The following is a 64592-nucleotide window of genomic DNA, read 5'->3' as shown; positions in this document are numbered from 1 at the left end:
TAAAGATAAGAATAGGAAGGAGAAAGAGTTTTCTTCACTGATTAAGCTATTGTTATACAGTTACAATTTTTGTTGCACAGTTTAATAAGCAGACCAATTCTGCTGTATTTAAAGAAAATAAAGATATTTAGTAGAAGTACTACATGTCTCTTTTAAGTGTTTTCTATATGTCACCCTGGACCACAAAACCTGTCATGAGGATAATTTTTAATTTTATTGAGATTTATACATCAAGATTTCCGTGATGTGTGGTCCTAGTGTTAGGATAGGATAATATTTGGCCTAGATACAACTATATGAAAATCTTGAATCTGAGGGTGCAGAAAAATTATAATAATAATTGAGAAAATCATGTTTAAAGATGTCCAAATTAACTCCTTAACAATGCATATTAATAATAATACATTTACATTTGGACAAATACATTTGATATATTTATGGTAGGAAATGTACAGAATATCTTCATGGAACATAATATTTATCTATTGGCATAAAAGAAAAATGGATAATTATGACCCATACAGTGTACTGTTGGCTATTGCCACAAATATACCTGTGGGACTTATGACTGGTTTTGTGGTCCAGGGTCACACACACACATAGAGAGAGAGAGACCAATCAGGCATAACATTATGACCTCTGACAGGTGAAGTAAATAATACTGATTATCTCTTCATCAATGCACCCGTTTGTGGGACATATTAGGCAGCAAGTGAACATTTTATCCTCAAAGTTGATGTGTTAGAAGCAGGAAAAATGGGCAAGAATAAGAATTTGAACGAGTTTGACAAGGGCCAAATTGTGATGGCTAAACGACTGGGTCAGAGCATCTCCAAAACTGCAGCTCTTGTGGGGTGTTCCTGGTCTGTGGTCAATATCTAGGAAGTGATCCGGTGATAGGGTCATGGGTAGTCAAGGCTCATTGATGCACGTGGGGAACGAAGGCTGGCCGTGTGGTCCAATCAGACAGGAAAGCTATTGTAACGAAAGGTGTCAGAATACACAGTGCTTTGCAGTTTGTTGAGTATAGGGCCGCATAGACACAGACGGGTCAGGATGCCCATGCTGACTCCGTCCACTGCCGAAAGTGCCAACAGTGGACACGTGAGTATAAGAACTGGACCACAGAGCAATAGAAGAAAAGCAATGGTTAAGAATCACGTTTTTTTTTTTTTACATCACGTGGATTTCCAGGTTTGTGTGCGTTGCTTACCTGGGGAACACATGACACCAGGATACACTATGGGAAGAAGGCAAGCAAGCCGGCAGAGGCAATGTGAAGCTTGAAAATGTGAAACCTTGGGTCCTGCCATCCATGTGGATGTTACTTTGACACGTAACACCTACCTAAGCATTGTTGCAGACCATGTACACCCTTTCATGCAAGTAACTGGCTGTGGCCTCTTTTAGCAGGATTTTTTATATATATATATATATATATATATATATATATATATATATATATATATATATATATATATATATATATATATATAAAATAAATACTTATTTTCCTCACTATATATATATATATATATATATAGTGAGGAAAATAAGTATTTGAGCGCCCTGCTATTTTGCAAGTTCTCCCACTTGGAAATCATGGAGGGGTCTGAAATTGCCATCGTAGGTGCATGTCCAATGTGAGAGACATGATCTAGAAATCACAATATATGATTTTTTTTAAACTATTTATTTGTATGATACAGCTGCAAATAAGTATTTAAACATCTGTCTATCAGCTAGAATTCTGACCCTCAAAGGTCTGTTAGTTTGCCTTTAAAATGTCTACCTCCACTCCATTTATTATCCTAAATTAGATGTACCTGTTTGAGGTGGTTAGCTGCATAAAGCCACATGTCCACCCCCATACAATCAGTAAGAATCCAACTACTAGGCTGGAAGGTTCCCCTGCTTAAACCAGCACATGTCCAGGCCCGTCTTAAGTTTGCCAATGACCATTTGGATGATCCAGAGGAGTCATGGGAGAAAGTCATATGGTCAGATGAGACCAAAATATAACTTTTTGGTCATAATTCCACTAAACGTGTTTGGAGGAAGAAGAATGATGAGTACCATCCCAAGAACACCATCCCTACTGTGAAGCATGGGGGTGGTAGCATCATGCTTTGGGGGTGTTTTTCTGCACATGGGACAGGGCGACTGCACTGTATTAAGGAGAGGATGACCGGGCCATGTATGCAAGATTTTGGGGAACAACCTCCTTCCCTCAGTTAGAGCATTGAATATGGGTCGAGGCTGGGTCTTCCAACATGACAATGACCCAAAGCACACAGCCAGGATAACCAAGGAGTGGCTCTGTAAAAGCATATCAAGGTTCTGGCGTGGCCTAGCCAGTCCCCAGACCTAAATTCAATGGAGAATTTTTGGAGGCAGCTCAAACTCCATGTTTCTCAGCGACAAGCCAGAAACCTGACTGATCTAGAGAAGATCTGTGTGGAGGAGTGGGCCAAAATCCCTCCTGCAGTGTGTGCAATATATTCGAGAGAAAAGCAAATCACACAAATATTGCAGTTCAGCTGAAGTCAATACTCAATAAATGTTCGGATCTATATTGGTCTATTGATCTATACTGGTGATGGTGGGGGGTGGAAGCATATTGCCCTACATTTGACATCATATAGTCAATAATTCCAAAATGTTTAAAAAAAGAACCATCCTTACATTTTAAAACAAAGGTGGCTATTTATAAAATACCTGTCTACTTCTCCAACTCACCACACTGTTCTATTCCTATCCTGTGCCATCCCCCGCCTATGGATCTATTTATCCTCCTTCCTCTTCGGTACATCATTTTTACTGCTCCCTCCTCCTCCCACTCTCTCTCTCGCTCTCATAGTTTGTCATCTGACTTTGAGTTGTACGTTCTGTCCATTACCACTTTAACCAAAACCAGAACATCAGAGAGTAACCACATGCAGTGTGCATCTACACAAGGCACAAAATAAATAGGTCACACAGTCCCATGAAACTCTAAATAATTAATGTCAAAGGGTGAAGTAATTGTCATTTTTTAGTGTTACTCAAATGCTATTTGATTCTGAGTGCTGTGGGCTGTCATAAAACCACTAAATAGTGTTAAAGTTGACATGCATTTGAAATTGTGAAATGGCTTATCACAAAATGAGGGAAAGTAGGGCAGGACTTGATTTTGTTAATCAGGAACTGATTAGATGGTAAAAAGTGGGAGTTGCAAACTAGATGGAGGCAGATCTGAATGTAAGTTTGCAATCGGTTGTGAGGAGGAGAGGGACTGACATTTGTCTGACCACTGGACAAACATTTGCCCATGTACGGGTCATCAAAGAAGAGATGCCATTGCGAGGAGGGGGGATCATTTATAATAAATACCACAACATTCCATAAATAAGAATGGTCATTTTCATGCCGACTTATTTTATTATAAAGTTTTAGACATACTATGAAAATGTGCAGCCTGGTGTTCATCTAGCTGGTCAGCTGGTTTCTCAGCCTGACCAACTAAAAAAGTCAGAACTTTTCTAAAACCAGCCTGCTAAACCAGACATGACCATGCTAGAAGACCAGCCAACCAGCTTAGGGTGGTTTAGCTGTTTTTTGTCAGCAGAATGTTTTAATTAAATTTCTTAAATGATTGCCATGGTGCACATTTTTTGTTCTCGCTATCGTTTTGTTATTTTGTTGAAGAGACTAACACTGCCACAATCTTAGGATCAAATACAGACTCATTAAACCAGCTTGGTGGAGTCATTCCATGATACAAGTCCAAATAACTCCCTGCCCTGTCATGTCTGTGTTCTGGCGGACAGTGTTGAAATCCACCAGCAGATGGAAGTGAGGAGCAGCTCCCCTGCATTTCTGACGCGATTGGAAGCGAAGGCACTCGCCTCCACAGAACATTTTAATGACAATACCCAATGGGTTACTCAGTGAACTCGACAATGCTTTATCTCATTTAGCTGTGTGAATTAGTTTTGTGGCTTGAATGCATTTTGCTGTTTGCCTTCCACTCCAACAAATGGCCCTTCGCCCCTGCATTCTCCTTTTCTTCTTGATTGAATTCTTACGTTGACTTAAGGCCTCTTCAACTAAACATTAAAAGGTTTTTTTTGTGTTTCAAGAAGTCTACTAGTCAGGACCTCAAGAAGAAGCCTTGTGGGCAGCTAAGTGTTGCAGCAAATGTTCAGTTTAAAACATTAAAAAGTTCCCAAGCATGTACCAGTGGTAACCTCTTACACCTTTTGAGTTGGAGGCTAAAAACTCCTAGGTTCAGCAAGGACAAACTAGCAGTTCTTCATCATCTCTTGGTTCCTACAGTTCCGAGCTGTTGCAGAGTCCTTCGCAACAGAATGCGTGAGCAGGGATCAGCTGCAGAAACGGGAAGGACTGATGAATAAACAATCATCCAGGCCCTGCAGCTCTGAAGACTGTCAGCAAGAGCTGAGACGTAGCCACGATAAGCACACGCCAGACTCAAGGCGAAGGCGATGCCTTTTCTTCCTGCTCAAATTCAGGGATGATTTTGACAAAGCGCACTGGCCTTCACACAACACTGCGAATGGGCGGAATGAGAAATAGATCTAGTTAGGGAAGCACTCAGGCAACTTTGGGCATTATGCATTACATTTTCGCACACTACATTGGAGCCTCTAGAAAGAGAGAGAGAGAACATGACCACAGCATCAGGTGATAAAATACATTTATTGGAAATTGTGACAAATGTAAAAAACAAAACAACTGGCTTTGGGTCAGGTCAGAGTACAAATCACATGTACTCAGAATTTTTTTTTTGCTGCAGTTCTTTCATATGCTATAAATGACAGGTGGGTCGTGTGGATGAAGATAAAGCACAACACATGGCAAATCAGGCAGCTAGACAAATTTAATTTCCTCCAGGGATTCAAGGGCGGGCTGAATGGTTATCCATGTGCTATGCATCTGCAGAAAGCATGGGTTGGTTGATGAGGGGCATTTCGAGTTATAATTTCTTTTAAATGTTTTATTATTATTATTATTATTGTTGTTGTTGTTATTATTATTAACACACTCTAGGGGGTCATCAGCCAATACTAATTCCATGCAAATTTATATCTAGTGTGGTTGTACTAAAATGCAACATGATCCCTGAGCTCACAAAGAAACACAGCATAATGTATTTTCCAGATGTTCCACATGACACTTCTGTTGGCATTCTGATTAAATAATGGAGCATAGTATTAAAATAATTAGACAAATACGATCACATGGCATTGAAAAAAAAAACAAAACAAAAAAAACATATATATATATATGTTAACCCTTAAATGTGCACAGAAACATGTAGCAAATTTATGTGATCATGTGTTATTTTTTAATTTAAATTAAGAAAAAATAGAATATGCTCACCAAATCACATATTGAGTTTAATGAAAAGACAAAGTTTCATCTGCGCCAACTTATATATAATAAATCAGGTGTGTTAATTCAAAACGAAAGGTAATTAAAGAATAAATAACATTCAGTAACCAAAACCAAATCACATATCAAGTTCAATGAAACCAAGACCACAACTAACTAATATCAACAGGTTTACTGAAAAAAATAATATAATTTACATAGTGACAGTCTGTAGTGACTTTTCAGATGTAAATGTGATTCATTTCTTTAAACATTTCCAAACTTTTAAATATTGCATGCCTAATGTTTCAATGAACTCACCATATGATTTACTAGTTTTGAATCATGTTCCCGATAATTACTTACAATATGAGTTGGCGCAGATTTTTCCTTTTTGTCTTATTGGAAGCTCATCTGTCAAACGAGCAGTGGGTAAATTCTGTTAAAAAAAGATCATTTTTATGAGCAAGCGGAGTTGGCACAGTGATATAAACTATTAATGAGTTTCCTTTCTTCTAATGTAGAAAGTAAAGCCCTCCATTTTTGGCTCAGAATAAATACCATGAGTGTTTCCAGTAAGCCAAGATGCTTTCCTGTCAATCACATGAATGCATGTAGCTCATTAGACGTGTAAATGATTGCTTCCTAGTTTAATGAACATGCCTTAGTGCAACGCAAGACTTTTGATCAATGCAAAACTGGTGGGTTCTGTAAGGCCATTGACTTGAACTGATCTGCACCTCATTGCCAGTAACTAAATACTGTATGTGCATACATCACATTCAGTTCAAAATGCATTCTGACTGGGCACCTCTCTTCATGATTTGTCACCATGGAAACACAGGGAGACTATTTGTTTGCTGTTTTTATGTCTGTAGAAGAAGAAAAAATGTCAGCTTCATTTTGACAACCACACACCATTATCCACATATCACAGACTACTTGGTACTTCGGGGTAGATCTCGGTTTTAAAAGTCGTATTTTAATTATTGTACTATTTGGCACATATAACTCACATATATTTTCTTTGATTAATCAGTTTCCCTAAAGATAATTCACAGTTTTCTTTAAAAGTGAAAATCTAATCAAGTGCTGGTGTTTTCACACTTGGCAATTTCGAGGTTTTTTTTGTTCGTTTTTTTTAAACTAAAATGCAAAACGGAAATGTGGGAGATTTTGGCTCTAAAAGAGAGGATTCATCTTGCACGAATGGAAATCTTGCTATCTGGCACATGCAAATAGACACAAACACATGCACTCGCTTCTTTCTTACCTAGTACACACACACACACACACACACACACACACACACACACACACACACACACACACACACGCGCGCACACAAACATACATACATACATCCACAGCATAATTGCACATTATGTTACCATACCCAAAAACACATGTACAAAAATCTGTTTGATTATAAAAGACCATCCAAATTAAAATGTGTGGCGTGTGATCTTTGCCGCCATATCAAAATGGCAAGAGAACAAACCGAATGGAGCTGAGATGAGGGGAAGAGAAGGTATATGGGGTGGGTGAGAGAGGGAAGTCACAGCAGAGGGACTACACAGTAGCTTAGCTCAGAGAAGAGAGGGCCTTTGGGTAACAGCCCTGGGACTACACAGTAGTTTAGCTCAGGCGAGAGAATCAGGTTAGCACGTAATTCACAAGCCTACACGGTTGTCTCGTTTTTCCAAGGTCCAGTCCTAATGTTACCTGTGGAATCAGAGGCAAGTAGGTAGTCCTCCTGCTGACTACTGTTCCGACTCAGTGTTCCTCTCCGGCTGAGGGTGCCCTTCCTGCCAAGCGTGGCTTGAGAGCACGACAGAGATGCCCGCGGAGGTGTTATATCCAAGTGCAGCATATCTTCGTCCTGTTTATCAGCCATTTTTGCGCAACTGTACATCAGTGGACCCATGTCGGGATCCTCCGCCTGGCAAGGGCTGACAAATGGATCAGCTTTAGGGCAGCATATGCTCGAGAACGGGTCTGCTTTGGCACAGCACATGTGTCTGTGGCAGGAGAGCTGACTGTCCAAGTGCCCGCTATGGCAGGAGAGGCTATCGTGAAGGCCGTGCGAGGCCAGACTCTCGAGGTGAGGACTAGGACTGGGGCAGCGCAGCTGGTTGTCCGGATGGGGGCTGTGACAAGAGAGTTGAGAATCCAAGTGTGACGTGTGGCAGGTGAGAGGGTTGTCCAGGTGCACGCTGTGGGGGCTGTCCAAATGGGAGCTGTGCACACTGCCATCCATGCTGGTGGAGGTCATGTGGTAAGAATAGTCCCTGAGGCAGGGCCGAGGTCGGTTGAAGGAGCGAGTCTTAGACCTGTCCTTCAGGCAGCTTTGCAGGGGAAGGGTCGGCCGGGGCAGTTCATCAGGGAGGGACTGCGGACGGGTCGCATTCCCGATCAAAGAGGAGGAACTGTGAAGCGTGGCACAGCAGGTGCTTGTGTGGTTCTGGGTGGAAGGCAGAGTACCCAACTTACAGTGCGGCGATGGAGAGGGGAGGTGAGGGGAGAGCAGAGGTTTACCCAGGCAGGATGAGTCGACCTGGCAGTGAATTTGGTTCTGCCCGTGGGATGGGGTATGACTGTGACTTTGGGTGGCGTTCCCCGCCGCTTCCCCATTGACCTCCACCTTTGGTTTGTTGGGGCAACAGGCCCACCACCGGTGCCACACGTCGTCACGTTTTGCACAGTGCTGAATCAGCAGAAAAAGCCCCAATGTGACCGAAAAGGCTCCGTACATGCAGCTGAAGATCATGTCTAGAAAATGTCCCTGTGATACAGCCAGTGCTCCGAAAACCCAGGTGGCCAGGAAGAGGAAGAGCGTAAAGGCGGTGGCCCTCAGCTGAGCTTTGAAAGAGTGCTCGTTGGCCAACATAGAGGCTGTGATGGCTGTGCAGCCTGTGTGATCACCGTGCTCCCCTTGCTCTCCGCTGACAGCGTGACAGTGGCCGATTTCAGCCACGGCTAGACGCTGCTGTTCTTCGGTCATGGCCTTGAGCTCATACTTGCGCTCCGGGTGTCGCTTTAGCTGCACGAATGTGCACAGAAAGTAGATGCACATTACCAAGACCAAGAAGGCAGTGGGTCCATAGAAGCCCCCCAGACTGGGCTCCCAGGCCATCCAACAGCTGGAGCACAGACAGAGACAATAATTCAACTGACAGTGTCGTTACCACTCCACCTCAAGGCAATTTATAGCATTAATTAAGATACATCTCATCAATCAGTGACATGTTTGTACTGGTTTAATAAAAATGGAGTAAACATTACAGTCGAGAGCTAATTGGGCACTACCAGTAAATATGGTACTTACTATGGGGCGTCATCTCGGCTACCATAGTTATCCAAGCTAACAGCTGCTGTAACGCCCACTATGATTAAGGGTACCCCACCGCTGACCAGATAAAACCTGACAAAGAGGTCAAAGAGGAGAGGAGAAAATTAGGTTAAAAAGGGACAGATTTTTTTTAAATCTATCTAATAGATTGTATCTCCTTAAAACCTTCAATCTTCAAGATTTTAAAACTATACTACTAACTTTCTTCTAAGGCTTCATCAAACCAACATCAAAGTTTGTTCCCAAACTGTACTCATCTGTTTTAAGATCAGTAATGAATCATTATTAAGTATGAAATAATTTCTTGTTTTGACTGAACATTGATATCAAACTACAAAAATGCATTAAATTCTTAAAAGAAAAGAATATACACCATTATAAAAAATAAAAAATAAAAACTTTTAGTCAGAAATAAAATCAAAAGTGACAGTAAATTCATGACAGGTGTGGTGGTATAGGTAAGTTTAAGGGTAGGGTTAGGTGTAAGGGAAGTGCCAACAGTGTAATTATACATTTAATTACAGAAATTATGTAATTACATGCAGATCTTTTTTTAAATGTAAGTAAAATGTAAAAACATGTATGTGTACAATAAGTGTATTCTATCAAATGATGATGATTATGATTTAATGATTTAAATGTTGGTATATAGTAGTTAAGGCCACCTAATATAAAGTGGGTCCAAAAAATATTTTTTAAGCACCAAAATGACAATGAACACTGGAATAATGGTCATCACAGGAATACATTACATTTTAAAATATATTAAAATAGAAAACAGATATTTTAAAATATAATAATACTATATCACAATATTACTGATTTTTACTGTATTTTTGATAAAGCAAATAAAATAAAAAAATCTCAATATTTAGTAAATTCAAGGTCATTCATGCTGTGTACCTGAAAATAGTGGCTTTAGGGCGTGGTTGTGTGGGAGGGTCCCTGTCCTGAGGTATGGGTGGAGCCTTGGACACCTCCTTGCAGATGTTCCTGGCAGTGAAGAGCAGCCATAGCATGCTAGAGAGGGAGGAGTAGTGCAAGATAATGCCAACCTGTCAACGAACAAGATTAAACATTAAACACTGAAAGCTCACTCATAGAGAGCACAGAGCTGACTGGCACAGAAAACTGAAGCAGAAGTGTTTGTGTAGCCGTCTTGGTGTGTGAGGAAGGATGCACTGGGGGGGAGTTTGAGGTAATCCTGCTCAGACAGTGAGGTCATGCTGTTGTCCTCTTTAGTCCAATGCACTTACTGCATCCAAGAAACCAACCCATCCGTTCATATGCAATTTGATACACAATGTTTAAATGAGCCACTGGATATAAATGATTATGTGTTATGAGTATGTTATGTTTTTTCAGTAAATTATAATAAATAAATAAAAATGTGAAATTCACTTTTTTGTTTGCATCTAGGAAAATGAAAATACTTTATAATTGACATGTGAAAGCCAAGTATGGTAACCCATACTAAGACTGTGTCCTCAGCATTTAGAACTAACTTTAGTAGTTAGCACAGCAGTGAACACACACACCCATAACCTTAAAGTTACCAGTCTGACTCTCTAAAAAAATTAGGTCACGTCTGTCCACAAAACATAGTGGCCTGTACGTACATCTAAAAATAAATGTTATAACAAACTGTCACCTAAATTTAATGTTAAATATTTAGATTATGCAAATGATTCCAAATCAATGTGAATGGAATTATCTAGCAGGAATGCTTCCAGAAACGAGACGGGTGTACTCAATATGAAAAACACTTTTCCCAAACACAACTGTCTTTCACATAATACGAACTGACAGTTAAGCATCAAAACACTTTGTACAGGTCTAAAACAAATTAAAAAAAAAAAAACACTCAATCTACCATAAAAGCAAACATTCACGACCTTAAAAACACTTAAACCTAGTAGAAGTACAAGACTATTTCAGGCACACTATTGTTCAAAAATCTGGGCTCTTTTTTTAAAGATTTAAGATTTTTTTTATTGATTTTGAAAGAATGTTCACCAAGGCTGCATTTATTTTTAATTAAAAATGCAATACAAACTGTAATATCATGAAATATAGCTATCTTAAATAACTGTTTTCTCTGTTAATGTATTTGAATATATAATTAATTCCTGTGTCTGCAAGGCTGGATATTCAGCAGCCATTACTCCTGTTTTTACATGCTCCTTTAGAAATCATTCTAATTTGCTGATTTGCTTCTCAAGAAACAAACAGTTGTGCTACTTAATATTTTTGTGGAAACCATGACAATTTTATCAAGATTCTTTGATAAATAGAATGTCTAAAAGAACAGCATTTATTTGAAATAGAAATATTTTTTAACATATAAATGTATTTACTGCCAATCAATTTAATGCATAGTTGCTGAATAAAAGTATACATTTCTTTGGAGATAAAATATGACCTCAAACTTTTGAATGGTAATGTGTCTTTTCTTTAAAACCAGCACTCTAAACCTCAAATGTACAAAACATGTTGTAAATATGATCACCGAAATACAGATAACAAATAACAGAATTTGGTGAGCCAATTTCAATCCATAAAATACATCAATACACAATTAGCACAGATATGAACAAAATGCTCGTCAAATAGGCAACATCTGACCACAAATGCTCATCTCCATCACACTGTTTGTCAATCTCTGACTATACACCTGGGAGGGAAATGCATGGCAATGTCCCATTCAACTAGCCAAATTCTGGCCTATTTCTCATCATTTGCTCTGTCTTCATCTGGCACAGGTCTTTCTTTGACATCTAGCAATGAATCACAAAATGTTGTATGGTATGAAGCTGGGTTTGATTACTAATAATTCCTAACGAGTCCCGGGGGATATAAAGAAATGAGGACATTTCTACCAAACTACCTGCAAGTGCTGAATTACTACTCGTTTAAGAGAGGTCAGTTCATTGATGAATTGAAATAGTGAGGAAACACAATGCTGTTTCACTTGGTCTACATTATCTAAACTGCATTTGAGTGTGTTGAAAGTTATAATGTTATTCTGCGTGTTAGTTTGTTTGCTGTATGAGACTAGCAGTAAGCCACATCAACATTAGAACATCATACTGATGACATTCTAATATTTCATCGTTTTGAGCTACAATATTGATTTGTTTTATATACATTTGCTCTCCGGTCTAATAAAGCACATACCGCAGAAAAAAGCATGTCTAAACTGGTACTCTTTTGAGTTCTCATTTTGTTCCAAAGTCTGCTTGTCATGGTTCATAATGTTTGAACGAAACTACAACAGCGTGCTGTGAGACGTTATGCAGTTGTCCACATATTTGACATGGCTGAGTAGAAGTAGAAACCGAGGGTAACACAGATGACACGTCCCGGTTTCTTAATTAAAATGTTAAACATTTTCTCATGGTTTAAAAATAGTTGGAAACATTTGGAATATTGTACTGAACTAAATAAAATATATAACACTGGCCTAATAGTATTTTTGATATTTTACTGCAAAAATTCTACATATTGCAAATTTAAACACAAAATATTTTATTGTGCAAAAACGCAGGGCTTGCAAAATCGCCTGCCTGATGTCCCAGGGCTAATGTGTTTTCTAGTCGGGCTACCAAAATGTATCACCAATGTATTTGATCCTGCTGATTTGACCGTATATATGGAGAGCAGGAGCAGCGCGTGCCCGTTGTGCTTCACACAGCAGGGTTGGTCGTGCACAGCTGAATAGTGGTGTGTGTATTGCAAATACAGACGAATATCGTCCATTCTGTCACTTTTCCGGCATTCTCCTCCGACGCCTGTCTGTCTCGTGCATGTGTGAGGGTGTTCCCCTCACACATACATATAATGCATATTACATGCTGTATATAGGTATAGTTTACATGATAAAAGTAACCTTAAAGTAATAATAATAATTAGTTACATTTATATAGCGCTTTTCTAAGCACTCAAAGCGCTTAACACACCAGTGTGCAGCATCACCTGGATGATGCGACAGCAGCAATATTGCGCCAGAACGCTCACCACACACCAGCTGATTGTGGAGAAGAGACAGACTGATGAAGCCAATCAGTATATATGGGGATTACCATATTTAGAGGGTGTTTATTAACGAAATGTAATTTGGCCAAAAACGTTTGCATGCCTGTATATATAATTTATTTAATAAATAAATATAGAATTTTTTCATAAAAATATAAAAAAAAATCTTAAATATATACATGCACGTGCATATATTTAAATATAGCCTACATATTAATTATACACAGAACACACACATATTATGTAAACAAACTTTTATTTTGGATGCGATTAATCACGATTTATTTTCCCCCAGCACTAATTGTTACATGTATGCATGTCTTGTGTCTGTTAGTTTAGCCTGTGTTTCTCCCCTGTTTAGTTAATTAGTCATGTCAATCACCTGTGCCTTGTCTTTCACCTGCCCCTCATTATCCTGTGTATATATTCCCTCAGTTTGCCCTCAGTGTTTGTCAATACTCGGTCATGTCTTGCTGTGTTGAATGTTTCCCAGGGTTTGTTAAATAAATCCATGTTTACCGTTCTCCTTCGTCTCCGTGAGCTTGTCTACAAGCACAGTACGTAACACTAATATATATATATATATATATATATATATATATATATATATATATATATATAATATATACGTTTATTTTTTTGTTGTTGAAAGAAAGAGATTCCACACACAGTGGGGAACTTTGTGAAAACACTGTGTGTGAGCAAACATGTTAAGAGGCACATGGATTTACAACGATATTTCAGTTCTGCTTTTTCAAAAAAAGAAAGATCAGGATAGAAATTTCAGCTCAGTTAGAACCAAATATATGTGTTTTTGTTTTTAACTGATATTTGACTCCTGTACAATTTTCTACATCCATTTATTTTTTATTTTTTTTATTCGGGCTGGTTAAATTATTTTCAGGCTACCAAAATCTCAAGGGTGCCCTCTAGTAATTTTCTAAAGCCAAACAGGCTTCATTCAAGCCCTTCAGCTCTGTGCACATTTTCCATTTCTCCAGATGCATGCTACATTATAATGCAGCTTAAAAATACCTCAATGTCATCGTCCACCGCAATGTTTCATTGTAGACATCATCTGATGCCAATTGAAGGCGGCAATGCAAAACACTGAATCTAAATCACCATATAGGCACAAAAAAAATCACTTCAAGAATAAAGAATTTCTGTAAGAACTGCACAACGGAAATAGAAAGTGCAATCTATATTATATCTTTCAATAAGAATAGACTTTACACAGAAAGAAAAAAAGTGTGTGTGTCTCTTCCAGCCTAGGGTTAAGTCATTATACATTAACAATGCTGAGAGACAAATTTTGACATTTAAAGGAAAACAATATGAATGGACCGACAGGATTTTGAACAACTCTGCGCTTACTCTTCACTACTTTATTGTTAATGTTCGACCTCGATCTGAATCAATATTCAAAAAATAAAAAAAAACTACTTGAATTTTACTATGTTGCCTCGCAATGTTTGGAATTACCTAGATGACAATATAAAATGATCTTACAAAATGGAGTTTCTTTTGATAAAACAAATGAATGAAACGGACAGAAATTACCTCAATGAGAAATCACATGAAATCCAAACACGAATGAGGAAAGATAACTTATAAGATAACTTCTTATCCATTTTCATCCATTTTTTGGCCTTTAAAAGTCTTAAAATGAACATATGTAGATGAGAGAAATACAAATTTTCTCGGGGGACCATGCCCCCGAACCCCCCTAACTAGCTAGTGAGTGTGCTTTATTAATAAATAGGCTAGCACCTTTGTTTGATGACCAATTAGGGACCATACAAATTAATTGAGTGACTTCTTCAGAACTTCAAGTTTCATGACATGAAAGAAAACCATGTTAGCTTAAGAGTTCTGTCAAGTGAGTTTGTGATTTGAACATTGTGGGCAAGTTTTGGTTATCCATGCCAAATAATTCTACACTATTATACACTCCCCGAAGTGTGTGTTTGAACTGAAAAGGTTGGTGCATGATCTTGGTTAGCAATTTGACAATATTGTAATAAATAAGCATCCATTTTGATGCACAGAAAATAGCCTGTTAAGAAACCGGCAGACAAGCATAATCCAGCAAAAATTGAATCCTTCACCAAAAATGAAGTATTTGAACCTAATTTAATACAAAATGGAAATGGGACTGAAAAATGTCCACTTTTTGAACCCCCTCTCCCCTTCTACTAGGCTGGCTACGGGCCTGTCTTTAACATTTTGAACTGAGTAAAAAACGTATAATGTTATAATAATGTAAGCTTCTGTATATATCCCCAATCATAAGTCTGTTCAGAAATGGTGACAAAAACTTGATGGATAAAAAAAAAAAAACATCTCTCTCATTTTCTCAAAATAACGGCCTTTAAATAAACAAATATTCTAATATACATTTTTTATGAGCCCAAATATTTTAATATCAAATATTTTAATATTTAATCAATATTTTGGAAAAATGCCCATCCTGACGAGATTTAATACATGCAGTGATGAACACTTTATTACCCAGAATGCATCATCCATGTTCAATTCCTGTCAATTGCAATACAATAAATTCCAATTCACTTCACAAACCTGATATATTCATGTTTTTATTTGATATATATTTTTTAACTGATTTATTTTCTTTTAATTCTTGATTAATGTGAAAGAGGAGGGATTTGACAGTCATCCCTGCCCTGGTGTGTATACACCATAGGTCGCATTTCAAATACATATTCAGTATGCGTCCAGTCATAAATCTGATGCTTTTAAACCTAGAGCTTTTCTGTCAGTGAATCAACTGCTGTCATTAAGTAAAATATGTTTAATAAGCATGCAGCTACAAACATAATCAAATTAATCTAACTCACTGATCCAGGCTGGAAACCGTCTGTGATGAAGGAATAAGTGCTACACTCTAAAAGGCTATGGCAATCCTAGAGTCCTAGTGCATTAGCCTCTCAACACTGAGCAGCCCTGCCAAACAAAGCCCTAGTAAATGGCGACCATGCTAATTCAGGAGTCAAAGAGGCCATATGCTATGACTCTGAGCTGAGAGCCACAGACACAGGGCATGAATAATGTGGTTCACTCAGGCCAAAGAAACGGTAGAGAGCTGGGAGACTTACCACTTGACAGATCACAGGGTACTTGATCTGGTTGATGCCTCCTGCAAACACCCCAAACGTCATGGCAGTGTGGAAGAGGAAGTTGAGGAGCATGTGCCATCCTTTCCTGCTGATTCGGATTATGCTGCAGAGACACACACACACACACTAATATCAGATGAAGAGACAGTTACGCCATGAGTAATACATCAACAGCTCACTACTGAAGGGAACATGTATCTGCCTTTGAAGCACAATGCTGTGACTAAAGAATCTTTTTGACCCCGCCTGCAAAATGTTTCAAAGTAGAGTGGCTCACTAAATTTGGCAGTGACCCTCTAAGGTTAGAAGTGGTCCTCTCTTCACAGAGTAAACATTACTCACTGGAAATAACTGTGACAGTCAGGGGTGATGATACTATAAATATTGGCGGTCTGACTCAGGATCACGGCACTATGGTGGCAGTCTGTCCCTAAAACAATCCCAGCTCTGACCTTCCAGTGTTAGTACTAGTGCTTAAATGGGTACTGTAGGTTTTTAGTGGAGGAAAGCTTTAAACTATTGTTGACTGAAGTATATGTCTTAACAATAAGAAAAGGCAGCATGTAAAGGCTGCAACATACTCCACAAGAACAGAGAAAAGTTCTCGCTCCCAGGGCTGCGAGAACAAAATGACGTTATTTTGTTCTCAGAGCCCTGGTTTGGGAGTTCTCGCAGCTTGTTCTGGACACATCGCCTGAGCAGAACTTTTTTCTTGCGGGTGTCCGAGAACTATTGTGTGATTGGTCATACATTGAAAGTGGGCATGGTTAATGCAGAGAAACTCAGATGATCTATAGATATATATAGATAGATATCTATAGGCACATTTTTATATTAAATGTTTGGATTCATTTCAAATTCCATTCCATCAAATTCCAAATATCCATTTATACCAAAGTATTCATACTGTGTCCTACATGAAGCATTTGAGTTTATACAGACATTCCACACACACACACACACACACACACACACACACACACACACACACACGTTTGTTTTTGTGACATATGGGGACATTCCATAGGCATAATGGTTTTTATACTGTACAAACCGTGTTTTCTATCCCCTTACACTGCCCCTACCCCTAAACCTACCCATCACAGGAAACATTCTGCTTTTTTACTTTCTAAAATAAACTCATACTGTATGATTTATAAGCATTTTGAAAGGGACATTGCCAATGTCCTAATATTTCACCCTCTTCTTGTAATACCTATGTCATACCCATGTCATTATACACATTTGTGTCCTCATATGTTACAAAAACATGCCCACACACACGCACACGCACACACACACACACACACGCACACACACACACACACACACACACACACACACACACACACACACACACACACACACACACACACACACACACACACACACACACACACACACACACACACACACACACACAATTATATAATAACCAAAGTCTTTTTTAGGATAGTCAAGCAAGCATCACAAAAATCCTCTATTATAATTCTAGTTTTCCTCATTTAAACAATATGTTTTCTTTAGATGATTGCAAAAGTAATATTTATCCATCTGTAATACTACATGCTGTAAAAAAAAATACGGTAAAAAAAAAGAAATGGCACTGTGACTAAGCTGTTTCCAGTTTTACAGGATGCTTGTATATTTTAACCTATATCGTATATATTTCATTAAGTTTTAATAGGCCTACTTTAACTACCAAAATCTGCCATTTTACCTTAAGATGTATCCAGGGCCTAAACTAACTTTTTGCCACACTTGCCAATGGCCGGTGATTTAAGAAAATAAATCATAAATAAGTCAGAAATATTTTTTAATCGGCCATGAATGTTTTTGCAAAAACACACACTAAATTTCAGACACCAGTGAAAATTCACAGCTCTGTTACAACTTTGATACCACAGCTAAAACTACTAGCCTAGCTAATATACATTTTAAGAATTATTAAATAGTATAAACAGTCAGTAGAATAAGAACAAATAATCACATTCCAGCAAAAGCAAAATAAATACAATATAGCCATAAACAGTACAGGTAATGTAAGTTCAGGTAAGTCTGACAGTAGTGTTCAGGTACAGAAATGTAATAAAGTAAGCAAATCTAGAATAAAACCGCATAGTCTTCACTTTATAAATGAAACATCCTCATTAAAAATGATTCAGTCAAGAGCAGTGAGTGATTTTTTTTTCTTTGTCCTTTGTTGTTTGAAGATGTTGTCAGCAGCCTAATATTCCTAAAACAGGAATATTAGGCTGCTGTCACTTTAAGAATTAATGCACATAATTAATACACTGATACTGTTCACATTTCCTTCTCAACTGTTTACATTGAGACTGTTTCCTAGGATACTCACTATATTTTGACATAAATGTGTGGATTTGTCCGCTCAAGTGCAAGAAGACATGAAAAAGAGCTCATTTTAATATAGACCTTATTCACAGCAGCGCCATCTTTGATTTTCAACAGGAATGACAGCGAGGCTGTGAGGGATACATCTCTTTAGTGGGTTGTACTGTTATTAAATGTGTTTTGGATTGTTATGCTGATGAAACACTGCAAAAATATATCTTTCCAAGAAATGTTAAGTTGACAAAAAACTCCAGACAACATGAGCTATGGAAAATGATAAGTAACCTAGGAGCTTCATGCAGCATTTTACAGCAGATACCACTAAAAACATGGCAAGTCTATCCATCTTAGCCTCGCTTTCATACCTTTCATGGCACTGCTCTGGTCTATTCACTAACACTTTCTGGGTGAGTAACCAAATTAGCTCCTTTGCATGTCTTCTTGCACTTGAATATTTCAATTGGCAGGGCAGTGCTGGCACATCAACTGCCTAGAGCGTTGTTCATGTTTGCTCACGTTCATGCATTGTTAGAGTTCATAAAAATTTGACCGGGCCAACTGACAAGTGACACATTTTTACTGAACACCGAAGTTTACTCATTTAATCATAATTTTTTTCAGATCTATGCTATATTTAATGATTTATGTCACTGGTGCAGCTTTATTAAAGTACATACCTGTGGTGTACAATGTATGTCATGATAGAAATCAGCAGGCAGAGCAACATCACTGCAGTGCAGGCGTACACCACTGGGTGCAGATAATCCCCTGGATATGGAGGAAAGGACAGCACCCTCTTTAAATCCTGTCAAGAAAATTAGAATAAGAGATTACTTTACAAAAATGTAAACAATAAAACCTCATGATAGAATGCAAAAATCATATGCATAGAGAGTCATGCTTTTATACTGTATTTGTGCATTTCTCTAATTTGTTTCAATATATTCATTAATGCATATTCTTAGTTTCCATCTTTGGTTGCAGACTTTTAACCGACTCTTTATACCACATTGTTCATGTAGTGCTTGAAAAAGTCTCTTGGTGATGAAGTATGTCTGATGGTACAGATGCACAACATGAATAAAGTTTAAGAAACTGACCAGTAAAAACGATATCTATCTATTTAAATGCGAAATAAGAGGATGAAAAAAGAGGTGAGTGGGAGGGGGAGAAAGGAAGAAAGAAAAACAATAAAAGAGGAGAGCGTTTTCCCTGTGAGTCAAAGACTACACCCCCATACGCATCAATCTTTTTCAGCATGTCTGTTTTATCACCCAGCCTGAAGATCTCCTTTGTTGTGTGCCTGAAGGGCTCCTTCCCCTCTGGATAGCTGCACCACAGATGTGCATGCATGTCTTTACACTCCAACAGACTGAATATGCTCTACGCTCCACATTAACACAGCCACTTTCCATTTAAAGTCTCCATCTTTAAATGCGTGAATAATGCGCAGACCTCATTCAACACTTCCTTCAATCTTCTCTGAGAGTATAGCAAGTTATATTTAGGTTAAAAGAAATCATCAAAATGTTATTCTCCACTAGACAGCCTTTAACTAGGACATAAATTTGACCCAAAAACAAATGTAACCCTAAAATTGTATATGTTCACATTGTCCAGCATAGAACATGATTTAGCTTCCTACATAGTATTTTTGCACTAGTGTCTCCGTCTCTCAGAGTGCATGTCTGCTTCAATCCAAGGTGAGATCAGCACAGCTGCTGCCCATTAATCCGTTTCCCATAAAGCATTACTCAGCGTCACATTATTGATCCTTTGACCTCAGTTCTCCAGCAAAGATACCGTACCTTTAATGCCCTAAGACATCAAACCACTGTTGCACTGAAAGTTAATGCTGATTAATTTCAACTCCTTTAGTGCCCCAAAGCATTTGAGAGAAAGTCATTTCAAATAGTCCATGTCCATAAAACGTTTATCGAGGCTTTGGGGTACACTATAGTAAGAGTTTGCTCTAAATAAAGATCTAATCAGTGTCAAAATCTAGGCATTTCACAGAACACTCTTTTAGGATATTTATTTGATATCAGTACAGCCAGCCAATGTTCTTAGAGGTAAACCAAACATTTTCTTCTAAGAATTCTCCAAATATCAAGTCAAAATAAAATCTGCCATTAGGACTGGGTAAAAATAAACTCCAGCTGATGTGATGTCAGTGGTGACTAGGACACTAGCATAGGCGACATTGTAGCTGCTCTGCATAGACACACACTACATGTGACCATCCACCTCTTTCACTGTCAATAAACTCTTTGGTTACACTTTATTTCGATAGTCCACTTTAAACATTCTACTAACTATAAGTAACTCTGCAACTACATGTCAACTAACTCTCATTAGAGTATTAGTAGACTGTCCGTAGACTGGTAGGTTTAGGTTATGGTTAGGTTTTAGGGTTCGGGTTAGTAGAATAAGCTGAATTGTAGTTGCCAAGTTACTTATTGTCAGTCTGTTGGGGGACCAACAAAATAATTAGTATTGTATTAGTCTTCGCAGGTTCGCTTTGTAAAAACTGGGGCGGTACTTCCGCCTAAGTCACACATCTATCTATCTCTCTCAATACTAAATTTATCAGCCAATTCTGATAGCCGAATGTTCAGTATGATATCTGCCAATTTTGATACCTGTTATTTTTTAACTGTTATTGTACTATTGTCACGTTAACTTGCACTAAATTCAACACAAGAGATTTTCTTCACACATAGTATGAGTTGCAGTCTGACTCGTTTTGATTGACAGGATGTAATCGACCCTGACTATCAGCTATTTTAGCTTTCATCGGCTGATACCAATTAATGGCTGATACATCGTTGTATCTCAAATATATATTTGCTAAATTAACTCCTCAATCTGGGGCCAGTTGCATAAACATGAACACTAACTTTAGGGGATAGTCACCCAAAAATTAAAACTTGATGTTTATCTGCACGTAAAAAATCCAACTTATGTTTTGTATGACAAATTCATCTTTTAAAGTTTATTGAACCATTTAACATTAAAAAAGTTGAGACAACTATTTGACCCTAAGTTGAGAAAACTTGTTGAAAATGTTCTGCAGCTGGTTGCCTTAAACTTTTAAGTTTTCTCAACTTCTTTTTTACAGTGTGCTTACCCCCAGAGCATCCAAGATGTAGGTGTGTTTGTGTCTGCAGTAGAACACAAATGAAGATTTTTAACTCAAACCGTTGCTCGTATAATGCATGTCAATGAGTATTTCTATCCATATTATCCATATATTACTATCCATTTTAATATCCATATTAAACCTTGTGGTTCGGAACTGAATTTGGCAAACAGTATTTGTTTTGTATTATTTTTTACCTCATATCAGACGAATCTCATCTAGTATTCCCAAGGCCATTACTTCGGTCGAAGAAGGTCAAAAACCTGGCGCAATCATATATATAGATTCCTCATTAGTGCCTGTGCAAATGGCGCAGATCAGTTTGAATCTATGTAAATATATATCTATGATCGTGCTGAGTTTTTGACCTTACTTGATGGAAGTAATGACATTAAAAATCTTAATTTGTGTTCTACTGAAGAAACAAAGACACCTACATCTTGGATGGTCCTGGTCCTGGATCATAAGCTGTTAACCCCTAATGATCCAGGACCAGTAGTGAAGAAATGAAGACAAATAGTCAGGATTGCAATTAATTAAAATAAAAATTTGCTTAAGAATAGTTTGCAGTTTCAAAAGCAGAAGCCAGCTTCAAGTCTCACAAGGAGTTCGGAGGCCGTGCTCCCTCTCTCACAGAGTCTCGTTGCCCTGCCCTATCGTTCATACAATTGTCCCAACAGTTATACCGTTTTCAAGGTCTTATCCACTGGTTCTGATTGGCTCAGAGACAATGCACAGTCATGGTAAATTTCCACTCATATCAGTTAATCTGATGCTCGTTTCCATAGACGTGTCACTTGTTGACACTTTCACCCGGGAATTAGGCCCGTAGTGACCTTCCAGATCTGGGGTAGGCGCCAGCTTGCCCAGAACAACAACTCCACCCAACTCTAGGGTGCCCATTGTACACCATTCTCAACACTGATCTGTAACATAGAATATTGCGCACATACTCAGATACACAGTCTCTCCAAGGTTGGAGCTGATTAAGCTCCAGTTCTAACCAGTTCTTACCAAAACATACTGATAACATGTGCTTTCTCTCAGTGAGAGGGACACACAATAGTACAGGCAATATTCATCTCGAGTCTTTAGTGTTTTAGTAAAAGGAAATATAAATGGAATAAAATATAATAAATTAAATGAAAGACAAATCCATATTTCATCTCTGGAAGCCGGGCTAAGTGAGCAAACAAGCAGAGAAAGCAGCAGTGGATTTCAGAATTCCCCTTTCAGGGTGAACTATCCCTTTAAAGGACAACTCCAGCGAATTTTTACGTTTATCTTTATCGTTATATCTTTGTGAGTACAGTCTTTAGAAAAAAACCTGAACCGGATTGGTCCTTGCAACACAGAGCTGTTACAGTTAATGCCCAGAGCCCCCATTCAGCTAAACCGGCAGCTATGAGGGCATAAACGTAAAGGGTGTCTTTGTGCCTCTTAACAGACACAAAATGCAATTAAAATGTCTGTCCAACATGAACCGGTCCCTTACATGACAACGAGATGCATTTAGCCACTTAGCCATTGTTTAAATTCACTTGTTTTAGGCGGCTAGCTGTAGTCTCGCGCTGAAGTCCCGTGCAAAAAAGGCAAATAGTCCAGTTGGGAAGAGCGTCGTGTATGTAGAAGCTCTGCTCATCAGCTCATTCTCCATATCGAACGTGTCCGAAAGAAATAGTTTTTGATTCTGCTGCCAGTTCAGTTACACGCGCATGCTCAGGATCAGCGGCTCGTGAGTTCATCAGTTCTCTCAGCAAAACATGTCTCAGTTCCATGACGGTTGGAGTTACAACATATAATTCAAGACATTAGTTTATTTCTATTCGGAGGGACTGTCACTCATGTCAGAAAGTAAGTAAACTAAAGAATGATTCAGTCTGATTTGGTGAACTGGTTCACTCTGTTCACTAAAAAGAACCGTTTAAAAAGAACGATTCGTTCGTTAACTGGACATCACTAGAGTGACATCCGATCAGGCTCACAAGTGAAGAAGAAATGGTTCACGTTTGTGCCTTTCCGAGGTAATGTAAACTTTATTTATCCTTCCATTTGGGCACACATGGCTTGAGGAAAGATGTGCAGTAATAAAATAATCATGCTTTACACACATGACGCTCTTCCCAACAGGACTATTTGCCTTTTTTTTTTGGCTACAACTGCATTCCCACGGGACTTCAGCGCGAGATACAGATAGCCGTCTAAAACACTATTTAGGTGAATTTAAACAATGGCTAAGTGGCTTAACGCATCTTGTTGTTATGTAAGGGACCTGTTCATGTTGGACAGACATTTGAATTGCATTTTGTGTCTGTTAAGAGGCACAAAGACACCCTTTACGTTTATGCCCCCATAGCTGCCATTTTAGCTGAGTGGAGGCACGGGCATTAACTGTAATAGCTCTGTGTTGCAAGCACCAATCCTTTTTTTATATATATATAGACTGTACTCACAAAGGTATAACGATCAAGATAAACTTAAAAATTCCCCGGAGTTGTCCTTTAAGAACTAGTCTGACCAACAACAAGCAGTTAATTAGGGCTAATCAGTATTACTTTTCGGATTCAAATTAGACCAATACATTTTTTTATGTAAATGACTTTAAAAAGTTATGACCAGTCTTGAAGAAAAGAAAAAAAAAGATGACTAACTTGTAAGACTAGCCTATGCAGTTTATGCAACCAGCCACTGGCCTCTTCCAACTCCAGCTTGGTCTAATCCAATCAGCAAGCAGGTAGAAAAAAAGGTCAGTGTATAAAAAGTGAGTGAGATGCCACTTCAGGTCTCAGCCGATGAGCATGCAGAGAGGAATAGCATCATTAGAAAACTGTACATGCATCTGGTTCAACACAAACCAGAGAGAATGGCAGTTCTTAATGCAATGAACTTAAAAGAGGACTGGTATCATTCTGCGCTCTGACCCTCTTTCTATAAGCAGTAACATTCCGTACCAGTCGAGAGCACATTTGGTGGGAGAAGTGTAAATGCAATCACAATATCACAGACCTCCAAAAAAGATAACTAAATATAGTTTGTGGATGCTAGAACTGATAAAACATGACATCTGAAATTAGTTTTCAAATGTGTGCCATTGAGAGACAAATTGTTGGGAGTTTTGAGAGGGTGATCATATGAAAACTGACAGATCCAATTCTAAAGCAAATGGAGGCAGTGTAACAATGGGAAAGGACTGGCTGCTGTCACTAAAACAGCATGCTTTCTCACTCAGACCGGCTGTGTTTGGGTTCAATATGATTAGCGAAATAGCTTTAGCTTATGGCTCTTAAATTGATTAGGGTACATTGTACGTTCAGGGGCCAAAGTGATTGACACGTTTCTCACAGACGTATGAGGAAAGTGATATTTAATGAGCCACTGAAATTGATTGATCAATACAGCGCCTTTACAGCATGCTACAACGCTAAAACTGTTCAATCTCATAAAACCTGTTCATACTAATGTGTTGTTATGAAAATTCTGTTGGAAAGAATTCTGGCATGACTCCTCCATATTTAGGTCTTTGATGCATCTTGAGCATTAAGACTGTTCTTGGCTTCTCCGTCTGTGTGCCTCAGTGAGCATGCTTATCTTAGAGACAAAACTTGGTCAATCAGTCTGCTCCAGTGCACAGACTCATCTTTCCAACAGAATATGACAGTTTGGGTTTGTTGCAGGCGTTTACAGATATATTCATAAACATATACCAACTGTGCGCTCTCACATTTACACACGTGTGCAAATGTTGCAAACATACATGGCCTCATATATAAAAATCACATGCAGATGCATTCACAAGGCCCATAGGCTTGCATGTGCACACACATACACACACACGCACACACACACACACACACACACACACACACACACACACACACACACACGCTCTCTTCTCTCTCTCACACAGCACAAAACAAATAGCAGTAAAACACCCATTATATAACAACCATTTTTTGTATTCTTTCGATAAATACTATTTAAAATTCAAAATGTCCCTGCCATATAAAAAACTAAAATAAATAAGCATATGCTCTATAATTAAACTAACTTTAGTATGCAATTCAATTTTTATATGCAATGTTGGTGGTAGGGAGCTATGATCTTCACTGTAATCCTTATGGAAAGTAAGCACTTGTGTGCAGTTTAAAAGAGCTGCTCTGCCATCCCTTGCACTTTCATGTCCTCTGTAATCTGAAAAAGCTCTTTTGCAAGGTCTAACGGATAATGTGGTGCTCGAGAGAACATACTTTGTATTTTTACACAGTTCCCTGGAAAACTCATTCCTGATTGGTCAAATCGCAGCATTCAGCTATTTTTGTATACAGACAATGCTGTTTAACTGACTGCTCATCCAGGATATTGGTTTTGTGTTCTGTCACTCTGCGGTCTTTACAAGAACACTAATTAAATAATCAATATTTAATGTTAATTTATTTACTTATATCTATTAATATTTAAATATCTTCAGGGTGATCCTGATCACCTAATTTCCAAAAAACAATAGAAGCTGGGATATTAATTAGAATAAAATATCACACCCATTAGGCATTACATAGACACACAAATGATTGAATTAAATAGAAGCAGCACTGGGAAACGTGCTGCTGCTGCTGACTACATTTAAATGCTGTTTGAGATCTATAGACAGACATGCATTTAGATAGGGATAGTAGGAAAATGGACATACTACTAATTTGTTTCAACATTTAAAATGTTTCACCATTTTCACCATTCAGGTTCACCACTGACCAGAAGAATAATGTTTTTTTTTCTTTCTTTCTAATGTTTTAAAATGGAATAAAAGAAAAGGAAAGAAAAAATAATAGGTCAGCTGTAATATAAACAATTGTGGGCCTTGAGAAAAGTATACAACTGAGCCTTGTGATATGAGAGAATAAATATTATTTTTACCATGAAGTACACCCACGCAGTGGCATTTCTCAACATCCACAGTCTAATGAGGTTCCTGTGATTCACTTTTAAAAGATTATCTTAATTTTTTTCCCCTGCCTCCTTGCATTGTGTCATTATTTTCAAAGCAAGCCTACGCCCTTGCTGAGATCTATATTGTTAAATTATTAGATAAGGGAATTTTTTTTAAAACTTGTCATTGACTGTAGGGCTAGTTGGTTCGGGTCTCTGTCCTTGGTGCTTAAAACAGATAAAGCGCTAAAGGCACTCTCCGTGGTGCTGCTGTGGTCTTGTGTGCTTTCTGTATACGGTGAAAAACGTTTGCCTGGTTTGCTGATACCAGTGACCTGATTGGCTGGATATATGAAAAGAGGAAGCGGCGACAGCCCACGTCATACAGCCATGTAGACGTCATAACACACACAATTAAACACTCTATCCACGTCATACAACCGCGAGTAGCCTTAAGTGCTGGCACAGAAAAAAAACCCCAGTGTAATCGAAAGACTATAAGTAAAATCGCCTTTGCTTTGGATAACCAAGGCCACGGACACGCCACAGCCCCTTGTGATGATTAGCTGACAATGACAATTGATATTCATCGCACGCGCTCTCCAGCTTCCAGAGCCACCAGTGCGGTTACCCTCTGACTAAATCCCTTCTACACAATCTCTACCATTTCAGAGATTCAAAGACAGTGCATCGACAATGCATAATGGAATAAAGTTAATTTAACAGTGCAAGCGCCTGGCACTACAACAAATGGATCCTCTTTATCTGCCCCTGAGAAAATGCAACGTTAATCTATGATGCGATGCCATTGTGAGGCACCGCTTTAATTTCGTATAACACATCGGAGATCAATGCTATGGCCACCGTAAACGCCCGTTTGTTTACTGAAAAAAAGCTTTCAATTCACTGCCATAGCCTACTAAAAGCAGACAGTTGGTATCATCACCAAAAGTTTGTGTGGATAACAGATGAAGAGACACCAAAGTTTTATCTCGTAACATTAAGAGCCTTATACTGTAAACTGTAACTAAAAATGTAAATGAGGTACTTGGAATCACTCACCATCAGATCCGCAAAGTTAAGGTCCAGCTTTAGTGCAATAGTATCAAGTATCACAGTCGGTTATGATGTGGCCATCTGGCGCGTGGCCCTTGTGCACGCGGAGAGAAACGGCATTCCGACAGGCGCTGAGGGGGGGTCATTCTCCGACAGGAGAGGCTGCAGAACATCCGATAAAAAGCAAACAAACAATACGAACATCAACACGAACCATTCCTCGTTTAAAACGGCCTCAGAATTCTTGAACTTAAGTCATTTGCAGCGATTTCCGATGGGCACGTGCGCATTCGCCGTGACGTAAGACTTAGTAAATATCACTCTAGCAAATATTAAAGCAAGCATCCGAGGAAAAGAGCAAGACAACCTATTCGCAGCGTAGGCTGTGTAAAACAGTTTTTTAAATAGTCTTGATGCTATTTGAGAGCCCCGGGAAGGGTTAACACTCTCGTGTCTCCAAAATCGTTATCTTATGACGAGCAAACAAAGCCAACACCCCTTACCTTATACTAAAATGGCACACTCAAGACTTTCATCGAAAATTGCTTTTAAATGAACGTAGGTACGTGAATTTATGAGCTAACCTATTTTGTGAATTCACTTGCGGTATCAGAACGAGATGGCCAATGTAGGCTATCTAAAACGTAACGTTTAGGCTACTGCAGATATCCTTACCTATTTTAAAGAGAGCAACTGGTGTTGTACCCCATCTTTACGTCCCATTCTCTTAAAGGCTTGACTAGCGTGAGCGCATGTATACTCCATCTCTAAGGAAGATAATGATCAGGTCTTGGGTTGTGAACCGAGAACCAAAGAACCGGTTCCATTTTTCAAATAAAATAGCAGAACCAAATGGTTTCCATGACGTTCGGTTCCGTTTACGGTTCACGAATCTGCATTGTTCCGCCGATGCAGAAGGAACACCGTGGTGAAATACTCTGATAGTGTTTCCCGTACTACCATGCACCGCAACGCCGCCACTGAATCAGCAGGAGACATATACAGTGCGACCAATGTTTAACGAATGACTCTTTTGAGCCGGTTCTTTTAGTGATTCAACCTAGAACCACAATAAGCTAGTCCGAATCTTGAACAAATGACTAATGAGTCGATTCCTTAAATTGAATCAGAACACTTCTGATTGTGAGCAGTTACTGAAATCTGTGACTCATTACATGAACCCCAAGGTAATACTTTCCTCATGTCCGACTTGAAATGAACCAAGAACTAGGCTATTACTGTGGCTACTTAAGGCTCGTTAATCTAAAACAATTAGTGATTTGTTGTTCACAGGATGCGTTTTGTATCAGTTTTATTTTACAAAAACAAATAGGCTAAATGTATTGCCTACATGATAGTGTTACCACATGTTTAGCATTGTCACCTTTAAAAGCCATTGAAAGGTAATTTTGAAGAAGGCATATTCATAAACAGTCATTTTGGATTCATTCTGATTTAGAACATGTTCAGTTGTTAATGAATAACTACACAGTTATGCTACAACAGTGTAACATACTATTGGGTCGAAATCACTATAAAGTGCCTTTGGTGTCCTCATCAGAATCATGTTAGCATGAACATAAAGCAAAAATAAAGAAATTCTGAGGCGTTATGATAAATTCAGCGAGTGTAAGTGGTTAAATTATACAAAATTAAAAAATGGTTTTTTTTTAATATTCTCATTGTTCTCAGCAAGTTGTTTGGGGGGGGGGGCAAGAAATTAAATTTGTCAGTTTTTATTCTATTTTCATAATAACATTAAACATTTTGCATGTGTCCCTGAAATTGCTTAGCCTGGCTCTGCCCTCCTACGTACTTCTGCTCAATTTTCATTTTCCTTCAGTATTACGTCTGGGACTGCTGTGTTTTCTTCTCCGAACACATTTTTACTGGTCCAATCAGCGAACAGAGGGAGTGGCTGAGAACGATGACGTTGATGTCATGCGCTATATTGAGTTGTAGTTCAATAATGGCGGTGGAGAAAGATGCGAACGAAACCATTCCCGATCACAAAACTCTCCCCTCCACCGTGGCGTGAATAAATCACAATCCGAATGCACGAGTTTTAGGTTTTATCCTATGATTTTATCACTAAGGTGGCATGCACAAGTGCACATTCATGTTGTCGGATTCGTGTGAAACTGGCGAAGGGCGCATGAGATACGTCACAACCAATTTTTAGCAATACCCGCCTTCATGGAAATAAACCCTTGTCAATGGAGAGTGGCCAGACTCTATGTACAAATGAAATGTACAAGAATCTGGTAAGACAGGCTAGATATTGCTCTCCATCCTGTCAGTATGTGGTAACTGCCCCTTTAAGAAAGGAACACACACACACACACACACACACACACACACACACACACACACACACATATATGTCAGCCTCAACAAAATCAACTTGCTATTACCTAAGTTACACCATGTGTTTATTAAATGCTAACTTAGCCAAAAATGTAAACCCGTCCCTTTCATTATCCGTGACATGGTTTTGCCACGTTCTGATGTTTTCAATATACGGCTGCAATTTTAAAGCATTTGTTTGGTGCAATTAATTGTAAAAATAATATGTTCAAATGGTGCACCCTGCCCTGAGCCATATTAGCTGAAGTCATTGTAAACTTTTGAGTTATTTGTAAAGTTTTGGATAGTAATGAATCGTGTTAGGCTATCCTTCTAAATTAATTAGGCCTACTTATTATTTGGTTCAGTCGGTATTCTAAAGTAAGGATCATGGTTACCCACTAGGTTAATGACTCAAGTGTTACCAAATCCATCAGAAGAAATTATAATCCAAAACCTGAAAAGTTTACAATGACTTCAGTAATTACTAGGGCGTTATCATGCTTTTCACTTTAGAATAGGCCTACTGATCAAAATAATTAGAAGGATGTAGTAGGCACTTGAATCTTTATTAGCCTACTGCTGTTACCATGATATTTACGTTAAAATTAATTTTACATCATGCTATATTAATTATGGACCCGTAGTAATTCTTTGTATCGTGAGAGAGAGAATGTGTGTTTGTGTGTGTGTGAACTGAGTGTAATCGGTCGCGTGAGAGGCACTGTTTAGCGTGCGCGATTAAAGTTACCCACTGCACAGGTAGAAATTGATGTTTTTTTACAGTCTATGGTTGTAACCATCTGAGCTCGCGGGCACATCAGCACTGCATCGCTGATTTAAAGAGACAATCTACCTGGTTTTACCCTTCGCAAGCAGCGCGTGTTGGAGAATCGCATCGAGAGGTTTAACCCCACACAGTTAATGCTTAAGAGCTACTCTGAAAACTATGCGTATTATTGTGCTTTTCTTACAGGTTTGAGTGAGTAATTAATGACAGAATTTTCATTTTCAATGAATATAGCTATACCTTTATACTGTAGCTACCTTTAATGTCTGAATGAAATTAAAATGACGTTTTATAATTTATTGCAGTATTTATTATAAATTATTTATCCGTCCACATTATTTTTTAAATAAAAAACAGAAAAATTCCACCAATCAGTTTTTTTTAGCTCCGCCTATTCCCATGAAGCACTGCGAATGACATAGTCTCTTTACTCTCAAAACACTTAAATATTTGTATGTATTATGCATATTTTACAATAAACTTTAAATATGTTGTTTCTATAGATATAATCAACATTGAGTGGTTTTATATTTCTGCATTGTGTTTAATTCGCTTATGTTGTTCGCTACGTTTCATGGGATTGTAATTCTTCCCCTCACTAAAGCCATTAGACAAGTACATATATACCTTTTGTATCTCTGAATTTTATAGTCCTACTTTTTTTTGCTTAAAATAAAAGTTTGTAATGTAATGATTCACCTCATAATAGCTGGTCGGCTTGGTTCGTGGATCATTACATTTTAATTTTTTTTTTTTTTATCCCTATATTGGAGAAATGAATGGAAAACATACTTCCGGAAACAACACTGCTGAAAAAAATGGGACAATCAATTCCCAGTGGACAAAATCAAATCCTGCCCTACATTTTTGTTGTCTGAGAAGGCATTTCACTTTGATATAAACAATATGGAAGAAAATACTATTGCAACTTTAGTTTCATGCTGACTTTAAAAGTAATAATACAATTTGTAGCCTTTTCTAATATATAATTACAATGAAAAAAAAAAACGATCTATAAGCTATTCAGGTGCTCAAAACATGAGATGAAGGAGAGTTGAGCAGAGATGCCAGAAAGGCATCAGATAGGCCAACTGATATACATCTACAGATATTCCTGAAGTGGCAAGTCTGTCACCTTTTTTTTAAATTCCTCTTTATACTATGACCACCCAATTGTTCTGTACCATGTTAGGCCTGCAGTATTGCACTGCCTTGGGGCACACTTATACCCTGTCACCCAAGTCGCTAAATGAAAACAGTACCCAACTAAAGACTTACCTGTTTTATCAGCAGTGGAACAGCTGCTGGCTTTCATGCAATGCCCTTATGGTTTTTTTTCACAAGTGTTCCTAGTATTTTGTTGTTGTTGTTTTCTCTGAGACTCATTATATGCAGTTACACTACAATGCCATTCAATATGGTTATATTAGCATGCTAATTGAAATTTATAAAGCAATTGCCCTAGAGAATACTGAAAGGTCCCTGATCCAGTCATTGTTGCGTTAAAAGCATAACTAGCCAAGCGTTATTAAACACTGTAACTTGGTTTCTATGCCAACAAGACTACATCCCTCTTGACTGATTTCAATTGAAGACTATGTGAAATAATTGCTTCTAGGAATTATCTTGGCAATTCCAATGTATTGAATTGTGCGAATATATTAAATAAACTGACCTATCATTTTGCCAGACACTTAAAATAAAATGTTTGGCCTTGAGTCAGAGCTTGTCTTGATAAATGCACGTCAGTAAAACTGAAATACCAATGTCTGAGTGAAAGTTCATTGTGCAACCTTGGTTAAAATTTGAGTTGGATAAATGTTAATATTTAGCATTTTTGTGAATTCGGAATAATACAATATAATTTCAGAAAATTGTTTTAGCCTTAAAGACATCTAAAACAAAACATACACTGATCAGGCACAACATTATGACCTAATATTTAGTTGGTCCCCTTTTGCTGACAAAACAGCCCTGAGCTGTCGAGGCATGTACTCCACTAGACCTCTGAAAGTGTGCTGTGGTATCTGGCATCAAGATGTTAGCAGCAGATCATTTAAATCCACAGATGCTCGATAGCCATCACAATTTGGCCCTTGTCAAATTCGCTAAAATCCAATAGCTTGCCCATTTTTCCTGCTTTGGACACATCAGCTTTAAGGACAAAATGTTCACTTGCTGCCTAATATATCCCACCCACTAACAGGTGCCGTGGTAAGGAAAATCAATTCACTTAACCTGTCACTGGTCATAATGTTATGCCTGATTGATGCATGTCAGAAGAGCTTTTATTAGCAAATATATAATAAATATTCAATCTGTAAACATAAAGATCCTGGTAGAACAGGTAATTTTGAATCCAACCTAGAAAATAATCAGATCATAATTCAGACTGACCTCAATCAGGGCTGCATTTCTCAAAAGCATTGTGAGCTAAGTTGATCATAGATTCTGCGATTTACTTATGATGCTTTTGAGAAATGCAGCCCAGATCGAATTAGGCATTTACATGAAGGCTTTGTAGTCTCATCGACCCAACAATGCTAATGGATTATTTGGTTGCATGTAAACGTAGCTATTGATGCATACTAAACACATTTTATAAATCATTTGTTGACTTTGTTTATGAACTAATTGTCTTGGCTTAACTTGCTCATACTGATAATCTTGACTGTAGGAAATGCAGAAAAGAGTCAGTGCGCATGACAGAATGAACTATGAATTTATTACATGTAGATTCAATCCAAAATGTTTACTAATCAAGCTGCGCAACATCTGCCAGGAAAATCTGCATTTCTTTTAGCATAATGGCTCACAACATCATCAAAATGGGAGACTGACTGACATTCCAAAACCTCATGAAATCAAAATTGGGATTTTGTGGCTTTTAATTCATGTCTGTTTGCTGTGAGAACATACTCTGTGTGTGTGTATATATATATATATATATATATATATATATATATATATATATATATATATATATATATATATATATATATATATATATACTATTGTAAGCCTTGATTTTCTTCCCTTCCCCCCTGTGGCTCGGCTCGAGTCTGCGACTCAGTGACATCATTGTCTCAGACAGGAAGTGCCTGTCAGCTGTCACATTTGGTTTAAAGGCAGGTTAAATATTTTGGAGAGGCTGTCTGAACCAACCCTTATTCTCTATAAACATGCATTGTGCTACTGCTGAAATACAATAGGCTGGTGACTGCTGTGATGAGAGGCTGGATGGGGCATCAACCACTCAGCATAGCTCTGTGGGTGTTGCATCCCAGAATGAAATCATTCTGTGAATATGGATCACTGTGCAAGCTTCAACAGAGAAGGGTACGAGTTGAAAATTAGTGTAAATGCACTAACAAAACCCAAACGCAAACTGGCTGGAGATACCTGGTGTTTTGTTCATTATTATCAGTAGCATAACAGTATTGTGGATGCATTGTTATTTTGGGATGTTGGCTAGAGAAAGTGCTAAATGTTGGGCAGTAAGCCAAAGTAATGAATGGCTGGTGGCAGCACTATGAGTGCATAAGAGAATGTCCTATTCATCAAAGAATCCTGGGGAAAAAAATCACAGTTTCCACCAAAAAAACATTAAGCAGCATACACACCGAACAGGCATAACATTATGACCACCTAATAGACCATCTAATATTCTTGTCCAAAGTATCGCACTGCCTCCACCGGCTTGCCTTCTTTCCATAGTGCATCCTGGTGCCATGTGTTCCCCAGGCACACACACTTTGCCATCCTTGTGATGTAAAAGAAAACGTGATTCATCCAACCAAGCCACCTTCTTTCATTGCTGAATGGTCCAGTTCTGATGCTCACGTGCCCACTGTTGGCACCTTCAGCTGTGGACAGAGGTCAGCATGGGCACCCTGGCCATACATAACAAACTGCGATGCACTGTGTATTCTGACACCTTTCTATCAGAACCAGCATTAACCTATTGAACAATTTAAGCTACAGTAGCTCGTCTATTTTATCGGACCACAAGGGCCAGCCTTCGTTCCCCACGTGAATCAATGGGCCTTGGCCACCCATGACCCTGTCACCAGTTCAGCACTGTTCCTTCCTTAGACCACTTTTGATAGATACTGACCATTGCATACAGTGAACACCCCACAAGAGCTGCAGTTTTGGAAATGCTCGGACCCAATCGTCTACACAATTTGGCCCTTGTCGAAGGCAGTTTAACAGCTTATACAAATAAAAAAAATACTGGACGAGAAACATAATCAACTCAAGACTTAAATATTAAGGAGATAACAATGAACTAAAAAAAAGGCACAGCTGATAATTATAAGTAACCGAACCAACCAAAACTTAACAGAGCAGGAAAACAAAACAGACCATCAAAAAATTCCATAACTCTGGCAATCATCTAATAAAAATAAAAAACACTTTGTAATTCCTTCAGAAAACTCAAATGAATTATAACTAGTTACATGAATTTCATTTCATATTATATTTAGCGTTTGAACTGCAATTTTAAATGGCATTCTCAATTTGATTCTGATATATATAACCCATATAATAGCTTAGATGAGCATCCAAATTCAGACTAAATGGATTTTAGGTCCTTGGTGGCTACATATGAGAGCATTCTGAACTAAATGATTGTGCACAAAGTCCAAAAGAGCTTCATAAATATCAAGAATAAAAAAAAACCTTATAAATGATTTAAATTACTTTCAGCAAAGCATGTCCTGTCACATTAAAACAGCAAGGCAACAGGATGACTGAGAGGTGATAATATGGCTAAGCGACAGGCAATGTCACCTGGGAGAGTGAATCACACTTTCTACATGGATCAGCACACATTTTTGTTACTATGGAAACAAGGTCAGATGAGGTCAGGGGTCAACAAAGTTCAAGAGTGATATGTTAAGGTGTCGTGTCAGATCAGATCAGATGGTGAAAACAATTGCCATGACAACACTTCCCAAACAGTCAAAGAGCACTTAGGAGACAGCATGTGATGAAGGGTTTTCACTGTACAGCAGACCATCTCAGTGATTTAAAAAGTCATTAATAGTGTATGAGAATATGTCTGTTGAAAGATGCAATGACACACAGGCACGAGAAAAGCTACAGTACATCTTAACACATACACTGACACATAAGCAAACCAACCCCTGAAAATGGACGTTGCTCTAACGTTTTAAGACACCTATGAAGCTTGAATGAGCATCGCAGCTGCATTGTCAGTAGTAAGATGAGTCAAACAGAGTTGACACGGTTTTTAAAGCTTGTGTGAGATACATCTAAAGATTTCAGAAGGCTAAATCACATATTTCTGATAAAAACAAAGAACAGTGTATAATGGTAAACCTAAAACCAAACCTAAACCAACTCAAACAGTAGGACTTCTAAAAATGTAACATTTGGGACAGGAAAATCTCTTCAGTGCAATAGGCAATTTTCTTTATAAACAGATTCTGCTATTTGCTATCAGATTTCACAATAAGCACAATGGAGAGTGCAGAGGGCTCTTTAAGCATATGTGTAACACTTTTTGTGGTATTATTCCCTTAGCACACCAATTTAGAAAGCTCTTTGTGGCTGAATAGTGTGAACGTTTATAGAAATATAATAAAACAAACAATGGTTTTGAGTGTGGCTCATTGGAATTTAAAGGTTCTTTTATAATGTAATTGAAGAGTGATGACTCATTATAAACACCATTCAGATGTTGGTTACCTAGTGCATAATAGCAGTGTACTGCTAACATTAATACCTTTAAAATTCACCCTTTTTCATAAGGTCTGATAAAATATATAGCAGATACCCTGCATTTTGGCATGGAAACAAGAAAGTACTCTTATTCTTTATAGAGAGAGAGCACTGGAGAGCAGAATGTACATCACCATGCAAGTGTCAGTGCTGATGGCAGCTAAGTGCACTGATAGTTATGCACAACTTTACTTAATCATGTAATGAGAATTGTGAAAGGGGGCAAACCCTGAGGGCAGCTGCAGCAAGAAATTAACACAAATGAAGAGCTTTTTCAGATATACAGCTGCAAAATATAGCCACTGACTTGTCCCCACCAATAAAATTATAATAAGAGGATCTTTCAAAAGTGGTGTCTTCAGAGGTCATTATCCTTTCAGGTTTCTTTCAGGTACAATAGCAAAATCTTTTCAGAGAATATCTATAATCTGATGGCCATTAATCATTCTATAATATTTCTTCAAATCAAAATTAAACAGTAACAATGTCATATTTGGTAATTGGTTAACACACACAAAAAGTATGTTAAAGGAATAGTTTACCTAAAAATGTAAGTTAATTTTTTCACACTCATTTCGTTCCGAATCTTAATGACTTATCTAGAAAATACATTTTGAATTGAATTGCTATTTTGAAGAATTTTTAAGTTATATTTATGTCTAATGAAAGTATAAAACAACATTGGACTTTTGAATTTCACAGAAGAAAGAAAGTCCTACATGATGATGACAAATCTTAAATCTTTAATAAAACTAGTTGCAGGGCCGACTGCCTGAGAGGTTAATCATACAATTTAGCTATTTTTATAAAAAAAAAAAAAAAAATTTTGACCTCACACTGTAAACCCTAATGCTCAAAATAATTAATTGGTTTGAGTAGGGTCAACTTAAACTCACAATCAAATTAACTTTTTTTTGAGTATTTAGAATACTTTTTCTTTTGAGTTCACAAAACTGACACATTTTAAGTAATCTGAATTGTTTTGTTGACTTGATATACATATGTATCCGAAAAAAGTTATGGACTGCGGCTTTAAACTTTTAATTTCTTAACATAAAACATTTTGATGTCTCTGATTACATCAAATCTTTAAATTTTTGCCAACTTTTTCAGGTTTGCAGAGCAGAATGCTACAGCTGACCAATCAGAATCAGCTATTTCAGTTAGAAATAACAATATTCAGCATTAAAATTATAGCTTAAAGCTTAGTGAACCAAATACTATTCATGAATCATTAGTATGTCTAAAACACGCTTCTGCAGTAGTCAACCGATATGATAATATGATACGCTATTGATTTTAAACCACATTACGGACCAGAGCTGGGGCTTCTGTGGGATTTCTCTCATAGGTGTAGGAGAAGCGATATTGATTAGATATTTTCATTACATAATAATTACTGTGTGTGAAAGCATTATCACTGTCCTGTGGAAATCGCAGCACTCAGTTCACTAAGTGGGGTGTTACTTATTTTCTTTCAGAAATGCAGTTGGCAGAATCTTGGTAATTAAGGAACAATATCTGCTCCTCTTGTTATGAGGTCAACACCCCATGTTAAAGTGCAACTGGTAAAAGTCAACACTCTAAAAAACACTGGGTTAAAATAACCCAATTTGGGTTGTTTTCAACCCAAGGGCTGATATAGGACATGGGTTAATTTTACCCAGAACATTGGGTTGTTTTTTGTTTTTCACTTCATGTTAACATTTTGTAATGTCTGCAGATAAACTTAAATCCTCTAAACTTAAAAAAAAAAGTTTAGAGGATGCCTTGCATGATTATTCCTTTATTTTTTTACAATATAGCATATTTTATTTAATTACATATTGCCAACATCTAAGCTCAATTGACAAATAACAGAAGTAAATATTAAACATTTAGAAATAATTCAAGTGTGATCGACCAGTCTCAGTCTCAACGGCACTGGATCTTCTGCTGGAGCTTGTATCATGGAACTTTGTAACTTTAGACCGCCGCCCTGCGTTTCACTCATAGCTGAAATATGCAGTGACTGGCTCCATAACCTGTCCATAAAAAGACAGTGTACAGTTCTGAGAACATATTTTGGTATTTATTTATATTCTGTATCTTTTTGAATAAAATCATAACATTTCATACCAGGGATCAAGCGTTTCCAAAAGACAGAACGCCTCTGTATGTTGCCTTACATAAAGTTAAATGATTAAGTTAAATACAGCACAATAACAAATTTATAGATAAAATAAAATGTACACAAACCTACGCAATCACTGGGTTGTTACGTCTGACCCAGGATCTGGGTAACACAAAAACTCCCTAAATAATGAAAAAATACCCAGGATTTGAGTATACAAAATAACCCAATAATCTTTTTTAGGGTCACCTTTTTATATAACACTTTATACAATACAGATTGTTTTAAAGCAGCTTTACGGGAAGATAATGATTCAGTGATGCAAACAGAATTCAATTCTGCAAAAAGACAATAGTACAGCCGCTATTCAGTTGAATTCAGTTCTGTGTTGATTCAGTTTGGTTCAATAACTGTCAAGATCGTCAATTATGGAATGAGATTAATTCATCTATAAATCAGCTCTGGAGAAAACAGGGATGTCATCATCAGTTCGGTTCCCATCCAATAGTGTCAGTGCAGTTCTCTTCTGTCCAAATGAATGAACAGTGTGATGATGATGGCTGCATGACAAGTCAGATTGTGACTTGTGATTCCCTCTGCTTGAAGATCGGGGTACATCACGCTGACATATGGAGGGATGAGGAGTTGAAGCTGGCCATAGGGTCTTTGCAGAGGACATGTCTGGTTCTCTTGGTCTTTGCTGAGGATCTGTGCCAATTGCTGTCTAGTCGAAGAGGTCATAAAGACCACGTAACTTTCAGAAACATCTGATGTTGGTTTGTTTATTCATCGCAATAACTACGGAACTTGGCATATATGTACAATATTACACAAGCATTGGATAGATTTCCTGACTTTCTCATGATCAGGGTCATTCCAACACAAACTCCAATGCCCTTAGTTCAGGGGCTGTGACAAAAGCCTTCGGCTCAGCTCTGCTAATTAAATTAGTCTCAGCCTCGAAGCATGCAGAGAGGCAACGAGGGAACATTAGTTATTTTATCTTGATGCCTCCCCCTTCTGTCTCTCCATGGTGTTTTAAATAGAGGATTAGAAGAGTGAACAAAACCGTTAACACTGTATCTGGCAGATTCTACAGGAGGGTCAGCTGACATTTAAAATGATCTCATCAGCTGGCATTTTTAGAGCCCAGATGCAATGAGCCATAGACCATGATGGTTAATCATTAGATCAACCAGGAAATCCATTGCTAAACAAGATGATTCCATAACTACAACAAGTCTTCCCTGGCTAACATGCCCAGTCTTTCATTGACTGTCTGATGCATATTGCACCTGGAAATTGTAATAATATACATTTTTTGCATCTTTTAGAAAGCATCAACAAGATTGAAATCTAAAAAAATATAAATTGTACTGTCCCAAAATTTCAAACAGTATATAGTATATGGAGTAATGTTTACACATTATTGTTTTTATGGGGACTTTTAATAGACATAATGATTTTTATACTGTACAAACTGTATATTGTATCCCCTAACCCTACACCTAAATCTGAATAATAGAAAACTTTCTGAATGTCTTCATTTTCAAAAAACATAATTTTCATGCGTTAAAAAACCTCACAACCTCATGTTGTGGAAATCATGTTTACACACTTCCTCCGAAACGTTCATCCATCATAAAAAATTTGGATCGGGTTCGAATTTTCTGTGTTTTCCATATCCATAGAAAGCACTTTGAATATGAAAAGATGGTGCCAAGACCTTTATTATGATTTATAAGCTGTTTTCCTCATGGGAACAAAAAAATGATTTCAGATATTGCCATCCTTGTGTGCACTTTGTGTCCCCATAACATATAATACCCTCATGTCACAAATCGATTTTATACATATCACGATACTGAACCTCACGATACAATATTATTGCAATACTCCAAGACATAGGGTAAAAGGTTAACAACATTTTTCACTAAATGTGGTATTAAATTGGTATCAAATTAAAAAATGAAAATTAATAATCTTGCACCTGGTGCTGGTAACCCAATGCACAGGATACACCAGATTAAAAATATTCAGGATTCTGAAGCTGATAATACATAATTTTTATGATGAATATGTTTGTACTCTGTCACTGACTAGATATATTTAAAATCAGATATATTACCATGACCCATATTTATTATTTTACCAGGACCCATGGTTATTCCCCCATTGCATTATTATATACTCTTAGAAGAAAAGTTTCTATCGGCGCTACGTATTTGGAACCCTTAAAAGGTTATATATAGAAGTATAGTTGAGTATACTCCAACAACACAGTCTCATCCCTACTCGTCAAATGTTGCCGAACGGTCAAGGGACCCTGACGTCAACTGTTGACGCACAGGGTACCCCTAAATCGCCATTTTTCGACGTACTGGGTAATCCACTGATTTCAATGAGAAACCTAGGACGTCATAAACAGACGTGTTGGGCATGTGAATGTTATCGTCATGATGGAATTTATTGGGTTATAATTGTTCCATTATGACATGTTGGAGTGTGATTCTCAATTTAATCAGCCAGCACAATTGTATTTACATTTATTTACGCTATGATACACGTTTGAAACAGCAGTCAAACCCCACCCCGCCCTAAACCTACCCATTTGCGTATTATATGATATAAAACACAGACTGTAACAGACAACAGGCACACTTTATTGAAAAATTCAAACTATTCCGAGGCCAAACGATTGAATTGTGAGAAGAAAAGACCCAAAAGCAATCACCTCGTCTCTATCCGCGCCGCGCACCGCGCACCGCGCCCCGGCGTCACACTGAAGACGCCACAGGTAGACCCCTCGGCGTCACGCGATGGACGAACTGGGAACCCAATTGCTTTCAGTGGGAAACCTTTGGCGTCAACATTAGACGGCAATTCTACCGGTATGAAATCGCGCTGAAGAAGTCTCATTCAGAACACTTCGCGATGTTTGGCATCAGATCACGTGTGCCACATGTTGGTGAGTAGTCATACATATTATGTCCTAATATTTGATATAAAGTATTTTCTGCTTGTCGTTATCGATCATGTTCAGTCACTGCATTGTATCTGTCATCATCTCCACTGAGGCTTTGCATTTCTTTGCTTTCTAAATAAACACACCTTGCTAATAGGGTGATTAAACACTGTCACGTGACGTGCTATAGACCTTTAAACAGTTGTTAATATTTAATAATAATTACTAGTGTAGTTCCAACGTGGCATTTGTAGTAGAAGCACAATAAAAATTAAAAAAAACAACACTTGCCATGCGTTTACCACAGTATTGGTAGTTTTAATGTGATATTTGTTGTAAATAAACAGTAGCCACAACAATTGGTAGTTTTAATGTGATATTTGTTGTAAATAAACAGTAGCCACAACAATTACCATGCTTTAAATGCATTTTAATGTAAAATCCAAATATTGTTATTTAAATAGTTTACTTTATAATGCTATATATTATATATTATGACTTTTTTCTCTCTTTCTTTTTTTTTTTTTTTTTTTTACCTGAAAAGACCAAAAGGGCCTCTCGGACTCAGTCAACCCATTCTTGTTTGTGGAGATGTAACGGAGAAAACCGAAAGCTGCAACAGCAAATATTTGTAATGGTATGTATGTGTTGGTTTGAACCCTTTATCAAACATTTTATTTAGCATTTGTTGTTACTTATTCTTACAAATCCCATAGCTCAATCAGTAAGAACATATTCCCAAAGTCTTAATAATTCACAAGATTTAACAAGTTGTCAAATTCGTATGATTCTCGTACATATAGCTCTGGAAAAAAGACCACTAAACATGGATTTCTAAATGTTAAGTGGTCTCTTATTTTTTTTTTCCAGAGCTGTATTTGTATATGAAGAGTTCAGATGCAAAAGCCTCAAAAAGCCACTTCGGTCACATGACATCAGATATTAAATTATTTTTTCTTAATCAGATCAGTTGCACTGTTTGTAACGTCCCGTTTGCATGTAAATAATTTATGTGATCACAAAATCAAGTGAGTTATCTACATTTTCAAACAAATTCATATGATATAGCTTGCTATTATATACTTTTAATAATGGGAATGCACACATATCTGTGAACTTATTACATAAATGTATTTAACATTTAATTATGCATCGTTTTTTTACAGAAATAAATCCTACAGTTATGTTTAAACTGACAACATCATCATCATGTCCTGTCCTGGGCACATTGGGGAACATGTGACCTCCAACATATTCGATCTGTGGCCACGTTTTCACATCTTCTCATGGAACACCGGCATTGAGGTCTTCGTGAAACATCTGTCTCATATCTTCCTTGGTTTTCCCTGTCTCGTGCGTCCTCCTGGTGGTGTCCACTTCATAAGTGTTTTTGGGTGTTGTTGTTTGGGCATGCATAGGACATGTCCAGTGAAGTGCACCCTTTGCTCTGTCACAGTGTCTCAAAGTCTTCACGTGGAGTCTTATGATCTCTTTGATATATGCAGAACCAATATTCATAAACTGTTCTTGATGTCTGCCTATGCCTTTATCATCAGGAGTTTTAGTGAAGGACATATCTATTGCCATCCACTAGTTCTAGTCATGCATTGACTTCATGATGCTATAGTCCAATGTATATTTCTGCATTTGTTGTTTGTTTGAACAAATGAAGATAGTGAGAGTTAATACCTTTTGAAATCAATAATTATTCATTAAAACTTTTATTACAATGGTCACTAAAGTACATATCTACCATAACTACCTCTATCATTATTTCACTATCATTATATCACTACCTTGTTAATGTAACTGTAACATGAATGTACTTTATAGAAGTATTTTCTTACTGAAAATGGTTAACATTTACAATAATCATCAACTATTTTAATTGGCATTTAATTTAGTTACAATAAAAGTGAACAATAATCGCAAATATATAGTATTAAAGTTTAGAATGTAAAATGTTCTTTTTTTGCCTATATATATATATATATATATATATATATATATATATATATATATATATATATATATATATATATATATATATATATATATATATATATATATGGGCACTACATTTGTATTTAAACTGTTTGACATTAAATATTGGAATATGCTTACAAAATTGTGTGCATTCATTGTGCTTTTGTTATATTTGTTTTAATTCCAAGAGTTCAGATTATAAAGGATGGCTTAAAGAAGTTTATGCTTGTAGACCATTGCATAGAAAAAGGATTCTCTTTCAAATATATGTATTATGCATCAGTTTAACCACACAAAGAAGACTTTCGTTTTAAAATGTGATTTTTATTATTTAATTAGAATAAATAAATATTTAGCAGCCTAAATATTAAATCTTTAAGGAATCTACCCCTTCAGTTGAACCGGATGAGATGTGATATAATTTACCATAAATGGACAAGTAAGTGTGACGCCTCTGTTCAGCTGGGTTGTCATTGGCTGTGACTTTATTGCAGAACGCGCTGTGATTGGACTATCTGTTTTAACCCATATAAAACGGCGTTTCATGTTACAAAGTATGTTTTGGTGTTATTACGTCAGTAATACGTTAAGCTAACTATAAAGTGACGCTATGTTCTGAGAAATGACTCCTTTACTGAGAACCCAACCCTAACCCTAAGCATTTCTGCACACTTCTATGAACTACAGCGCCATGTTTCCCATTGCATTGATACAATGACAGATATATGGGTAATGTAGTTTAAAAGGTTTCATAATGGAACAATAAATGTTAAGTAAATAACATATTTAATGGACAACTGGATATTAAAATATGTTCATTGTGCAAACCTTTATGACATATATGAGGGCCAAGCTGAAATTGTATATTTTACTGTGAGCACTTTTAAAAAAACCTTTATGGCAGCTTTCCATATATGTCTGAAAACTGTGGCCAACATAATTTAGTAAACATTGCATATGCAGTTGTCCTGCCAATTTTCTCTGTGATACGCTAACCAGACTTTGAGTTAAAGCCATTTGAAACATGCTTTTTTTTGCTCTTCCAGGGGCCACTTCTGGGTCCCTGGAGGTGTAAGGGCAGTACAACATACACAGATCTATTCTCCTCATCACGGACAACAAACTTTGAGTCACATTTAAATATCAGAGTATTTTGTCTTTTCTATTCTAACGTCATGCTTGTATTAGGTTTTGATATTGTAAGACCATCTGATGAAATACAGAAATATTTGAAAGAAATGTTGTAAAATAATAATTATTACGTTTTATTTTCTTTTATGGATAAACACTAATAAATATAATGGATGAACCTGCAACAACTTGCCATTATCCACTTTCCAGAGTAAACAAAAACTATTTATATTATTTACACTTCATTATTACTATTAAATATAGGACCATGCACCATTAAGTAAAATAACAAGAGACATTGTCACAATTTCATCTACACCCTCTTCACGTACCTGGCATCGAAAATGTGCATGCTTTAATTTGTATTGCAGTAGTAGATGTACCAGAATGATCAACATGGATCATCTTCAGTTAAGCTTGAAGTGTTTGTAATCCTTCCCTTTATTTCACTGAAAACTGACATACTTGTTACAGCATGCAAGTATATACAACTTTTTGGAGAATTGTACCAAATATAATGTAACCAGATAAAAAAATTTTACTTCTCAAGTAAAATATTCTTGGTAATTAATTAGATAACCTAAATAAACTTGTTGAATGTGTATTTACTGTACCAAACACCATACACAATACTCGCCATACTTTATCACTCAACACTTTATTGGAGGATACAGTATACAGTTGATAAAGTAGAATAAAGTCAAATAAGATTCAAGATAAATAAAAATGGGTTTTAAAAAACACATTAACATCATATTAATCCATTCACAGCTGCTGAAGCCACACAAATGAGTGCCACATAATCCCATCCAGTCAACTATGATACAGAAAACAGATTTGATATAGTGTTGGAAAATAATGATTCATTATTACAACTAGACTGGTTTCTGTCTCTTCCCTCTATCATGTTCATGTTCTTCTTCTTCTAAACAGTTCGCCCACTTGTACCCTACAGTATAATCAATGTACAGATGATGTGATCACTGATGTTGTGTAGCCTTTTCTCAACCAGAGGAAGAAGTCGTATAATCCGGCGTTCTCCAGTCCTGGTCTAAAAGTAAAACAACAAACACAATTCAGATTAAGTTTAATGTACAGTCAGGTTAACCTATGTTCTTCAGTAAACTCTCCACCTCAAAATGGGCAGAAATGCCAATTCCTGATTTAAATTTACAAAGCAGCAGTCAGTACATAAAATAATATACACATTGAAGCATTATGTATAATATTGCAGCCCATAATATTAGCCAAGTACTGAACAAAAACTAATTTACCCATATCAACAGCAACCTTTTAAACAGTAGATCTTTTAGAAAGAACTAACCAGATATTTCACATAATTCAAAGAACATTTACTATTTGATTCCTAATATGTCCCAACTCATTATCTTCTAAAGCTACCCAGAACCATCCATGGTCTACAAAACAATGGAGAAATACATGGAGTTTATAACAACTAAATGCTTTTTCCCACACTTGTCTGCTTTTATCTAAGACAAACAGACGGAGTAGTTTTTAAGAACTGAAGGCCAAAAGTGTAATTATAATTGTATCAAAAAGGGAAAACAAATATTTACCATTTTAAATAAATCCAAGATACAGAAACTCATTTGCTTATTTTAGGAGTTATTAAAATATTTAGACATGAATAATGGTACGTATTTTATCAGAGTAGAAAGAATGTTCACTGTTTAAATGAATAGTCCTTTGAGAGATCAACATCAAATTTTGTACTACATATTACAGCATTGCTTCAATACAAGACATACCAATGGACTTGCACATTTTTCTGTCTTCTTCGGGCACAAGATGTCCATCTTCCTTCCTCACCCTAAACAAAGGACTTGTTTTCTTAGCTTCGATATAAGGTCTGGTCTTTCTTCTCTTCTGTAAAACAAGAAAATCTCACTTACTCTGTGCAAATACTATTGTTTTTAAAACATAAATTAAGACAGTTTTACGCCAAGACTCGCTGAGAATCACTAGAAGCTCTTGTGAGGGTTGACTCTTAAAAGAGCTGTTGAGTTTGATATTGTAGAGATCTTTTAAACAAAATAAATTATATAGTTTTAATAGTTTTTAAAAAACTATTAAAAAAAATACTATTTAATTTTTTTTTTAAATAAATAAAAGTAATCTGCAAGTAATCCTGCAAGACAGAAAGAAAGAGGAAATTGTATTACATTGCATGCAAGTTGTGAGTTCATACATAACTGTTTCTTGCTGTAAAAAACAATGCATAATTAAATGTTAAATACATTTATGTAATAAGTTCACAGATATGTGTGCATTCCCATTATTAAAAGTATGTAATAGCAAGCTATATCATATGAATTTGTTTGAAAATGTAGATAACTCACTTGATTTTGTGATCACATAAATTATTTACATGCAAACGGGACGTTACAAACAGTGCAACTGATCTGATTAAGAAAAAATAATTGAATATCTGATGTCATGTGACCGAAGTGGCTTTTTGAGGCTTTTGCATCTGAACTCTTCATATACAAATACAGCTCTGGAAAAAAAAATAAGAGACCACTTAACATTTAGAAATCCATGTTTAGTGGTCTTTTTTCCAGAGCTATATGTACGAGAATCATACGAATTTGACAACTTGTTAAATCTTGTGAATTATTAAGACTTTGGGAATATGTTCTTACTGATTGAGCTATGGGATTTGTAAGAATAAGTAACAACAAATGCTAAATAAAATGTTTGATAAAGGGTTCAAACCAACACATACATACCATTACAAATATTTGCTGTTGCAGCTTTCGGTTTTCTCCGTTACATCTCCACAAACAAGAATGGGTTGACTGAGTCCGAGAGGCTCTTTTGGTCTTTTCAGGTAAAAAAAAAAAAAAAAAAAAAAGAAAGAGAGAAAAAAGTCATAATATATAATATATAGCATTATAAAGTATACTATTTAAATAACAATATTTGGATTTTACATTAAAATGCATTTAAAGCATGGTAATTGTTGTGGCTACTGTTTATTTACAACAAATATCACATTAAAACTACCAATTGTTGTGGCTACTGTTTATTTACAACAAATATCACATTAAAACTACCAATACTGTGGTAAACGCATGGCAAGTGTTGTTTTTTTTTATTTTTATTGTGCTTCTACTACAAATGCCACGTTGGAACTACACTAGTAATTATTATTAAATATTAACAACTGTTTAAAGGTCTATAGCACGTCACGTGACAGTGTTTAATCACCCTATTAGCAAGGTGTGTTTATTTAGAAAGCAAAGAAATGCAAAGCCTCAGTGGAGATGATGACAGATACAATGCAGTGACTGAACATGATCGATAACGACAAGCAGAAAATACTTTATATCAAATATTAGGACATAATAGGCTTGTTCGACTTCCCCTAGCGATGCGCAGAGCGATCGGCGGCTGACTTGAAGCAGTGCATGCCGGTTAGAAATGTTGTCCGACTTGAGACAGCGCCGACAGCACGTGACTGTGACGTATGTCAACAAAGTACCGCGAGAGCGATTCGAGAGCAGCCGGCTGATGCAGCCGGTGCAGATTCTCAAGGGGGGCTGCAGGTGGATGCAAGAGCTCTGATGACGACACAGCTGATCCACGATTGGCCGATTCACCGCATGACAGCGAACACGTGCGTTTTGTGTTTATTCTAAAACCTTACTTTATGCTAATGCTCACAAATCATTTATTTATAACAGTAGCCTAAAACCTCTTTTCATGTAGCCGCGATGTTATATCATCATGTTTATCAAACTAAAACTGATAAAAACCGTTGATAACACTTCATTGATAGTGTATGTTTATATGTTGAACATTAATCTTGTCCAAATAGACGCTTTATTAAACAGTACATAAAGTATTGGATGAAAATATCATTTGAAACATCTGTGTATTTGAGAAATGCTGCATTTATTTAACTTCAGCTGTGATAAAGTTTGCAAACGCAGTGCAAGCGTCACCACGGGAAGCAGAAAGTGTCCGACTTCACATCTCCGTTTGCAGCTCCTCCCCGCCTGCACTCGGCTACTCTCGCCGATCGCATCCATCCAGCCGCAGCCGATGTCGAACACACCTATTATGTATGACTACTCACCAACATGTGGCACACGTGATCTGATGCCAAACATCGCGAAGTGTTCTGAATGAGACTTCTTCAGCGCGATTTCATACCGATAGAATTGCCGTCTAATGTTGACGCCAAAGGTTTCCCACTGAAAGCAATTGGGTTCCCAGTTCGTCCATCGCGTGACGCCGAGGGGTCTACCTGCGGCGTCTTCAGTGTGACGCCGGGGCGCGGCGCGCGGTGCGCGGCGCGGATAGAGACGAGGTGATTGCTTTTGGGTCTTTTCTTCTCACAATTCAATCGTTTGGCCTCGGAATAGTTTGAATTTTTCAATAAAGTGTGCCTGTTGTCTGTTACAGTCTGTGTTTTATATCATATAATACGCAAATGGGTAGGTTTAGGGCGGGGTGGGGTTTGACTGCTATTTCAAACGTGTATCATAGCGTAAATAAATGTAAATACAATTGTGCTGGCTGATTAAATTGAGAATCACACTCCAACATGTCATAATGGAACAATTATAACCCAATAAATTCCATCATGACGATAACATTCACATGCCCAACACGTCTGTTTATGACGTCCTAGGTTTCTCATTGAAATCAGTGGATTACCCAGTACGTCGAAAAATGGCGATTTAGGGGTACCCTGTGCGTCAACAGTTGACGTCAGGGTCCCTTGACCGTTCGGCAACATTTGACGAGTAGGGATGAGACTGTGTTGACTCCAAAGACCCTTTTATGCTAAAAGGGTTCTATAATGACAAGAAAGAACCCTTTTGGCACTTAAAAATGGTTCTATATAAAAATCTGTCTTAATTTTGAGTTATTTTTTCCCAAAATAAGATTACTTTTGCATGTCTGGTAAGTACTTCTTGTTTTAAGAATGTTTAGATGTTTAGACTAGAAACAAGACAAAAATACTATGTGAGAAAAGCATTTTTTGCAGCAAACCTTTTAGGGGTTCCAACTGCGTAGTGCCGATAGAACCTTTTAAGGTTCTATAGAACCTTTTCTTCTAAGATATATTCAACAATATAGTGCATTTTTGTATTGCGGTCAATTGTGACATGACATATTGTTACACCCCTACCAGGATATATCTCTCTCTCTCTCTCTCTCTCTCTCTCTCTCTCTCTCTCTCTCTCTCTCTCTCTCTCTCTCTCTCTCTCTCTCTCTCTCTCTCTCTCTCTCTCTCTCTCTCTCTCTCTCTCACACGCACACGCACACGCACACGCACACACACCCACACACACACACACTTCTCTGTTCCTGTCAAAGTGGGTGGGATAAGGAATTAACTTAGTTCAAACTCTGACTACCTGTGAAAATATGAGGTGAGTCCTCAGTGATGTTTACAGTAAGTTTAACTGCATTACTTCCTGCACTCTAGTGGTACCTACAATGTTCTGCACGTTCCCATCAGTTCTGTTCAATTCATCCAATGCAAGAAGCATGTCTCAGCTAGTTACCTTTGCAAGTCCAGCATGTAGTTTAAGGGGATCCGCTGTCATCATCTATCATTAGAAATGTCGTACACGATCACTCGTATAAATCTCTCCATCGCTCCCTATCTGCATTTGCTTGCTCCTGTCTGCATTTGTATATGCTGTTTACAAATATACACATTTCTGGGTCAGTACAAAGAGTCAGTGTGAGGGCAAGCGCTCAGACATTAGCATGATCAAAATCTGGTCTGTGCTCTTCCAAAAATAACAACACAGCCACCCTGACAGAATGTGTGAGCTTAAGTGTGTGGGGGCTTCTATGTAACGCATGAAATAACATCAACTGTTTCTCTCTTTGGACTCGCTCCTACAGAGCTATGAGTAATGGAAGCAGCCCATGTCTCTTCGCCTTTCTACAGAGGTCAAACTCTTTCTTTGGTGCTGCTCTAAAAAAATGAAGGGTCTAAAAATCAACATAAAATGCCATCCGCAATCCATTTTACTTATGTAATATGCAAAACATATAAAACAAATTTTTCCATTTTCATACTGATGGTGAAAATTGTACCAGAATGGAGCCGAACCAATTAATCGTTCACGAGAAGAGCAAGAGCATGCATTAAAAGGTTAGTACACCCAAAAAACAAACAAAAATATTGACTTTATTTAACTATTTCTTCACATTTGTGTCAGTTTTCTATGGGCTTTACATTGATCACCACACATCATGGTGCTCACATGAACAGAATCATTCAATGGTAAGCCGGTGTGCTAGCGTAGATATAATATAAAATATAATATAAATTATATTTTATAAATATAAAATATCTTAAACTGTGTTCCGAAGATGAACGTAGGTCGAACGACATTAGGGTGAGTGATTATTGTGAATGCAAATAATACTGTGAAAACTGTGAATATTGTGATTATTGGGAATTATGCATGCAAGTCCAGTAGTTGACGATGTCACTTTGTAAAAAAAATTAAAAATAAAATAAAAAAAAAACCTCTGCCCTCACACTGTAAAAAAATTATTTTGACAAAAAGTTACCTGATTGCCTTAAAATTTTTAATTCATTGAAATAACATTTTTGAGTTAATACAATGAACATTTTTTGCGATTCGACAACCTTTATTAAAATATTCAAAGATTTTGTAAGCATATTGGGTAATTGTGTGTGTTTTATTTCTGATGACGCAGTGAAACATGGCAAATTGTGCTATTTTCATGATTTATCAAATTTTTTATGTGGTTCAGATACAATAATATTTTGAGTTTCTATTTATTAAACAAATTTCCTTCATTGTATCAACTCAAATTTTTTATTTCAATAAACTCAAAATTTTAAGGCAACCAGGTTACTTACTTTTTTAAGTTAAACCAAAAAAACCAACACATTTTTTTTTACGGTGTAGAGACTGAACACGTAATAAGCATGCGCACGACGTCATCGCTCTCACAAATCTGATTTTTTTTACACTGAGACGATAACATGATTTCAAAATTGCGCTTTAAATCCCGTTTTTTAAAAGTTAACGTTTTCAGGCCACCAAAATGTTTTAGCTTTTAGTTGTCATGTGGTGTCATGTACACAGCCCCTCAGACATTAAATAGGTTCAATTTTGTTTTAGCACTCTTATACTGCAATAATAGTTTCCATGTATATAGCAAGACCCTTTACAGGCATTTGGAAAAAAGAAAAGAAATGTGCGGACCCCTGAAACATGATGATCTGATCTGAAAACATCCATGAAATCAATGTTTCACAGCCTAGGAAAAATGCTCCAGTGAGGCAATTACTACAGTGCCCTCAATGTTACACAGCTCTGTTTTTCTTTTAATTAAAACAGAAAACAATATCATGAGCCTACGGTCAAACATGCTCAATCTATTTAGTATAAATAGCCAATATACTCTGATACCCTAAGATAAAAAAAAATGTATCTCCCAGGCAGATACATCCTCATATGAATCAACATTTGCTGTGTTGAACCATGATGACTTCCTTCTAATTAGTACTGTCCTGCTCAACAGTGTTCGCCCCTCCCCCTCGTACAAAATGTTTGCATCGTACTGCACAAGATTGGCGAGATATATCCATGAAACAGGGCCCTCCATGATCATGCTTTTTATATATGCCCTTGCTGTGTTTCCCATGGACTTGCTGAGTGCGTTTAAACGTGTTAGCGCATGTATGTGTGCCTTTGCCGGACAGCCAATGGCCTAGATTTACAGCGTGCCAAAGAACACTCCCTGTGTGGGAGCAGTGTGCTCTGAAGCGTACTTACCCTGAGAACCGCACCATGCTTTTCACCATTCACACACATTCATTCTTCTCTAAGTGCCTTATTTTGCATTTATGAACATGTGATCAATTGAAAATAGGCCAATGTGTTAATAGTACCAGATAGTGATGCAAGACTATATTGCTTACAGCTCTAACGTAAGATTTATCCTATTCCATCATGCATTGTTGTATGTATATTGTATGAAAATCTGCATGCTGTTACAAACATGAACTGTATGCATTTACAGTCCCTGTATGCCAAGTGTAAAACAGACATTTATGGTGCACTGCAGTTACGTGTCTAAAAGCTTCTGAGAATGTACATGTAGCTTATAATAGTTATTCTTGCATTTGTGAACCTCTTCTCATAAAAACCGAGAGATGAATATTCATGAAGGCCCTTAGGGATAGATTGCTGCGTGTCTGAAAACTAAAAATAAAATGAAAAAGATACAAATGTGCTAGGATTGAGTACTACACCTTATGTGAACCGTTTGAACGTAAAATCATATTATACACTCCTCCATATCTACACCTCAGATTCCAAACAGATTCATCGGATTACCAATTAGCATCTACTGGCAGAGGAAATTATCTTGAGGAAAAATATTTTGCACTGTGTTTAGCCAAAAATATCCCTAATGGCTACACCATACATCTTAGCTTAGAGTTCTCATATCTGCCTCATGCCCGGTAAAACACACAGGAGTGACGGGTGACTAGGACTGGTCACATTTTACTCCAGAAAGTAGGATTTGTAGGTTTATTTCAAGAATTCACATTTACAAATAATCAGATCTGTCCGAGGGGAGGGCTTCGAGCTCTCTCTCTGTCTCTCTCTCTCTCTCTCTCTCTCTCTCTCTCTCTCTCTCTCTCTCTCTCTCTATATATATATATATATATATATATATATATATATATATATATATATATATATATATATATGCCTCCTTTCGTACTTATCGGACAGGCCATTTGAACGTATTCCTCCTGGACATTGTTAATAAAACATAATTTTTTAAAAGCTATTTCTGTAGGCTCATGCCTAGTCTTGGCTACAAAAAAACATTATTGAACATTTTCACCACTGTAGCCCTGAAGTTTTTGACTTGGGGTACTTGGGGTCTGAAATATCATGGGGCTGTTGAATGCTTGAATCTAATTATTTTCAGGGAAACAAACGGCTAAAGTAGCTTCAGGCAGGTCTTGGCCACATTACAGTTCCTTATCACTTTGCCAAATTATTTCAGTAAATTCAACAGTCTACAATAACCTTCAACAGCAAAACACACAATGACACTCACCAAGCAAGTAAATATAGTAAACAATAGGATTGTTATTTATATGTTTTTGCCACAAAATTGTAGCCTGACAACAAGCCAGACCCACATCAAGATGTTTGGTCTGGAAACTCACCATAGACAGGGCTCAATCCGAGGGGCGGGATAAACGGTTGTCTTTCAAACTCCCTCTGCACGCGATAGGATAGCGCTACAACCAACCACAGCAACGAAGGTGAAACAGAGCTTGTTGATAGAGTAAACATTCGCTGTATCTGGTTGGCAAAAGTCCGAACACATCTTCCCGTCTTCCCGTGAAGAATGTCTTCAGTGCCATTTTTTGTTTTTTTTCTCAGAGAAAAGCGTAACTCCAAGTCTTCCAGAGTCACGGTCAAAGCTGATTCGAAGAGACTACCATTTGCCAGCTTCTGTGTTGTTCACTAGTCTAGAAGCACGCAAGCGCAACTCGACTGTCATTATGTTAAGCCCCGCCTACAGACTCTATACATGATGTAGCCGAACACTATTAAGAGGTGCACAGACTCAGTGCACAGGTAAATCATTCTCTCTCTCTCTCTCTCTCTCTCTCTCTCTCTCTCTCTCTCTCTCTCTCTCTCTCTCTCTCTCTCTCTCTCTCTCTCTCTCTCTCTCTCTCTCTCATAACTGCATTATAGAAGACGTTTTTGTAAAAATAGGCTAACGATTGCATCATAACCACGCGACTCTCTGTCGCGCCGTAGATAAATTACTGTATAGACCCATATAGACAGGAAGAGAAGCTCGCAGGCATGTACTGGTGCTAAATCTTAAAATAAATAAATATAACGCAAAATGACAAAATAATTATTCAGAACACTTAACAAAAGTTGATTCTGCTCACGCTCTCAATCTCTGCAAGATTCGGTGATTCAGATTTCACTTTGCAAAACTAGAAGACTTACAACTGTCAGACAGGTTGCTCACGTCACAATATACGTCGTCAAGCTCAGTCTGAGCCTGCGCAGCACGCTTAGCCATCAAGAAGTGAGTACTTCTAATTGACTTCACTTTTCCCCGTTGAAGTCTATGGGGTGGCTGTGTCCATTTCTTTTACTGTCTATGTTTTTATGACGCTTGGCAAACAAACGATAGGTGCATTCCCGCCACCTACTGCACTGGAGTGTGGGCCTTTGATGGATATGGAAGAACTAAATAATTACATAAATAAAAATAAATAACAAAAAAACACAACTACATTACCTTTTAAATCCTATTCTTATTGCCGTCTATAGGGATTGATGTAGGCACTTCGGAAGGAGATTGGAGCTTTCACTTTAATCTCTAAATTTCCATAACTGTTTATTTCACAAAAAGTTGTTAATTAGGCAGGAGTGTGGACGGGACCTTGATATCACAGCTCACCCTTATTGCCCACAATAAGCTTTTAGACTGACCAATAGTGTGGAATATTAATTATAATGTTGTGCCATTATTAGCAAAATAAATGATGTACAAAAATGTATTTAGGTAACATGCAAAAAAAAGAGAGAAATTTATGAAAAATCATATCCTGAGAAAACACGTATTTGCACATTTTCCTGACTGTTATTAACCCATGATTTTAGTTTAAGAGCGATTTTGTTGAAACTAACAAAACCACTGCTATACTTTTGTGTAATTATAATTTTGTAAAATAGTCCTTTTGACAATATTACCCAACAATCTTCTCAACAAAATGAAAACCCTGATTGAGAGAATTCAACTCCATGGTGCTTTAGTTTTAATCTGTCTATCAACGTGTCTAAGTGTACCCAGAGTTGAGAAAGCTAATTTTAAGAGTGCAAAAATGTTCTATATCTTTCAAGGAATGATTGAACAACTTTATTTCTTGAAGATGGACACTCTTGAGAGACAAGTCCGTCCACTTTTACAAATAAACCATACAGTGATATTGTCTTGCTGTCAAAATCAATAATAAATTGTATATATGCAAATGTAACAGAGGCCAGCTAGTAGTAGTTGCTGTCAGGGCCGTACCCAGGATTTTCTAAATACCGAGGTCCAAATATGAATTTTGGAGGGTTTGAAAAAAAAAAACATTTCCCTCCTTTACATATGCATTTTAAGACATAAGAAAATCAAAGAATCAGCTAACTGTAGCTTTAAAACCATGTCAGTGTGCAGTATAAATCATTTTAAGAAGACAACAGATTTTTATGAATGAGAATCTGGTTAAATGTTGCAAAAAAAAATTAGACTCCAAATTAGAAAATCAGAAAATCTGTTTTGTTGTTAAATTGAGCCAAAGACGACATATGTGTGACTCCGTCTTTGAAAACCTAGCTAAAGTAAATTTTTGTGATTTACATTATGTAAAGAACATTATTTGAACATATAACCTTGATATATTTAATGATAAATGAGTAAGATCATGTCAAAGATAGAAATCAATGTGAAAATATAACCAATGAGTGAAGTCAAAATTTGATGCTCCTAATCTCAATATTAGATTATGAGACTTTAGCCTGTATTTCACAGACAAGAATCACATTATGTGTAGCAATTAGGAATATATTGTAGGCTAATGCTTTTTCTATTCTGATCACAGTGGGCTACCTGCTCTTTCTGTCTCATCGCCATCATCTTCTCTCTTTCTTTTCCCCCCAGTCTCCTTCTCTTGCCCTGTTTCTTTTCTCTTTTCAAAGCTGAGCTTTGTTTGAAGCAGTCTTTTCATTTTCGTCTGTATCGGTAAAAACAAAGTTGTAAATGTAAATTTACTGAAGGCTTCCAAGAAAACCAGGTAAAGAAAACGTTATTAGTTAGCATCCCTGATTATTAAGCGCTCTTGCGGTGTTGTGATGTCAAACGTCAGTCGTTGTTCGAAGCACGGTTTGTGGTTGTGGCATTTGTCTCGCCTCTCCTCCACTGTGATTGGACATTGATGTTCACCCAAAGTTGAACTGTGTGCGCTCAACGGGTAAAAATGGACAAAACCTGCCAGCTGTTGGCACTATTGAAAAGTGCGGCGCATCCATTGGAAACAATTGAAAACATACGCTGGGCGAGGCGAGAACACCTATTTGTACACGCCGCCTTAATAGGCTATTATTTTGCAACTTCTATTATGTACACCTCGGAGAATTACCAAGGTCCGGACCTCGGGGACCTCAATGGTGGGTACGGCTCTGGTTGCTGTGTGAGTAAACCTCACTCCTCTGACCTCAAGAGACCCTCTAGCGACTGACGCTAGAGGCTGCAGCCTTTAGCCTCCTTGTTAGAGCATCCGACTCTCATGCTGGCGGACCTGGGTTCGAGTCCCGGTCCGAACAGAAGGGGTTACACAAACATTGCTGGAAGATGACCTCATTCATTATTCAATTCTCTACTGTGTTCTTCAGTACACACACACACACACACACACACACACATCCCTGTATATACTGTACATATGCTGCACTCTTGAATACAAATACTGGACAGTCTGCTTAACTCGCACATTCATTTGCATCATGTAGACAGAATATAAAATGACTGGTGCTTCACATGTGACCTGAAATCTGAAAATAGAGCAGAAGGGGCAGGGCTTTCACCTTTAACGAGAGAAGAATAAAGGGGTAAAAGAGGAAAATAATCCATGTTGTACAGCTTTTGACCTTCCTGTCTCTAAGCCACATGCATACCAATTGGCCCCCATTGCTCCAGGTGCGGACAGAATGTGCTGGCTCTTTTTCCTTACTCGCCAAATATGCTTGTTGAGTTTGGAGAGTGTGGTAGGGGAGTAGAGAGCAGCTCATCTGTGCAGAAAGTGGTGTGACTCAGTGACATAATGCACCATAGCTGCACCTCTCAGGGTTCCGCTGAGCTAAATAAATAAAGGCTAAAGCTCAAACATTATACGTGCTTCAAAGATTCCCTCTGGATGATTTGTAATATATGAACCAGTTTCTGTGTTACATCAAATGAAAACAATTACTTCTGATAAATATATTATATACATATATTTATTTTTTATAATATTTCTATATAAAGCATGTGTCTGTATATTATTTGTATTTATATTCAAAGTTTATTAAAGGCAGATTATGTAGGCTATATACAACGATCAGGTAGCCTATAACATTATGACCATTGACAGCCAGGTGTAGTGAATAACACTGATTATCTCTTCATCCTGTTAGTGGGTGGGATATATTAGGTACATTTAGATATTAGATACATTTTGTGCTCAAAGTTGATGTAGAAGCAGGAAAAATGGGCAAGTGTAAGGATTTAAACAAGTCTGACAAGTGCCAAATTGTGAGACAACCGGGTCACAGCATCTCCAAAACTGCAGCTCTTGTGGGGTGTTCCCAGTCTGCAGTGGTCAGTATCTATCAAAAGTGGTCCAAGGAAGGAACAGTGGTGAACTGGTGACAGGGTCATGGGCGGCCAAAGCACGTGGGGAGCGAAGGCTGGCCGTGTCGCCCGATCAGACAGACGAGGTACTGTAGGTCAAATTGCTCAAGAAGTTAGTGTTGGTTCTGATAGAAAGGTGTCAGAATACACAGAAATGGTTTGAGGGGCACAACAATGAGTTTGAGGTGTTGACTTGGCCTACAAATTCCCCAGATCTCAATCCAATTGAGCATGTGGGATGTGCTGAAAAATTGAGGCCCCTTGCAATTTACAGAACTTAAAGGATTTGCTGCTAACGTCTTGGTGCCAGATACCACAGCACACCTTAAGGGGTGGAGTCTATACCTTGACGGGTCAGGGCTGCTTTGGCAGCAAAAGGGGGACCAACCCAATATTAGGTCATAATGTTATGACTGATAAGTGTGTGTGTGTGTGTGTGTGTGTGTGTGTGTGTGTGTGTGTGTGTGTGTGTGTGTGTGTGTGTGTGTGTGTGTGTGTGTGTGTGTGTGTGTGTGTGTGTGTGTGTGTGTGTGTGTGTGTGTGTGTGCATTTACAATATTTGTTTTATGATTTCGAATGTTATCTGAAAAAAGACAATTTTGTTAGTAGCCTCATGCCAAACTGCAGTGCACAACTGTAATACTGACTGATAGATGAGGGGGGCTTTGATGATGTGTGCTGATTTTTTGCCATTGCAGACCCTGCGCTTTATTTATTCCCCTTTTGTGTGATCCCTGATGGAGCTGGAGAAAAAGCCTGCGCATGTCATGGATGACTGGACATCTCGCTAAGAAGTTAACAACACTGTCCCATATTCCAATCTCTTCATCTATTAACCATCTCTGACATGCTATATTCGGCATTAAAAACAGCTGATTATACAGGTTTAGGACCAATATAATAGGTGTTGGTTTGTACTCGAGAAGAAAATGATAGAGCTTGCGATTCTTCTTAATCGAGAACTGCTGTAATGTCTATTTTGATTAGCCTTTCATAGTGAAGTTGAGATCACAGCGCCACCATGTGGTTTGGTTTCAGAAGGATATAAAAAAGGAATGAAATGCTGTTAAATTAAGTGCTAATAGTGGCAAGGAAGGTAAGATGCCCTATTTACTAAAAGGTAAAAACAAATAAAACGACAACGAAGGCACAAATATTCAGATTTTAGTAAAAAGATTTTATTACCCTAAAGATTAACTTTACATGCATAGTGAGACATGAAGTATCTATTTTACTACATACATCAAAATGAATGAATAAATAAATTAAAATGTAAAAACAAATCTATATAAAAAAAGATTGAAACATTATTTTATGCCATTTCAGCCATTTTTTTAGTTTTTAAATGTAACATTTTCACACATTAACAGTGTTCATTTAATTTACATTCTGAAATCAAATCTGTCCAGTGAATATGGCATTTAATAATATTTTATAGGTAATAAATACTGCAAAGAGTAAACAAATGATTTGTTATTCTCATTTGCAAAAGGAAATGCTAGAGACTGGATGTTAAAACACTCACTCTTTTTGGCATCAGGATCAGCACTGACAACATACTAACCTAAAGGCAGTAATATGCAGTGACAGATGTATTGCCAAGTGTGTATTTCTGTATCGAGTTTGTTCTGGATTTAGATGAGGATAAAAATACACTTAGAAAGCATTCAAAGAACTGGACTCACCAGTAAGGAGCAGTAGGACTCTAAGATGCCACTGCCATTTAAGGATTTTGTAGCAGGGCATTACAAGTTTGCTAAATTTCACTACCATTATTTGCAGTTGCATTTGCCATAATGTTAATAAATGTGTCTAGACATAGTGTTTACTGATAGAACAACTAAAGCGTTTTTTTTATTATTATTATTTTTTTTAAAAGAAATATGTTCCTGTCTTGAAATATATTACTTTAAGCCAGTTTTAACTCATTACAGATGTCCAAATCTCTGAAAACAGCTGCAAAACCCTCCATGCATGGAAAACAGCAACATGGCCTGCTGTCTCTTTTAACAATTGTACGCAACTTTCATGCATTATTAAAAATAACAGTATTAATAATACATATTATTTGGTGAACATCATGTGCCATGTTTAGCCAGTATATACAAAAACAAAATGCTTCTTGGCAAAGTAATATCGCCTTTGTAATTCAAAATCTCAGTGCAAAAGAATAACATAAAAATATTTGTGCAGCTTAATTTGAGCACAAAATATATTCACTTGTAAGAATTATGACATTCACAGTAAAAGAAAGGAAAAAGATCATACAAACCAGCAGTTCTCTATGATTTATCGATAACAAAAAAAAAAAAATGTTGACAGAGTGAAAAACGTGTATTGCAAACTATATGCAAATAATAGCCATTAAGACATCAACAATGCATACAAATCAGCCAAGAAACTGCGTAAACGTCAGTCTTGAATATGCCATTAGCAAATACGCGTCAGTGTTTTAGTTTTGGCATTTGTCCCAAATAGTCTGCTATAAAAAATACTGTAGTGTAGTTCGTAATGCCCCAACTTTAACTAGGTCAAAGAGGCTTAGATTGAATAAAAGCATTTCATTAACAAAAAATAAATAAATTATTCAATACACAGCAGGATAAATAAATAATCATGCAAAAAATCATTAATAGGCTAATCAGAGCTTATTATCCCTCAGATAATATTCCTTTACAACTCACGCAGAAAAATCACCAGGAGGAAATAAGTATACCGATTCCCGTTTGGCAGCTAATATCAAAGACATACGACTGCTGAATTTGCAAGAACATACAGCATATGCCCCAAAAACAATGTATAACTTGTGCTCATTTGAATTCAGATTGTGATTATGAACATTAGATACACATTAAATCTTTGGTCCAGTTACTTATTACTGTAGCTGTCAAACATGCTTATACGATTCAGTTCTTTTTTATAAAATAAAAGTTCAGTTTTCGTAAATTGCTTATGGTTCGTTACTTGTGTCAACAGTGATTTATAATTCATGCTTTTTATGCCAAACATCAATGTTATAATACTTACATTCAGGTCAATTTTAATTTCATGTACGGACATCATAAAATCATACTGCAATTTACAGCTAGGCCGATTTTTGTTGTGGATTTGAGTGAACCTAAAGCTCCTCGGAAAATGAAGGCCACGTATTCCTGACACAGAGATCATCAAGGTGTAGACATGAAATCTGCATATATCTGTGCAGTCCAAACTCACTCAGATCCTGCATACCACAAGGAATGATGCATACTTGGGTGACATGAACAAAGTCAGTCATTCTCGAGTGACATGAGTTGAACTGAAATGCATGCTGACATGTAAGAGCATAAACCCTTAGGTAAACTGTGACACAAAAAGGGACGCACGCACACTTAAAACACTACAAACCCCTCGACACACACCAACAGCGGGAGCTTTAGAAGTACAAGTAGTAGGTCCAATACAGGAGGTTGATGAAGATGAAGGAGAGGGGGAAGGTCAGCCGTGAGTAGTTGTCGATGTAGTGCGGGTTCTCCACTTTGCAGCAGTACAGACAGCGCACGATGCGGCGTGTCATCGACATGCACTTGGTACAGCGGTTCTGTGGCTCTGAGGAGTTGATCTCCTCCTTACTTTCACTGGGGGTGGGGATGCTGGCGCTGCCCATCCGGGACAGCATCTCCTCTCGCTTACGGGCCCGCAAAGCGTGGCTGCCAATGGAATTGACGATGCCGTTCATCTCGTCCTCGCGCTCCTGCATTTCCTGGCCATACTAATGCAACAGTGAGACATAAATGTGTTCGATTTATTGTCATGACTATGGCATGGTGAAGATCACGGTATCGTTACTTGGCCACATTTATTCAGATAAAGGTTCTCACCATATATGCATTGGCAGCATTCGGCTGGTGTAACGTGCAGAAATGGGCAACTGCATATTCAATCAGTGCGCCAAAGATGAAGCTGAAGCAGATGCCCAGATACACATCGATGGCTTTAATGAAGCAGTTGGCATTGGGTAGAGAGGTGCGGGCCCCCATCATCAAGGTAGTCATAGTCAAGACTGTGGTCACTCCTATGAGTTATAAGCATAAAGTATACTGAGTTACTTGAACATTAAAGGGTTAGTTCACCCAAAAATGAAATTGATGATCACCCTAATGTCGTTCCACACCCGTAAGACCTTCGTTCATCATCGGAACACAGTTTAAGATATTTTATATTTTAGTCCCAGAGCATAATGCAGTCAATGCCCACTTTACTGTCTATGTCCAGAAAGCTAATAAAAACATCATCAAAGTAGTCCATATGTGACATCAGTTGGTTGATTAGAGTCTCTTGAAGCATCAAAAATACATTTTGGTCCAAAAATATCAAAAACTACGATTTTATTCAGCATTGTCTTCTCCTCCATGTGCCTCCAAAAAGAATCAAACGGTTATTTCAGCAGTTCGGATTGCGTCAAACTGCCAAACTGCTGAAATCACGTGACATTGGCGACCCAAATCATTGATCGATTCACTGATTCAATAACCGTTTGATTCTTTTTGGAGGCAAGAGAGACTCTAATCAACTAACTGATGTCACATATGGACTACTTTGATGATGTTTTTATAAGCTTTCTGGACATGGACAGTAAAGTGGGCATTGACTGCATTATGCTCTGGGAATAAAATATAAAATATCTTAAACTGTGTTCCGATGATGAACGAAGGTCTTACGGGTGTGGAACGACATTGGGGTGAGTCATTAATGACATCAATTTCATTTTTGGGTGAACTAACCCTTTAAGGAATCCAACCCGATCTCACGGTTATTCATACATATTTTACGAGGTGGCTAATTCGTACGAATTTGTATGACCTAAATCGCACGTATTTGACGAATTGACCTACCTCAAACCCTGCCCCTAAACCTAACCGTCACTGGGGTTTAGACAAAACATACAAATCCATACGAGTGAGGAAGTAACAAATACGTCCGAATTAGCCACCTCGTGAAATACATATGAACTGGTCGTGAGATAACATAGACAAAGTAATTTGGTAATGCAATTCTAAAAAAATGAAAATTAACTTTCAACATTGTAAAAAGAAGCTTAAACAAAGTTTTTTTTTTAGTAGAAGCAGTCAGTTTATCCTTTTGTGTGTGAGAACACTAAAAATGTACATAAAAATGTTTTGTTGGCCTTGCTTAGATATTGAATTATTTGTTCAAACTTTGTAAATTAAAGCAGCACTATAACTTTTCAACCTTCATAATATATCTAAGATTATACTCTTATACTCTTGCGATGATACATCGTCTTACAATAGGTTGGATGACACGTCTGCCATAGCCTGACAGGGTCTGTATCGTTTTTAATCGTACTTTTAAACTTCGGGTTTCGGGTAGAAACCCGAGAAAAAAAAGAACTACAGAATTCGACTGCTTTATGGCATATACGTCACTTCCACCAACACCCACACTTCCTTACATTCGGACGTGTGAGCCCGACTATCGTTTGTTTGTCGGATGTTATAGTCATGTCCGAAGCAACACAGAAAAATAAGAAAGCAAAGGTTTTGTTGGAGGAAAGCAATAAGAGGAAACGAAAAAGTGATGGGATTTAAGGCAGGACGAGGATCAACATTGGGCCGTTGGCGTGAGCTGAAGGAGGTGTGCCCGACCGATGCTGACTTGGCTGTCATGCTTGCTATGGTTATTACCTACGACTCAAACATTGAACCCGCCCTCATCCGTGACCATTAAATAGAAATACGGAGTCCGCGGGTTACGAGAAGACCTGCTCATCGCTAGTTCAGGGCTATGATGGTTGTCATGTCCACAAATGCACGCGCACATCTCCCCTGATGTAGGATGACAGAGTTTACGACAGTAGTAGAGGACAATATTTTTTCCCAACTGTAGGGGGAACCTGAGGACAAAAGTTAGCTAGTGCTGCTTTAAGACATCAGAACAAAAGTTTACATTACACAGTATTGTAAGTTGCATTGCAGCTTGACATTTTTTTAATAAATGATAATTTCTTTACATTTTACTGCCTGAAGCACGTATTTACACATGCCAAATGGCCATTGGCTGAACGTGATGATGAAGCAATGTAACACAAACATTACTGAAACCATAAACAGACACCATGCCAATTGTCTGAAGAAGACGTGCAGGCGTGGCAGCCCGACACTGTGTCTCGTTCCCTTCTCAGCGAACCAGGTTACATACATAACCTGAGACGTTTCCTTTCAAGTGAAGCTCAATGGAAATGAAAGAGGAGAATATAAATGCGGTCATGGCTAGGGAAAAGAGGCCAACTTGGAATGCCAATCTTGGAAATGGAGCTTTAGGTAAGTAGTTTTAAGTTTTAGCACCATGTCGCATTGATCAAAATTGATTTTTTGCCAATTTCATGTTGCATTTTTATTGGCTGGTCAGTAGATGTAGGTCGTAGCAGCAAACACACTGTGAGATTATTATGCAAATTTTCTGACACTGTTAGAAAATTATTGACCACTATCTTTGATTGCAAGAAGCTGACGTCTTTGAACCTTTCTCATTGTATGACATGGGACCACTGTTTAGGAGCCACGACCAAAGAAATCGCCACGATTGGGACATCCCAAAAACGGGACAATGTGTACCAGGCATTAGGCATGTTAGTATTTTCACAAAAAATGGTCTGCTATTCATATCTTTT

General features: G+C 37.5%; 2 protein-coding genes and 1 long non-coding RNA gene across 5 annotated transcripts in view; all 3 read right to left on the bottom strand.

The window, feature by feature from the left end:
* Nucleotides 1-4682: 4682 nt before the first annotated feature.
* adgra1a (adhesion G protein-coupled receptor A1a) lies at nucleotides 4683-28375 on the bottom strand. 3 transcript variants are annotated; one of them, XM_067430139.1, is made up of 7 exons: nucleotides 28052-28375; nucleotides 27383-27538; nucleotides 18933-19060; nucleotides 15883-16006; nucleotides 9632-9783; nucleotides 8705-8800; nucleotides 4683-8519 (listed from the first exon to the last, which is right to left on the bottom strand). In XM_067430139.1, exons 2-7 carry the CDS (start codon nucleotides 27383-27385, stop codon nucleotides 7058-7060), a joined length of 1965 nt encoding a protein of 654 aa, XP_067286240.1. In that variant the 5' UTR covers nucleotides 27386-27538; nucleotides 28052-28375; the 3' UTR covers nucleotides 4683-7057. The 3 variants fall into 3 exon arrangements, with proteins under 3 accessions (XP_067286240.1, XP_067286241.1, XP_067286242.1); XM_067430140.1 differs by lacking the exon at nucleotides 28052-28375 and having other exon boundaries at nucleotides 27383-27996; XM_067430141.1 differs by lacking the exons at nucleotides 27383-27538; nucleotides 28052-28375 and adding an exon at nucleotides 24049-24179.
* Nucleotides 28376-45106: 16731 nt separating this feature from the next.
* Nucleotides 45107-47289, bottom strand: LOC137056542 (uncharacterized). The gene is made up of 3 exons (XR_010900374.1): nucleotides 47209-47289; nucleotides 46228-46345; nucleotides 45107-45509 (listed from the first exon to the last, which is right to left on the bottom strand). It is a non-coding gene; the product is annotated as an uncharacterized lncRNA (long non-coding RNA).
* Nucleotides 47290-59165: 11876 nt separating this feature from the next.
* gabrz (gamma-aminobutyric acid type A receptor subunit zeta) overlaps nucleotides 59166-64592 on the bottom strand; it is a 40813-nt gene continuing 35386 nt past the window's right edge. Inside the window, exons 9-10 of the mRNA XM_067429101.1 lie at nucleotides 61780-61973; nucleotides 59166-61670 (exon numbers count right to left, since the gene is read on the bottom strand). Coding sequence (XP_067285202.1) covers nucleotides 61335-61670; nucleotides 61780-61973 — 530 coding nt within the window. The 3' untranslated portion in view covers nucleotides 59166-61334. The remainder of the gene's footprint in view (nucleotides 61671-61779; nucleotides 61974-64592) is intronic.

Source organism: Pseudorasbora parva, chromosome 21, assembly GCF_024679245.1.
Source record: "Pseudorasbora parva isolate DD20220531a chromosome 21, ASM2467924v1, whole genome shotgun sequence".
In the NCBI taxonomy this organism is placed as follows: Eukaryota; Metazoa; Chordata; class Actinopteri; order Cypriniformes; family Gobionidae; genus Pseudorasbora; species Pseudorasbora parva.
This window is presented reverse-complemented; position numbering and strand designations above follow the sequence as displayed.

Bases quoted from the DNA above. Each gene is read 5' to 3' on its own strand.
- adgra1a (XM_067430139.1), bottom strand. The intron at 9,784-15,882 runs GTAAGTCTCCCA...GTTCGTTGACAG, and splicing joins ACCCTGTGATCTGTCAAGTG to GTTGGCATTATCTTGCACTA. The intron at 8,801-9,631 runs GTACACAGCATG...CCTCTTTGTCAG, and splicing joins CCTAAAGCCACTATTTTCAG to GTTTTATCTGGTCAGCGGTG.